This window comes from Cydia splendana, unplaced genomic scaffold (assembly GCF_910591565.1).
Source record: "Cydia splendana unplaced genomic scaffold, ilCydSple1.2 scaffold_48_ctg1, whole genome shotgun sequence".
Lineage (NCBI taxonomy): Eukaryota > Metazoa > Arthropoda > Insecta > Lepidoptera > Tortricidae > Cydia > Cydia splendana.
In genome coordinates, this window is record NW_026946891.1 from 31,804 (window position 1) to 103,892 (window position 72,089).

General features: G+C 39.6%; 1 protein-coding gene across 1 annotated transcript; it reads right to left on the minus strand.

Moving 5' to 3' along the window:
• Positions 1-14,204: 14,204 nt before the first annotated feature.
• Positions 14,205-43,097, minus strand: LOC134805682 (uncharacterized). The gene is made up of 7 exons (XM_063778939.1): positions 42,581-43,097; positions 30,911-31,217; positions 27,698-27,794; positions 27,005-27,112; positions 18,427-18,534; positions 14,794-14,853; positions 14,205-14,246 (listed from the first exon to the last, which is right to left on the minus strand). Exons 1-7 carry the CDS (start codon positions 43,089-43,091, stop codon positions 14,205-14,207), a joined length of 1,233 nt encoding a protein of 410 aa, XP_063635009.1. The 5' UTR covers positions 43,092-43,097.
• Between the last annotated feature and the right edge of the window lie 28,992 nt (positions 43,098-72,089).

A 72,089-nucleotide genomic window follows, 5' to 3' on the forward strand; every position in this document is an offset into this window, starting at 1 on the left:
TATTCCATATGGCAAGCGAAGATATTGGAATCTGCCAAATGGCGTGCCAAACGTGCATAAGTCCGCACTCTCTTCATCCAATTGTATTGCCCAAAACCCCGAACTAGCATCTAAAACTGAAAAGTACCGGGCCCCGTGAAGTTTAGCAGCTATTTCGTTAATAGTCGGCAATTGGAAGTGAGCGCGCTGCACGGCACAGTTGAGCGGACGGGGATCAAGGCAAATACGAAGTGACCCATTTTTCTTAGCCACGATAACTAACGCATTTACCCATCGCGTAGGATGATTCACCTTACGTATAACTCCTAACTGTACCATTCTATCCAGCTCTTGTCGCAATTTATCATGTAAACCTATCGGTACTTTCCGTGTCGCACTAATAACCGGTTGAACAGTCTCATCCACCACTATGTGGTACAGCCCTGGAAGACATCCAAGCCCTTCAAATAAATTACTATATTCAGACAAGTCTACAGAATGGACCCGTTTAACTAACCCTAACTCGGTACAACTGTCACGCCCCAGTACGCTTTCAGCCTGCTCGTCATCAGCTATTGCAAATTTTAACTTATACACTCGGTTTTTATGACACCAATTCATAATAGAAACACCTTTAATAGGAATAACATTGCGGGAATAAGAAAACAATCTCGTGCTCGGTTCATATACAATATTTTTTGGGTCACAACCTAGTTGCAAATACCTTTGATAAGATAATATATTTACGTCGGCACCACTGTCAAGTTTAAAATTTTCTTCGCCATACTCACTTCTTAGTGTCTCATACCAGTCCTTCGACGACGAACTCACCGACGAAACATTAGCAATCACCGGCACAAAAAACGACTCGCACTCATTACCCGAGTCATCGTCACAAACCGCAATGTCATACACCTTTTTATTTATAGATTTACTCACACACATTCGCGCAAAATGCCCATTGCCCTGACACATGAAACACTGCACTCCATTAGCCGGACACTTGCCGGGGTCACAGGCCTGGCCGCACCCCGGACACGGAGCGCGCGCCGGGTCGCCGCCGCGCTGGTGGGCCGGCGGCGCCGCGCCGCTGCCCCCGGGCCGGGCGCCCCAGGCGCCGCGACTCGGCCTCCAGCGCCCGCCGCCACGGGCCCCGCGGCCGGCCCTGCCGCCACGAAGCTGCACGGCGTTCACTTGCGAGGGACCCGCGCTTATTTTGAGCGCGTCTAGACTCCGGGAACCGTCACTCGATACCTCATCCGCTAGGCAAATTTTTATCGCCTTATCGAGTGTTAAATCATCCGTACGAAGCAGTCGGTCTCTCACAATAGTGCTCCTTATGCCGCAGATGATACGGTCGCGAATCAAATCTTGTTCTAATGAGGAAAATGCACAGTTTTTTGTTAATAACCTAAGTGCCGTTACGTATTGGCTTATGGTTTCTCCATCTTCTTGGCTGCGAGTAAAAAACTTGTATCTTGCTAAAGTTACGTTCGGTTTCAAACCAAAATATCCATCGAACTTTTCTAGAAGAATTTTCATGTCATCACGATCACTCTCTTTGTCAAACTTGAATGTTTGATATGCATTGAACCCCTCGGGTCCAATTAAGTTGATAAGTAAACTGGCCTGAGTCGCGGAGTCTTCTTTAACTACTCCGGATGCCTTAAGAAATAAATTGAATTGTATCTTCCAACATTGCCACGCGTCAGCCCGGCTGACGGGGCTCCCGTCGGTATTGAGCTCGGGAGGCGGTCTCGCGTGTTCCATTTTAATCACACTTTAGTCCAAACACAATAACTTCTAATATTTTCACTAATAACCACTAATAACTGTACAAAAACTATTTATTTCTTCACCGCTGCCACCATGTTGTAAATCAAACACCGAGCTCAGATGACAACTGCTTTATTCTAATAATAACGGGTAGATATATATTTTACGGAACTACCTACAACAGTGTCTATACCTTTAAACAAAATTCTAGGGTTTGCTGAGGATTATAACAAAATCATTATTAATTGTAAGCATGAACTTATTCTCTTAAGATCCAACACTAATTTGAATAGCGTTAAACTAAATGCGAATGAATACATAGACAATATTACTATATCTAAAATAGTATGGCGCATGCCTCATGTTAAAGTGTCTGATCGGGAAAGATTAAACTTACTCAAATGTTTGGAAAGAGATCGTGCCATTCAGGTAGCATTTAGGACTTGGGATTTGTATGAATATCCGCTCTTGCCAGAAACGTCAAAACATTCTTGGTCTATCAAAACGTCATCTCAAATTGAAAAGCCCCGTTACGTTATAATCGGATTGAAAACAGACCGAAAAATCATGCTGATAAAGACATAACACAATTTGATCACTGTAATTTGAGAGATGTTAAGGTTTTCTTGAATTCAATCTACTTTCCGTACGAAAGTTTTGATGTTAGTTTCTCGGCTGAAAAGTTTGCTATATTATACGAACAGTATGCGAAATTTCAGCAGTCTTATTATAACCGTCTACAAGCGCCGTTGCTAAGCCCTCAAGATTTTAAAGATATAGCTCCTTTATTTGTTATCAACTGTTCTCGTCAAAACGAAACCTTGAAAACCGGTTCGGTAGATGTAAGAGTTGAATTGGAGTGTGAATCAGATATACCAAAGAACACCGCAGCTTATTGCCTTATTTTAAATGACAGTATATTTGAATATAAGCCTTTAAGTAATATTACGAAAAAAGTATCATAAATATCATAATGCAACATATATTTGTAGACCTTCAAGGGTTTAAAACAAAAGAAAACGAATTTATTGTCAAAGAATTTTCATACAGCACGCTGGAATACACACAAGTTTTTTTAATAAAACCCCCCTTTCCATTTTCTAAATTAACGGAAAGTGAAAAAAGGCAGATAAGATGGGTAGAAAAACATTTAGGTATTTTGTGGCACGAGGGTTATATTGACTATAAAGAATTTAAAAGACTAATTGGTACCCATATAAAAGATAAAACGATCTATGTGAAAGGTATGGAAAAAGTTCAATGGGTTAAAAATTTATATCCAAATTGTACCGTTTTAGAGTTAGGTGAAAAAAATGTACCTAATTTACAAGAGCTGTATAAAAAATATTGTTTGCCTGAGTGTATTTATAATTGTGTATATCATAAGAAAAGTTGTGCGGTTAGAAATGTTATATGTATCAAAAAATGGTATTTAGACAATTTACGAATCTAATCTTAATTTGTATAAAAAATGTATTTCTTAAAATAAATGTTGGTTATTACTTTTATTAGAATTTTCTTTTTATCCCATTCTATATAAATATTACTTATTACCAACTAACAAGTTTTTCATAGTGGTTGATTGTTATTTTTTTAAATTTTTAACTTTGATTTGACTGAATAAGAAAAACTTATTAGTTAGTATGAATATGATATATAAATCAAACGCCAAAGTACTCACATAATATTTATTAATAATTTAATATTAAAATACAACTTTAATAACTAGTACTGTAACCGCAAATTTTTTTTGAAATTTTATTTATTAATGCCTCTGTGCCATCAATAATTTCATCATAACTATCACTCGCAACATACTGCGCGCTTAGTAATACATTTTCGCTTTGCTCGTCGTTTTGATCCGTTATGCCTTCTTTGATGTCGATTATTTGAATTTTCACCAGTTTATTGCCTTTGCTGGCCTCATTATTTATCACGAAAGATGGTGGATGTCCTAGACTCCTTTTCACTATTTTATTATTAACGCTGACTTTATTACGTTTCTTGGCTTTAGGGTTTTCAATGGTTTTCTTAATTTTTTTATATAAATCACTATCATCAAATTCATGGGGTAGCTCAAACTCTTGTGCGTATTGTGAAAATGCAATTTGAGTGTCTTCATTGTCTGCCATTTTTGAAAAATCTAAAATAGAAACCGTAAAAATTAGTAATATATAATAATTGAATGTGTTACGATTCTAGACAAACTACGATGCACAAATGTAAATTTTGATGTTTGTCTTATTTATGTTTGATCTTTTTATGACCATGTCTTGCAAGTGAAATTAAAAACAATTTCATAAAATCTTAATTGAAATGGCTTAAGTTTGTAAATAATATAACAAGATAAGTAAGAAAAAGTAACTTACAAGGTTGATGTTCAGGATTGTCAGGAGTAATATTTGTCGGCGTTTGATGCTATCCAAGTGTTAGAAGAATTCAATTTAACGCGCTTATAAAGGTTTACAAATCATAACTCAGCGAAATTCGAATGCGCAATAATGCTATATGATAACTTCACACGTGCATACCTCAAACAACATATTTTGATTCAGGTTCGAACCTGTCGTACTTTTATTAATTGTATCATGTAGGTATCTATGACATAAGTAGATTGAAGCTTAGGTGTGCGGGAAAATGACTGTCTCATCATGCATAACAGTCGTAACAGCCATAGGAAATACAAATCGAATTTATAGGATGGTAATAGAGGTGTGGTAAACAATTGTAGTAAGTATTAATGTTTGTTTAGCTCTTATGCATGCTGGATCAGAAAATGGTAATAAAAATGAAAACAACAACATGATAAGACAAAACATTTATTTATATAAAATCATATTTAAAAAAAATATATACAAAATTATTCATACACAATTGACAATTCGTAGGATTTCTCTAACGTAGAGTAGTAACTAATACAAAATTTAAAGATAGATTTAAACTAAGTTACATTTGTAGTTTCTAAAACTTATCTACTAAACAATATTGAGTTATGCCCCCAAGCTTTTGTTGATATTTGGTTGTCACAAATCAGACGTTTATCATCTTTAGCTGAAAGTGCAATTTTATTCACACTTTGTGTAAATATCTCATGCTTAATTGACTTGAATAATACATTTCTTCTTTTAGTTACATTTCTTACAAATAGTGTTATTTCGTAATCGGAAATCCCAAAATCGCGTACAACGGACTTTTTCACTCCTTTAGCTTTTTTAATAACATCATCGGTGGTTTTAATAGAATATACCTTTGATCGCAGCCCTACGAATTGTATAACCATTTCTCCTTTCATTTCATCCTTAAAAAGTCCTGGTACTTTTTTATTTTGAACCGGTAACGAAAATTTATTATCAACATCGTAACAACTAGTATCGAAATAAGACAAAAAATGCGTTTTTAAATCTTTAAAATAGTCTTTGGTCTGTATATAATACACAAAACTATCTGTATCCGTGTAGCACATTTGCACACGATCTTCATAAAAACGTTTAAATACTGAGTAATGAAAATCATACATATGACTTTTAGATAACTCTAAAACCGTGAAACCGATGTAAATGGGTTTATTCAAAATTATGAGATCTGGTTTCAATTGCACTGCAACTAAATTTTCATTAAAAACAGATACACTGTGAAAATTAGGCCTTGCAATCAACTTATCGGCTGTAATTTTCTTTTTTGTTTTGTTATTATTGTCGGCCCACTGATTAACTAAACGCACATTTACCCTTTTCTCGTTATTTTCTAAAGTCTTACCAAATATACTATTATTCATCAATTTACAAAAGTCCTGTTCAAAAACAGATGATGTCATTTGACGTAACTTTGTATTCATATCAATATATTGTTTTAAATAAGGGGCCTGTTTGAATGTTATTACTCTGTGTATCTTTTTTAATTTTAAACCATGTTTAAGACAAGTTTTCAAATGTGTATAATGAATCACATACGAGTATTTGTCATATAAATTAGGTACAAGTTTGGATTGCGTTCCACCTGGCGGAATACATTTTTCGGGACAAAATGGCAAATCGTTATGTTTATCATGTAAATCTTTAGGGTAAATAATATCCACCTCAAGAATATAACCATAATCCGAATCATCAGGGATTTGTGAGATATTTAAAGCACTTATTTCATGGTTTTCTAGAAATCTAAAGTGTGATAAAGGCAAGTACTGGCACATACTGTAACCATATAAATTATTACAGTCGATATAAATAAGGTATGAGTCCATCTGGGTTGGATCATAGTGAGGTAAGTATATATTATTAGCTTTAGCATATCGTCGAGAGACCATACAGACTCCACCTCTTATTCCAGATTGGATCATTCTCAGCATATTAAAGTCATCTATAAGCTCTAATTCTATTCCAGTTTTCAGAAGCATGGCATCAAATGATAAACTAGGTGTAGTTAAATAAAAAGCGGGGTCCAAGTCATAGTGCCGCTTGCATGTAGCGCGAAACTTTTCAAATATATCGGTCAATAGAAGAACATCTGTTTGCAAATAAAGGTCTGTGTACTCGCCTAAATTACGAATTTTAAACTGGTTCCACACTAATTGCGCATGGTCATAATCTTTTTCAGAAATTGTTTCATTAGTAAGCGAATTGGAAAAGGAATCAATACATGGAAGATATTGTTCTTCAAATTTTTGCCATTTATTCATATACTCATAGGGAAACACGCCTTTTCGTGTAAGTAATTGAAATTCATCATCATTACAAAAATACTTACGCAAATGAACAAAGTCAGTTTTTTGCATAGTTTTAGTTAGTTTGTCTAAACTTGTATTTAAAAATTTGAAAGAATCTACGAAACGAAGCTGAAAATATTCGTTCTCGATGGGAATAAATTTAGTAAAAGAAATATAGTTTTCCTTGGTTTTAGGCACAACTTTTACGTCTCCGGGTGCCTCACCCAATTTTTTAATAAATAAATGACAGTCATAACCAGATAGATTATGGAAAAATATGGGTACAAAACATGGACGCTTATATTGCAAGTTGCATAGGCTATGTGCTGCTCCGCGATATCTTCCTGTAATATGACAGTGATCTCGAACCCGATCAGAAAATAGAAAATGGTTACAAATATGACATTGTTTGGCGTTCAAAAAGTTTAACTCGTCATTCTCGTTGAATATTATTTGATTATTTTTGGTCATAACTCTATAAATTTTACTAACATCTTCATAGATTGCACCAATAAATCTGTCGACACAATCAGTACCGCGATAAGAGACATAGCGATTCTGACTTGGATCTGCATTACAAACAATATAATATCCAAATGCAGCCGGTATATGATGATGCAAAGTAAACGTGTTAGACATATTGGTAGTATCGGTTGAATCAGTATCATAATTACTACTACTACTTTCAGGTATCTCGGTTGGTTGTAGCAATGATTCGAAATCTGCATATATCACGAATGGAACATTCTGTTTACGATCAAAATTTTTGAATTTAATTACTGTTCCCTTCTCTGGTAAAACGGTAACTATCCCTGTACACAAGTGGTTTACTAGTTCTTCCTGTTTTATAAAAAATAACAGACAGGTTTCACAAAAGTATATCTTACTATTATGTTTCGTTATTTGTTTACGCACAAGACGACTCAAGTCTTTGATCAGAACATAATGCGGTGGGTGACTGCCATCATCCAATAAAAGCAAATTTATATGTTTTCTTTTTTTCTGACAACTGGATATATCAGACTTGTAAAGGGGACCAATAACAGTTTTATTATTTTTTAAACCAAAAATCGTCAATGAAATCGTTGGGTTATGCTTTTCAAATATTCTAATGTCATTAAATGTGATCGGAAAAGTAATCTGAGAAATATTCAAAACGTCACGAAAATTAGGATAAGATGATACTCTTTCAGGGTGTTTGATAGAGGGATACAAAGCCGCTGTTACACACCATAAAAAACAACATTGATCGTCGTTTTGTATATTTATACAAGCTTTTTTGTTTTTAATGAATTTTGGCAGGTCAACATAGCTTGAACCCTGTAATGGTTGATATTTGTTTATGTTAATTTCTAAATGTGAGCTACTAACAAAAGCCCAGCCACTATCACGATCCTGAAATTCCTCAATTTTTTTCTTTAAACAGTTCACAAGCTCGTAAAACAGTGCTTCAAAATCATAACTTAGATATAAAATTTTATTTTTAGTTCCAAACGACTTGATCGATTGACTATTATCTTTAAACATTAAAAACGTTCCAAAAAGCTCAAAATTAACTTTTACGCACGTATGTTTCATAAGTGAATAATCTAAAAGCTGCTTTATTTTGTTTCGACTAGAGTTCATAAATGCATCGATAGATCCGAGACTTGACTCGTTTTTTGCTGATATGCGATAAGTTACAATACGCCTCCGGAATGCTGACTCTACGACTTCAACGCCATCGTTAAGTACTTTAACAGAACCAGCAATTGTTTTGTGCTTATTGCTTCGAAGATGACCTACCCAATTCTTTTTTTCTACAGACGTACTACACGGTACACAAAAAGGCATAATGAAATGATAATAATAACACGAAATATGTAACTAAGCGTACGTCCTAACTAAACTAGAGTACTTCTAAATAGTTAATTGTTTAACACGATCTAATGTCCTTATTTTAAACCACCAATGATGTTATTAATAGCATACGTTGTTATTACCTACTCAGAACGGTTGACGAATGCAAATTATATCTCATGAATGTAGAACGCTATTCAAAACATGGATAAGCCCACATGGTTAACAAAAATGCTCCATAAAACTAAGAAAATACCACTTAAAAAAATACAAAAAAATTGCATGACATGTATGTAGTTAATTTTTAAGTCCAATTAAAGAAAATGCAAATTTCACTTTAGAATAATATATCTTTTGTCTGATTTAAGTGATCTGTATCTTGTTAAATATTAAATGAGAATATATAGAAAATCTATAATGTTTAAAATTACTATAAACATATAATTGTGTGTCTAGATAACAAACACGATCTATTTTTTAGTGCATTAATCAAAGTCGTATCCATATTATACTGTCACTAACTTGCATTGGCCATCTATCCTCTTATAAGTACCTAACGTAAAACATGCCATTGTATTACAATAATAAAACAGTTTTTTTGTAATCAACAGTTAATTACATTTGTTAAGTTGTTTAATTAAAAAGAAATGTCTGTGTAATATCGGTTTCTGTGTACTGACTAATAGTTTTTGTAATTAGTAAAATAAACAGGCTCACAATCTTCAAAAATATTGAATGCTTGACCCAAGAACTTTTGCATTTGATCCCACTCTGGAGAATTCAAATCACATTGCAATTTGACAGATGCCAATGCCTTTTTATAGCGTTCTTCAGGGTTAGTCTTTTGATAATCATCGATAGTATACACTTTAAGATCAATAAAATAATTACCGGCTGTTATTGTAGTACGTCGAGAGGAACCCGTAGAAACGCGACTTGTAAATGTTGATGTCGTCTTGATGGCTTTCAAATTAGGGTCACCGCTGATTTTCTCCTCTTCTCGTATGATTTTAAAGATGTCCGTTTCAGCTGGACTCTTCGAAGAACTGAAATAAAGATATATTATTTAAATGATATTTCTAGCAAACTCATTAAAATATTACAAGAAAGTCACATTCAATCTCTTTTAAATAGTATCATTTAAGTGAATACATACCTAGAATCAGATTTCTTGCTTTTACTGCTCGATGCTTGAACTTTGCTCGAAGTGCTTCTCTTTTTGGTGGCTGGCGATGGTGATGGGGTGCGCCGTTGTTGGTTAATCAAATCAAATTCGGACCTAATGAAATAAAAATAAAAATTAGCGTACTTAAATATTAAATGTAACTTTAAATACTACATTACATTCATAGAATTCATTAGTTACCTGGATGTCGGAGACACCTTTCTTTTCTTTAAATTCATTGTAGTTTTTTTCTTAAGGTCAGGCGAAGGCGTACGTACATGAGCGGAATATTCAGAGTCGGACCTTCAAAACAGAAATAAACCAAAATTATGCAACAATACTTTTAACATATTTCAGAAAAATAAATTATCAAAGTACTTACTTACATTTTAAACGAAGGTCACAGCGGCTTCACTTAACAAACAACGAACAGCTTCGATACGGTATGCAGAATATTTAAGAAATAAATGCATAAAAACAGTATATTTGTTCGTTTTATAATGAAATATTTGATGAGTACATATTTTACCTAAATATAAGATTATATGACTAAAGAACCATGTTCGTGTATTCAAATTTAAACCTAAATGTAAGCATTATTTACCAAGTATAAAATAATACAGATTGCGTACATAACTGCACATACTTAGTCTTCAAAATATGCTTATTTCTTGTTTTGCACAAAGCGCCGACAAAGTATCAAATTATCTAATGAAACCGTCGATTTCATTAACTCGTATTTCAACACGTTACAACGTGTTCATGTATATTAAACCCAAAGAACATTTTATTTAAATAAGTAATTATAATCATCATCATCGTCTTTCCCGTACATTCGTCAGAAATCAGAAATAATTTATTTGTATTGATACAGTATGTTACAATATATGGTGTTACAGATCTTGTTGCACACCTAGCTTGCATGCAAGCGTGCAAATTCATGATCATAATCATAAATTTAAATAAATATAAAATGTCAAATTGAAATAATTAACATAATAGGCATATCACAATACAATTAATAACGAAATATCACTAATTTGAATATTGCTGGTATTCGAGATACGACTATTAAACACATTACTATAACCTACAAGTGAAAATAATGAAGAAATATTAACAGTTTCTCACGGCATATCTATTAAAAACCTTGAATGTTAAACCTAAACTATCAGTTATTATTTACTCTTTGCTGAGCTCTATATACCTACATATTTATTCAAACTTATACATTATTGAAATTGTAATAGGGAAAATTTCAAGTTTCGTTAAACAATAAAATACTATCACAGAACATAACGCACCTATTTAGACAGTCGGGTAATAAATATTTCTTAACTTGTATCGTGGTACAGGGTCGCATTGGTAAACACGCTGACACAAAATAAATAAAACAATGCTCGAATACTTCGAATTGAAATGTGATCCGTTATAGCGTGAGTAACGATACAGAGGCGTCATGTGTAGGTACTAATTGTTACTGTTACGTTGAAAATATTTTTAAACTATTGTTCCTATATGGAAAATAATGAACTAAATCAGTACGAGTTTTATTCACAAATCATGTTTATCGAGGTAATTTTCCTAGTTAGGTAAATTAGTATTATATTTTGCTAAAGGTTTTCAGACATTAAAATTATAGCTTAATCAAATGTCAATGTAATTAGAGTTAATTGGAAATCATACTTTAAAAGTGTAGAAACATTTCTGAGGTTTACCCTACAAAGGTTGAAACAGTAACCAGTCTGTTTATTTTGTTCTTTGATCTGTTTAATTAAATATCAACACACGCTTGACTCTATCGTATCCCATGCTTTGTCTCTTGTTTATTGCTTGCCAAGCTTGAAGTAAAAGAAGGACGGAAGCTTCGACTATTTACGATTAACGAACACGGTTTCGAGTGTTAATTCACCCGTACTGTATTTCACCGTGTATTCACATATACCTATGAAACTTATGACTAAAATAAAATGTATCTTTATTTTTCAATAAGTAAGACTGATTTTGCATTAACCAAATTTTATGATTTGACTATTTAGCATCATGCAACGAAGTTTACGTAGTTTTATAAATGAATAATATATTTTAAACTTTAATATGATTAGACTAAGATTTAAACTGATATGTTCTCTAACAAAACTGAATTCAATCGTCACATTTACGTCATAGGACGTCATAGGTATTGACCAATAGGGTGCTTGGGTCTGCATCGCGCTTTTAAAGTTTTTTGAATCGTTTGTATAAATACAAATAACATTGATATAGCTCTCGGAGAATCCGTGGCTATTACAACCGCTAGTTCACGGTGACTCTTACCATCTCAATGTTACGAGGTCTGGCCAACCTTGCGATATTGGTTTGGTAACGCGGTGGCGTGTGCATATCATGCTTGGTTTTAATAACCCTACCTTGGGCAGGGCATGTATGCACGACACACTTCAACGCGGTGGCGGTTAAACACAAACACGCGGTAGCGTATACAGTATCCTGCTTGGTTTTAATAACCCTACCTTGGGCAGGGCAGGTACTGTACTATACAACGGTTTATCCATGCTATAGCGGTTGATAGTATGGGTAACCGATCCACGTTCACATCAAAGTTTCTGGCCAATTCTGCGATGTGATACTGTGACAAACACCGTAATAAACCTAGCCCGGCAAATCTCTACCCGTTGCAAATCTGGGCAATGATGGTGCGTTACGAGATCCTGTTCGAATCAGAACAAGATCTGGTGGGTACAATGCTAGCTAGTACCCGTTGTGTTAAGCCTTTTCAACTTTTAAAAAAAAATTTTTTTAATAATCAACTTAAGCGAAACCTAAACGATGACTTTAACGAGTTGTAATGCAATTTGGATTTTATTCCACTGCTGCGGGATAATTATTCAAAATCAACTTTGGATTCTACCCCACATCGGATCATCAACAACACAAAAACTGTAGACGATTATGGATACGCATTAGGAACCATCCTAAATATGCAATTGGATTCTACTCCACTGTTGTAGCTAGGATAATGGCATTCTACGACTACTTCACTTCGGATTCTGCCCCAGTGTTGTAGCTAGGATATTGGGACGATTTGGGCCTTTGGAACGAGTGTAGCGGAGCGAAGCGACGCTGAACGAAGTGTAGCGGAGCAAAGCGACGCGGAACGTGTTCCAAAATGGGTCTTCTGCGAGGACGTGATGGTGCAGAAGGAGGCAGCGGAGCGTAGCAGAGAGGAAGATCCGGCCTCTCAGCCAATGCGCCGCAAGCGCGTGGGGCGGCGGCGGTTGGCATACGACCGCCGGTTACCCCCATAAGGGCACTTGTGGGCGGCAGGCTCGGGGACGTCTGTCGCCCACACAAAGGTCCCTGCGTGGGCGGGCGCGATGTGTAATCAACGCGCCCACTGAGGTGAAGGGGTGATTTCCCCTAGAGTCGGGTCCGAGTCCGGACGGCCGCTGGCGAGGTTGCGGAAGAGTACTTCGGCGTTCCTGGGACCTCGCCATATAGCAGCGAGGCGGCAACAGAGGGGTTTTAGTGGGTAAACCTGGGGTCTCATTAGCCCACAACAGGGAGTGCCACATAACCATCCCGGCCCGTCCCCGCGCCGGGTGGTATGCGTAAAGCATTTCCCCTCTTTAAAAAAAAAAAAAAAAAAGGGTACCTGATGTATCTGGCGAGGTTGCGGAAGAGTACTTCGGCGTTCCTGGGACCTCGCCGTATAGCAGCGAGGCGGCAACAGAGGGGTTTTAGTGGGTAAACCTGGGGTCTCATTAGCCCACAACAGGGAGTCCCACATAACCATCCCGGCCCGTCCCCGCGCCCTGGAATTGGTTTCATGGTGGTATCAGATGGGTTAAATTAGGGGTCCCGGTGGCCACCTTTGAGAGCGTCTGCCAAGCACTTCCGGCAAAAAAAATACTAGCAGACTTCACTTTTATGTGTCTACATGTAAATTTCTAACTGCTGCCATAACTATTATTTCGGTATCAGATGGGTTAAATCAGCCCCCTTTTTTCGCACCGGAAGTGGCCTTCTTTTTCGTACTTTCGGCAAGTTCCGCCGTGGCAGACTATCGAATTCGGACTTAGCATCACTTTTATGGGAAACCATTGTGCATTTCATCGTGGTATCAAGTCGGTTAGACAATTTGTGGCCGGCTCTTCTACTATTAGATCAATTGAATGCACCTACCTAGTCGGTCGGTATTGTCGGTAAGCACAAAGGGTCGAAAACCGCGCGCGTGCGAGAGTCTGTGGAGCCTGTATCTATGGATGTGGTTAGCCATAATCTTTCTTGTCAAATACCTACCTATTATGTTTATTTCAAGTTTATTTTATTTCGTTTTTATCTTACCAATTATTTTTATAGGTATCGTAAATTAAAAAACAATGTTATAAATTTTGTCGTACATATTTTAAATTTTATTTCTTTCTAACAAACACAAATGTTAAAATGTAGGCTAAGGACAAACGATTATCAAGGGCTTGAAGATCTATACATAAATTTTTATTTCAATTACTTATACAAGCTAAAACACATAGTAATTAACTGCCTGCTTATTAACGTAAACTTTTAAAGTTTTGTGCCTTTTCAATACCTACTATTACTTCTTTTAAACTACTAAAATTAGGTATATGCGCAATGATTTAATTTGCAGGTTACAGAATAAAATGCACCTTCATATATTATGATAAAGTTTACTATTGCGTGTTATATAAAATAGTCGTTACGGTCAAAAGGTTAATCTTCCTTTTCTTAATACATAACTGAGAATACGGAGTACGATGCCTTCACGATCTGAAAATAATTTAAACATTTAAGACTATTTGCGCATGCGTTAGTTTTTGTATAGAAGAGACGTTCATTTAAACTTTCACGATTATTAAACATTATCAAACTACACAACGGGACTTAATCGCGTATTTAAGTTTTAAGATTTACCTCCGACGTTTCGAGGACGGAAAACTCGCACGGCTAGAAGATGTTGATGTCAACTTGAGCCAGTCTTCTCCGAGACCACGGGGACAACGCCGTCCTCGAAACGTCGGAGGTAAATTTTAAACTTTAATTTACGATTAAGTCCCGTTGTGTAGTTTGATAATGTAGAAGAGACGTTTTCAAAAGTCGCCCTTATTTATAACTAGGTACAGTCAGCAGCAGAAGTTGCTAAGCGGGCCACGTGGTCAAACTGATCTTGACGCGACTTTATTGTTAAGAAAATAAGAGCGTGTCAAGGTAATTTTGAACACGTCGCCCGCTTAGCAACTTTTGCTGCTGACTATAAGTACCTAACAAAGAGGCATTAATTACTTTTAAGTACCTACTACAAATTAATGCAACTTACCGATACATACGATTGATAAGAGAGTTCTATGAATCCGAAACTCTTGATGATGACAGGTTTCTAAAAAAAAATAGGTTAGGTAAATAAACAAATTTAACTTGCCAATTGGCAATAAAGCCTTATTTAACTTGCCAATTGGCAATCAATTGTAAATAGTTACAGATGTCAATCACAATGAAAAAATCAAAGATGACCACTGGACGACTCCATGGATTCGAGACCCACATCCTTGGATTGCCGGTCCATTGCGTTACCAATTCCGCCAATCAACGCAAATTTAGTCATTGCAACTGTGACAACGTCACTAGCGACATCTGCATTCTAAGGTTTACAACGTTAAGGTTTTTTCATTGTGATTGACAAATTTATTTACAATTTTGTATATTCTAATAATGTGGTACAGTCACCATCAGATATATCGGAGCGGCCGAGGCGCTCACAAATATCTGAACAGGCCTCTATTGTCAAGGCGTTAGAGTGCGTGTTCAGATATTTTTGAGCACCTCGGCTGCTCCGATATATCTGATGGCGACTGTACGTCCCACATTGGGCTCGAAAATCATTTATTGGTCAACAAAATTCCTAATCGTATAAAATAATTGCCAGATTATAAATTTAAGAAAATTGACAAACATAAATTAATAGAAAATCGTATTATCGTACACTGTAATCGTACACTGAAAATCAGTGTCGTAACACTACTCATGTGCTGCGACCTTAGATCATTTAATAACTGCAGTGGCCATTAAGAGGAGGGGTAACTGCCGAAAAACTTGCACAATTGTACAAACTTTTGTATGGACTGACATGGCTATTTGTACGTTATGTATTCAAAAGGTACTTAAATATACAGTACAGTACGTAGCGGCCCCCTTTTTTAAATACCTGTTGATAAATTTAAATAATCACGATTATTTAGCAGTGGCGCTAGTGTGCACGTTGATGGGCTCTTAAAAAGTGGTAGAGTATCGTACTATACATACAGTGTGAGTCTTTTTAATGTGCACATCGGAAAATCCGAGAAACTACGACAAATTTTATCGACGTAAAAAAGGTTAAAAAATTTTTTTTTGCTCTTAGAATTTTTTTATGATTTTTTAAAGTTTTTTTTTCGCAATTCCATACTACATGTAAATAAAACGTAACTGCTCTTAAACTACATGGCCTATCGACACGAAACAAAAACAATAATGATCAAGGATAACAGGCTAAGGACATAAAATAATAATTCAAAAAAAAAATTCACCCTCAATTTATTATTACATGATTTTTACGTAAATTTTGTTTATTTTTCCTACTTTTTTTTAGAAAATGTAAGTTATCTCAATAAAATGTCCCATTTATCTAACATTTTTATTAATTCACGTTATTCTACACCGTATTAGCTTTCAAACAGTAAAATTACCACGTTTATGACTTAGATAAAACATTTGTTATCCGCGGTCAAACAATGGCCTTACCAAGTGCGTAATGGGCGCGTGCAACAAAGGTGCAAGTAGTATTGGCGCTGTACCTAAAAACACCACAGGGTTTTGAGATAAGGCTAAGACTACATAAGGGTAGGCTAAGGCTAATCTACTGACAGTCGCTCTGAAGTTTTCACCGCTGCTACTACTCTTTTCCTACTCTTTGCCGTTTTCATTCATTCGTGTCGTAATTACGTACGGGTGTTTTCGAGTGCTCTTACGATGCCGCGTTTAAGTGAGATTCCTGCGAGACACATATCCGACATCCATTTTTATTATGGAATGGCTCATGGAATTGCTAGAAGAGCACGCGTGCGTGCACGCGTTACATTGGTGCATTTCCAAACCGGATACCGGTGCCGTCTGAACGCAACTTCCAAGAAATCCACAGAAAATTGGCCCGCATTGGTCTCAGAAACGGCAGAGATCGCTGCGAGCCGCAACAAATCATCGATGTCGCTGTCGAAGAAGCAGTACTAAATGCTTTATTCGCAAATCCGAGCATTAGTACTAGGCGTCTGGCCCTGCAATTCGGATTATCACATAAATCGGTGTGGCGGATTTTAAGAAAAGAAGGTTTGCATCCTTACCATTACCGAAGAGTGCAACATCTTCATGACGACGTAGACTGGCTGGCTGTGGCTGGATCCTGTCTAAAATAAGAGAAAATCCTGAATTCATGAGAACAATACTGTGGATGGATGAAGCTACATTTACGAGAGAGGGCATTACAAATTATCGTAATTTGCACCGATGGTGTCCCAAGGGCGAGAATCCAAAATTAAAACGACCCTCTGGTTTTCAAGTGAGGTTCTCAGTTAATGTTTGGGCGGCTCTCATTGACGACATTTTGGTTGGGCCAATTAATACTGCCGAGAATCTTGAACGGAGCAAGATTTTTGGAACTCTTAAGGGATGATTTGCCGGACCTGCTGGAAGACGTGCCACTCGCATTACGCCGAAGGATGTTTCTGCAGATGGATGGTTGCCCTGCCCATTACGCGCTAGATGTGAGGGCATTCTTGAACAATACCTATCCTCATCAATGGATTGGTCGGCAAGGGCCTGTAGGTTGGCCACCACGGTCGCCCGATATGACGCCCCTTGATTACTTTTTGTGGGGCACAATGAAACAGCGCGTCTACAGCACCCCTATTCAAAATGAGGTGGATTTACAAGAACGCATTATGAACTGTGCGAACGACATTAAAAATGATCCCGCAATGATACGGAGAGCTACACATCAGATTTCAAAACGGGCGTCTTTGTGTCTTCAACAACGTGGTGGCCATTTTGAAAACTTGATGTAATTTATTAAAATTTGCAATTAAAATTTGATTTATGTTACAATGTCTTGTGTTTTAATAAACCAAAAAAAACTTGACACTTTCAAACCCTCGGTAGCATTTACAGTAACTGTCAGATTACGGTCTCTACCTGCGCCTTTGTTGCACGCGCCCATTGCGCACTTGGTAAGGCCATTGTTTGACCGCTGATAACAAATGTTTTATCTAAGTCATAAACGTGGTAATTTTACTGTTTGAAAGCTAATACGGTGTAGAATAACGTGAATTAATAAAAATGTTAGATAAATGGGACATTTTATTGAGATAACTTACATTTTCTAAAAAAAAGTAGGAAAAATAAACAAAATTTCCGTAAAAATCTTGTAATAATAAATTGAGGGAGATTTTTTTTTTTAGAATTATTATCTTATGTCCTTAGCCTGTTATCCTTGATCATTATTGTTTTTGTTTCGTGTCGATAGGCCATGTAGTTTAAGAGCAGTTACGTTTTATTTACATGTAGTATGGAATTGCGAAAAAAAAACTTGAAAAAATCATAAAAAAATTGTAAGGGCAAAAAAAAATTTTTTAACCTTTTTTTCCTCGATAAAATTTGTCGTAGTTTCTCGGATTTTCCGATGTGCACATTAAAAAGACTCACACTGTATATGAAAATATTAATGAATGTTAAAGGCCTGAGCACACCGGCTTGCGTGTGCGTGACGAGCACGTACGCGTGCGCTAAAATGTTGGAGCCGCACACGCACACGTCACGCAAGCGGTGCGGTGTGCCGTCTCTCATAAGGATCTGTATACTACAACGCCCCACGCGCACGTCACGCACACGTAGCCGGTGTGCACAGGCCTTTATAAGTAGGTACCTGTGCTTGCGCGATGGAGATGGTGACCAGCTTGCGTACACGCACCGAGGTCTGTCTGGTGCAGTTGTGCCAGCCCGAGTGGAACATGGCTGCTGGCAGACGAGACGCCTGTTAATAATGTAAAATAAGATTTTTTCATATCTCATGCTCTCAAAGCGGTCGTTGTTCTAAAAAGTGCGCAGAAAGTGATACGTTTCTGCTCTAGCGCAGAAAAGTGGTGTGCTCTTCTGCGTCCCCGTCCCACGAGCAACTGGGTGGAAACAAAATGGAAAATAATATCTTTATTTCCCCGCTTGGAACAATTGGTACTTAATTGTTCAATTTTACTAATCCCGTATTGAAATTTTTCATCGGTAATGATGTACTTAAATAAATTATTAAAATTATTCTTGATTTTTTATGTTGAATTGTATTTACTCGATTACATAAACGGGAACCAAAAGGAATACACCAAAAATATTGTTTTTAAACCTTAAGGCCCCAGTACACAATGGGCCATCGCCGGCCACTCCAAGGGACGCAGCCATGCGGTAGAATGAGATAGCAATATCACTTGCTCCATCTAACGCATAATTGCGTCCCTTGGAGTAGCCGGCGATGGCCCATTGTGTACTGGGGCCTTTACACTTGCATAAATGTGCAAAGGTAGAATCTTTATACAGCCACAGTTAAACGTTTGTACGTTATTAAATGGGTTTTTAAAGTTATTTGGCACTATATTCATGAAAATAAAATGAAATACAAGATAAAAATTGCTTATTTCATTCATCAATTGTTATTTGAAAAATATTTAAATTATTAAAATATTTATAGCGCGGTAGTCTGTTACGGCTTTTATAACGAAAAAGTAAAAAAATTTAAAAAAGTAAGAGACAATAATCCCGCTGACTTTCATACTATTGATAATGAACAAATAATTTTAAAATACTGCAGTTTGTTAAAATATTATGTGTTTTTTGCGTGTAAATACTGCAATCTATATGTTTTTCGCTCTGGGTATCTTCACACATGTAAAGTCTCCGATTGCAAGTAAGTCCTAAGGAAAAAAAAACATGGCCGTAAGTCTATTACAATAGGTAGGTAAGTAGTTGAATTGTGGTTGTTTGTTTTTCAAAATTGTCTTGTCTTGTTTGGTTTCCTCGCATACGATATGAAAAGTAGAGTGTTTAACTCGGGTGAAAGGCACCATTTCCGTCTCGGACTATTGGCGCTCTCACTGCGTTCGAGCGCCAAACTACCTCGACAGAAATGGATGCCTTTCAACCCTTGGTTAACAATCTACTATTGTTAGTCACTGTGTGTTGAGCTATGACGGGGACGGCTTCTAGAATTAATGCGATAAGGACAACTGCAGCTTAGACGAAATTTTCTGCGTAAAACCTCAGAAATCGAGGTTTCGTTCTCGACATTTTCCTCGTCGTAACGAAATTGTGTTATTGTTTCTCGTATTTTCACGGAAACGTACGAACGTGTCTTGCTATTTCAGTCAGTCTAGGTACAAAAAGTACTGAGGTTGATTGGAGTAGCATGACCAAAACGAACGTTTCCGAGAAAATACGAAGGAAAACAATTACGCACTACATCTGTAGATGTCTTTTTTTATATATTAAATATAATTTATCAACATACAAGATATAGATACAGTCTGTCTATTTTAATACCCTCTAGGTATCTTGTCGAGCGCCCTGTAGCCCGGGCGTAAGAATATGGCTACGGTATCCCCTGCCTGTCGTAAAAGGCGACTAAAAGGTGTTCTCGGGGTCGGAGACGGTCTCAGCTAGGGACTGCGACTGAAAAAAGAGGGGACCCACAAAGGGGTATAGCGCTAGGACGGCACTGGCGCGTTCATTGGAGATCCCAGAGCCGTCCGAAGCGCCGAGGAGGACAACTGGGAGGTTTTTAGTCGGTGAAAGTCCGACATAACCTCCGCGCCGTCCCTGTGGTGCGGAGGTATCCAAAACGGATTTTCCTCCCAATATAAAAAAAAAAAAAGTTTTTGGCAAAAATTTCATTTTTGGTACAAGTTTTTATCGCTGACTGTACTTTTCTTACGACAGACAACTAATACTCATCGAGACAATTCTAAAAACCTCTAACACAATTAGGTTACGTTGTTTCATCACAGAGTTCCTCTGACCACCTCCTGTCTCCATCATCAGATCAGCTCGATGGTACCATAATATTGCATTGTCATCCGATTTATACATGCATGCAAAATTTCAGCTCAATCGAAAAAGTGGATCAAATTTAACTTGCAAGATTTGATTACAGACCGACAGACAGACAGACAGACAACGCACGGTGGTCTGGCCCTAGGCCATAATTCAAAATATGTTATGTGTTATTTTTAAGTGTCAAATGCATTAGTATTATTCACTAATAAATGTACTTTAAGGAGGTATAAATAGATCCTGGATAACTCATTATTTTCATTCTCTAATTAACGTCGAAAGTGAACTGAACTCCCGGTTGTACGCGCTCTCTTATCGGCAACTAATTAAGTGATCGGTCATTAGTGGTGAATTTCTGCTGAATTTGTGTATTTACTGATTATTATGAATATGGAGCTTCAAGAATCAGGTATGTAGTTTTGTTTATCACCCTAACTTTCACTCTTTTTAGAAAAACATAATAATAATAAAGGGTCTACGCCATGACAAATTGTAATGAGATTTGTTTTAAATGTTATTTCTTTACTTGGAGTTTTAGTTATTTTATTAATCCAACGTAATGACAAGATTTATACCAGTTTAAAGCTTATTTTTTCTAGATTTATAATCATGAAAGTCTTGCTGCGTAAACTTGCGTATTTAGTTTTTAAAAGCCTGCTACGCCTGCGTAGCCGGCTTCGTAGCAGTGCTACAAAAATAATACGTAACGAAATTCACTATTATTTTTTTATTTTCAGATGATAAGTACGTGGGATCCTTTACAAGAGGCTTCATATTTGAACTCTGGCTATCTTTCAGTGGTTCGGACAAAGATAAACGTCTTCAAATTATGCAACATGTGATAGAAATGATACCAGATGCTGAAAACGTGGACACCAACAATTTGGATAACATCATAAAGTATATTTGTGAACGAATTACAGTTATTTGGAAATCCGCTTCGCGAAATAAGTCTGCGGTTCTCAAGAAACATTCTGAGTGGCTTAATAAAAAGCAAAGTGTTAATATGCCAAAAATAAAATCGGGGGCCGATAAGTCCTCAACTGTTCAATTCGTTCAAGAATCATCATCGCCGGGAACCTCATCTGCAGTTGGACGACCTAAAAAAGAGTTTACTGCTTGTAGCAAGCGGTCAAAACGCAGAAGATTAGCAGCACTAGCTGATCTTGATGGATCAGCGGTCAGCGATTTAACGAAGGCATCAGACAACGAGACCAAAGAAATAAACCCTGACGACGTGCTTTCCCTTCTGACAGGCGCTAAGCTCACCAAGCATCAATATTTGTTACTGCGTGAGTTTATCAACTCGCGAAAAAATCCTGTTTTACCTTCATATGAAAAAGTTCTTAAAGCAAAGAAGAAATGTTATCCAGAAATCATCAGAGTTACGGAATCAGCAGGCGAAGTGGAATTGCAGAGTTTATTGAATCATACTGCATCTCGCGTAGAACTACAAAACGAAGTTTTAAGTACTATACCAGAGGAATCGATGGGTGATGTTACGTTAATAGGAAAGTGGGGTTTTGATGGAAGCACTGGCCATAGTGAATATAAGCAAAACTTCGCCAGTTCAGATGTGACCGGAGACGGAAGCCTATTCGTAACATCGTATGTACCTCTTCGATTGATTTCAACCACTTCATCATCGGATGACGCCGTGCTGCTTTGGAAAAACCCGCGCCCATCGTCGACTAGATACTGCCGGCCAATTCGATTTCAGTTTATTAAAGAAACTAAAGATTCGACTGTTAACGAACAAACATACTTTCAAGAAAAAATTGAGCAGCTTGTGCCTACGATAGTGAAGTGCGGAGACGGCAAAGAAATAAACATAAATCACTGTTTGCAACTCACCATGCTTGATGGGAAAATATGTGCCGCACTCAGTGGCACTTCCAATGCAACGTGCACCCTTTGTAAAGCTGGAAAGGGGGATGAAGTTGCTCACGTCCGCAGGAATTGCCACCAACACCCTGCACGTGTCCCCTGGGTGGCGCTAATCGAGCAACAACCTTTGGCTGCTGTACTTGTCTTTTCGATAACGACCTCACAGCCCTACCAATCGTTCGAGAAATACCTTGCAATATGCCCCGATGTGCGAAAAAAGGCTCTTTTACGAGCCAACAGACTAGAGATATAGGGCCTGTAACCCGAATCTGCCAATTAAATATAGAAAGCTTAAGTTCTGCTAAATGCGAAGTTTTGCATAGATTACTATTAGAGCATAAGGTGGATGTGCTCCTATTGCAGGAGACTCATACTAAGGATGAACAAGATCTTCTTAAAAGGGGAACCATCCCAGGATACAATGTGGTTCATGCAATAAATCATGCTCAGTACGGTGTGGCAACCTACGTGAACGCCAACATTACGGATGTCGAAGTGATCACAGAATACTGTAACAGCGGCCCTGATGTTTATGCCTCCACAGTTAAAATTAAAGACCTCACTGTTGTGAATGTATATAAACCACCAACGTGTACATGGTCAGCGAATATCCCCATCTCCTCACATCCCTGCGTGTATGCGGGTGACTTTAATAGCCATCATACCATGTGGCGTTATAACAGGACCGACCGAAATGGCATTCAACTGATGGAATGGGCAGAAAATAACAATCTCCACCTTGTCTTTGATGCGAAAGATAAGGGGTCCTTCAGGTCTGCACGCTGGAGAAAGGATTATAATCCTGACCTTACCTTTGTTACCGGTGACTGTAACGGAATGCCTCTCAATACGTCTCGCAGGGTCCTTACAGATTTCCCAAACAGCCAACATCGTCCGGTACTTGTGGAGATTGGAATCAGAATACCAATATCGAACTCGATGCCCCTACCTCGATGGAATTTCCAAAAAGCTAAATGGCCCGGGTTCACGGCAGGCATGGAGGCCGCAATACGATGGATACCTCCTGTGGCAGAAAACTACAAACGCTTCACCAATCTCCTGTATGCTACAGCAAAAAGGAACATTCCAAGAGGTTACCGCAAATCATATACACCCTGTTGGTCGCAAGAGAGTGAACAACTATACAGAGATTACATGAGAACCGGGGACCATGAAGTAGGTGCCGAACTTATCCAGTCGCTAAATGAGAACAGACGAGAAAAATGGATTAAAACAGTTGAGGCCATGGATTTTAAAACGTCTAGTAGAAAAGCCTGGAGAGTCCTAAACAAGCTAACTGGAAAATCAGGGTTCAAGTCCAACTCAGCATCACAACTACTTACTAACTCCATAGCAACCAGAATTGTCGATGTGTCTCGAGTGAAAGGCCCAAAACTAGAAACCAAAAGCATCAATCTCCAGGCTTCCCAACTTAAACCTACGTTGCAGAACAATGATGAACTATCATGTGACTTCACGCAAGATGAAGTGGACCAAGTTCTTAAACAACTGCCTCTTGGAAAGGCGTCAGGTATCGATGGCATCTGCAACGAGTTTTTGAACCATCTTGGGCCAAAATGTCGGAGGTGGCTTCGGGCATTCTATTCTAACATGTTACAGCGAAATACACTGCCGCCGGGCTTCAACCGCTCAAAAGTGATTGCTATACTTAAGCCAGAAAAGGACCCTCAAGACCCAAAAAGCTATCGCCCTATAGCACTTTTGAGCTGCGTGTATAAAGTCCTTGAAAGGCTGATTTATACTCGTATAAGACCGCTTATAGACAATGTCACTCCAGTAGAACAAGCAGGATTCCGCAGCGGACGAAACTGTGCAGACCAAGTACTTTCGCTAACAACCCACATAGAGGCGGGTTTCCAAAATAAACTAAAGACCGTCGCAGTTTTTATTGACCTGTCAGCCGCGTACGATACTGTGTGGAGAAAAGGCCTGATGTACAAACTTATGAGGACGGTGCCCTGTAAAAGATTGGTGGGGCTTATCAACAATATGCTGAGTAACCGTGAATTCACCGTTCGCCTTGGTGATAAGCAGAGTCGTGTACGAACACTCAACAACGGACTTCCGCAAGGCTCTGTCCTAGCCCCGCTCCTCTTTAACTTGTATACACATGACATCCCAGCAACCACCAGTCGAAAGTTTATATATGCAGATGACATTGCAATCACCAGCCAAAGTACCCACTTTGAACCATCGGAAGAGATATTAAACAGAGACTTGGGCACGCTTGAACGATACTTCAGAAAATGGCGCCTGGTACCTAACGCAAGTAAAACAGAAGTAACAACATTTCATCTCTGCAATAAAGCAGCCAAGTACCAACCTCATATAACATTCTCAGGGAAAACTATACAGTACAACCCAACGCCTAAGTACCTGGGCGTGACCCTCGACCGCAGCCTTACGTACGCGCCACATATAGAAAAGCTGGGTAAGAAACTCCAAACCCGAAATAATATCCTGCACAAGCTATCGGGTACTACTTGGGGAGCAAATGCTGATGTCCTTCGAACCACCTGCCTCAGCTTGGTGTACTCAACAGCAGAGTACTGCGCGCCGGTGTGGCTCAACAGTGCGCATGTGCATCGGGTGGATGTGCAACTGAGACAAGCTATGAGATGCATAACAGGAACCATCAAGAGCACCCCCGTAGAGTGGCTACCTGTGCTGAGCCACATAGCTCCTCCGCACTTAAGAAGGCAACATGCTTTGGTCCGAGAAGCTCAGAAGATTCTGGCCAACCCAAATCTACCCGCCTACGACGATCTCAAGAACCCTCCACCCAACCGGCTGATTTCACGTCAACCGCCACATAAGACTGCCTCGATACTCTTAAACACCTCCTTCGACGTTAATGAGAGATGGGCCCACGAATGGAACGAGAACTTGCCCGCCAACCTAATGACAAACATCGACCCTCTAGAAAAACCAGCAGGCTTCTCACTACCCAGACGAAATTGGTGCCAGTTAAATCGCCTACGAACGGGTTGGGGTAGAAGTCGTGAGTTCCTGCACAGATGTGGCTGGAGAGAGTCGCCAGCATGCGAATGCGGGGCTGCGGTGCAGAGCATGGACCACATTATCCGCGAATGCCCACTCACCAAATACCAGGGCAACCCCGGGGACTTGTTCACCCTAGACAACAATGTCACCCAATGGATCCAGCAATTGGGCGTACTGCTATAATATACTATACTCGTATATCATATTATGAACGATTGTATTTTTGCCATACGAATAAATAAATGTAAAGCTGTGCCAACTCAAATGAGAGACGTTCCTTCTAGCATAGAAAGGCCTATTGATTTTAGTAAATTGGAATTTGGACTCTCGCCGTTGCATGCGTGGATTCGGTTTTATGAATATTTTATTCATTTATCGTACAAACTTGAAACAAAAAGATGGTACGCTACATCAGAGGAGGATAAAAAGCACATAGCTTTGAGAAAGAAAAAAATCCAGGATGAGTTTCGGCAGAAGTTGGGTCTAATTGTAGACAAACCACGAAGTGGAGGGAGTGGCACATCCAACGATGGAAATACTGCGAGGAAATTTTTTAAGCACTCTGATGTGTCTGCTGAAATCACAGGTATCCAGCAAAGCCTTATTGAACAGTGTGGAACTATTTTGGAGTGCATATCGTCTGGTTATACAATCAATGTAAGAAAATTTGAAGAATATGCCACAAAAACGGCTGGCCAACTCATGGATGCATATGGCTGGTATCCTTTGCCTTCATCAGTACACAAAGTGCTTATACATGGTGCCATCATTATAGAAAACGCTCTAGTTCCTATTGGAGAGCTGTCCGAAGAGGCAGCTGAGTCAACAAATAAAAATATAAAGATGTTCAGGCGAGACCATACCAGAAAAATGTCACGAACCCACACCAACGAAGACCTTATTCACAGGCTTCTTTTAAACTCGGATCCATTAATAACCTCCAAGAGGAAATTGCCGCGTAAAAAAAAAACTACACTTTCTTGTAACGTATTAAGCTTATTAACTAGTACTGAATAGAATTTAATGCTTCACTTATTGTTTTCGTTTGCTTTACTGTTATCTTTTCTATAGAAGTATACTCGATCTTTATGATTGATTTTTCCATTTAGTATTTAATTTTTTTTGCCCGCGGACAGCGAATCGGGGCAATTTTTAGGTTAGGTATTTATTTGTATTAGTTTAGTTATTTTGTTTTAGTGTTTCTTATGCATTTTTAGTATGTATTAATAGTTAAAACTAACAAAGACTTCAGGTTTTTTATGATGTGATTTTTAATGGAGAAAAGTTTAATATACTTATCATGTTATATACTGAAACAAGTGTTTTATTTTATTAAAAACAATATTCGTTACATCATATACTCATTCCCGAAAAAAAACTACGATAATTAACATTTTTTTTAATTATGGCCGCCTTTACAAGGCGCGCCGACCACCGTGCAACGGACAGGTGAAACTAAATAAAACCTTGTAAAAAGATATCTTGTCGAATTTCACCTCGATGGTGATGTCTCCAGCATTCCACAAAAATAGTCCAGTGCCGATCAGGATTAACATCGCCATGAAGATGATCTGCATCATTGCGACCAGCGTCCGCTCTGTGGACTAGAAAACAGAAATAAATAGTACGACCTACTCGTACCGGGTGAAACATAAAACTATGTTCACGTCATTCCTGTAGATATACCTAAAAGTTGAAAGTGAATAAGATTACTGCGCCCTTGCAGGATTCATATTATGTAGGTACCTACACCTAGTATTATGTATAATATGTTTGCAATAAATGCCTTTGATTTTGACTTTTGACTGTTTTTTAAGTATTTTGTATGGTACATTTGTTGTTTGGCGCAAGTCCTTACAAGCTAGACAAGTGGCTAAGAAAGAATGATTGAACTGTCACTCAAAAATTGGATTCCTGAGCTGAGAGTTCGACCACAATACACTTTAGGGTGGTATTCCACCTGTCCATTGTGTATTTTGTCTCACATTTTGCTTAATGAGAGAGTGATGAGATGCAATGACATTGGACCAAGGTATTGGAGAGATGAAATACCACCCTTAAGAAGCCCACAGATTACCAGTTCGTCGGACGATATCAGCCTGTCAGTTGTTCGGAGCTGTCAAATTTTGCGTTTAACTGACAGGCTGATATCGTCCGGCGAACCGGTAATCTGTGGCCCCTGTACCAACCATCATCTGGATCATGAGCAGGCCGAGTGAGCAGACGTTGATAATGACCTGTCCGCTGAACGCCATGCCGGCCGTTAGCTGTATTTGCTGCGTGCACCTACAGGACATTTCATATATCTGGAGGGCGGTTCGGACTTAACACATAAGGTGACGATCTAGTAGGAGATCCGAGATATATGGTCGACCTTCACCAATACGTCTGACGGATGAAACTATGAGAATATGAAAGAAAATATGTTCCAGAACATAAATAAATAGGGTTGCCTAAAGAAATATGGTCAAGGCTATTTTGAATTAATTTTTGAATAAAATTTTTTTTCATTAAATTTCACCGATTTGTCTGACGAACGAAATAAGTTTCAATGAAAAGTATACAACTTGTACAACATGAATCAACTAGGTTGCCTATCTTTTTCCGGTCACTATTATGTAGTTGCCGTAAATAATAAAATTAAAACAAACTTGATCAGTTAAGCCGTTTATGAGTTATCGCTAAAAGTCTGTCCTTCTTATTTTATTTAAAAGCCTGGCAACCCTTATTTGTGACCGGATTTTCGCAGGCAACCCTATACCATTGTATTTGCAATAAAATTACCATCATTTTGATGTATAATTCAAGCGTCAGACAGATGAGTGAAATTATCGATATAAAATCACCTCTTTAAACACGGCAACCACATAATAGTGACCGGAAAAAGATAGGCAACCTAGTTGATCCATGTTGTATAAGTTGTGTACTTTCTATTGAAACTTATTTCGTTCGTCAGACAAATCGGTGAAATTTTACCAAAAAAAAAAATTTTTTTTTAATAATTATAAATAGCCTTGACCGTATTTCTTTAGCAACCCTATTTATTTATGTTCTGGAACATACTCGTATTTTCTTTCATATTTTCATAATCCGTCAGACGCATTGGTGAAGGTCGACCATATATCTCGGATCTCCTACTATAATGTACAAAAGGCGAACTTAATGCCATGAGCAGCACACACACATATCACAGCATTTCTGTGGTTTGACTGCTGGCAAAGTGGGCTGAATGCCAAGGGGCCCCTGGAATGAAGAGGCACCCCAGTTGTTACATTTACGCCACAGCAGCACTTAGCATATCACCGACCTCACACACCGACCGTCGCATAGATGACAATATAAAGCAAATATTGACAATAAGAACGACTGGCCTTACGGGCAATAAGGATTGCCAGTACAGCGGTGTGACACCACTACAACGCGATTGCGTTGCGTTAGGCTGCACGATTGGCTCGAATTCGTGAGTGACACCGCTGAACTAGTACCATTTTTAGTACCCATAAGGCCCGTCCTAGATATACGACAATGCCTTGGAGCGGTTGAATTAAATTAGTCAGGACTAGTTTTTATCGTCTTACAGCAAATCTTACGCAAAGCAGCAAAGCTTACGTCTTATACCATCCCGCGGTGCGTATACTCCATGCCAGAAATCTCATTCACGCAAAGGGATATTCGGCGGGAGTTGATATCCCTGGACGTCCATAAGTCGAGCGGGCCAGACGGCATACCAGCACTTGTGCTTAAGCAGTGCTCCTGAGTGGTGTCCCGTGTTAGCGCGTCTTTTCACACTCTCTAGCGACAAACGGCATGTTCCACCTTCGTGGAAGACGGCCCTTGTGCACCCTGTGCCTAAAAAGGGCGATAGATCGGACCCATCGAATTACAGGCCTATCGCTATTACCTCCCTTCTCTCTAAGGTCATGGAGCATATAATTAACGCAAAGCTCCTAAGATACCTAGAAGAACACGATCTGATCAGCGACCGCCAATATGGTTTTCGCCACGGTCGCTCGACTGGTGATCTTCTAGTGTATCTCACACACCGCTGGGCTTCGGCCATTGAGAGTCAAGGTGAGGCATTGGCAGTTAGCCTAGATATAGCGAAGGCGTTCGATCGGGTCTGGCATCGGGGTCTCCTATCGAAGTTACCATCTTATGGATTGCCGGAGGGACTATGCAAATGGATCGCTAGCTTGTTGTCCGGCAGACGCATACGAGCAGTAGTAGACGGAAGCTGCTCCGGTAGCATGGACATTAAAGCTGGCGTTCCGCAAGGTTCTGTGCTATCCCCAATGCTGTTTTTGCTGAACATCAATGACATGTTGTCTATCGATGACATTCATTGCTGTGCAGACGACAGTACTGGGGATGCCTATTACACAGGCCGTGCCAATATCCCTCGTTCTGTGGTGCTGGAGAGTCGTGAAAAGCTTGTGTCGGACATTGAGAGCACTCTATCCAGAGTTTCGGCGTGGGGTCGGGACAATTTAGTGCGATTCAACCCCACCAAGACACAAGTTTGCGCGTTCACCGCTAAGAAAACCCCATTTACTGTGGTCCCACAGTTCCAAGGCACAGCCCTTACCATGTCAGGGAGTATTGGGATCCTCGGTGTTGACATCTCCAGTGACGTCCAATTCCACAGCCACCTGCAAGGTAAGGCTGCGATGGCATCCAAAAAACTTGGTGTGCTCAATAAAGCGAGGCGATACTTTACTCCGGGGCAAAGACTGCTGCTTTATAAATCGCAAGTCAGACCCCATATGGAGTACTGCTGTCACCTTTGGGCAGGAGCACCTGGATGCCAGCTTGGACCCTTCGACTCAGTCCAAAGGCGCGCTGTACGAATCTTCGATGATCCCAAACTCACAAGCGGTATTGAACCTTTAAGTCTAAGGAGAGATTTTGCCTCCTTGTGTGTGTTCTGCCGCTTGTACAATGGGCTGTGCTCTGAGGAACTATTTGACATGATGCCAACGGCCGCTTTCTATCACCGCACCGCTCGCCGTCGGCAGGGTGTTCATCCTCACACCCTAGAACCTAAATGGTCGCGTACTGTGCGATTTAAGAGGAATTTCCTCTCGCGGACGCTCCGGCTGTGGAATGAGCTCCCTTCCGAGGTTTTCCCGAGGGTCTACAGTATGGGGTTCTTCAAAACAGAAGTGTACAGGTTTTTAAAAGGTCGGCAACGCGCATGTAACACCTTTGGAGTTGCAGGCGTCCATAGGCTGCGGTGACTGCTTACCATCAGGCGGGCCGTATGCTTGTTTGCCACCGATGTGGTATAAAAAAAATATACATAAGGCTGCTTTTCCACCGATGTGGAGGACAGGAGATTCGTCACTCTCCATACATACCTACATGAATGTGTGGATTTGTGGAAGTAGACATTCTTTACTCACCATAGCGTAATAGAATGCAATTTAATAGTTTTAATACCAACTTTAAAAGCATTTTCATATTTCCTCTCCTTTTCCTCCTGACTGCCACTGCCTTCAAAGATATCGTTCAAGTCTTCAAAATATTTGCACAGTTGCTTGAACTGGTGCGCGATACTAATGGTGGTGGTGAGAATTAACATGTAGATGGCGATGATCCGGGTCAATAAAAACAACCAGGCAATGTAGTGGACTACGCGACTGGCTCCGGCGATAATTCTTCGGTCTTCAACGTCTGGCCATACAGGGATCATGTTGGTGAAAGTCGCGTCTGAAAACGTTAATGGTCAAAGGATCCATTTGCGTAGAAGTACAACTCGAATAACAATTGTTTAGTGTTCCGTACAAACTTTGTTCACGGAACACTTATGAGATCATAGACTGGTCATATTTTTGTAAAAATCGATTTCGACTGGCAAATCATATTACTTTTTATAATAAATATATATTTAGAGCTAAGAATAAATACAGAAAGGACGAAATATTAAAATGTAATAAGAATATAAGAAAGATCTGGTCAATAAAAACTTTTACAAAAAAAAAGAAAACCGACTTCAAAAAGGATAAAATAAAATATAATCCGTTTTTAAGTATATGCGTTACTAACTGATATGTTTGAAGTCGGTGCCAAGCCAAATTTGAAGCATACCATGATTTTAGGGCGATCCGATAACAATGTTTGCCATAACAAGGATTGCCTTACACGACAGCAATTATCATACTTTCTGTAGATACCTAAGAACCCACTGTCAATCCACCTTGGCGCAGTCCGTACCATGTTTGTCGGTACTAGTATAAAACCAATGCGATTGCTGATATGTTTTTTAAAGAGCAATTTTTACTATTTTTCGAACTGTCCATAGTACTCAGGTGTGGGATTGGGACTGAGTTATTTCCCGCCTCTTATCCAGAGAACTTGATTTCAAAATATAAAACAATTCAAGAACCATCTACAGGGCTTTAACTTTTTACCTGCATGGCAAATTTCACCAGTTTACATGGCAGTTGTTTAGCTGAAAAGGTGACAAAGAGACAGACAGAATTACTTTCACTATTATAATACCTATTTGTACAGTTGTAATGTGATTTATAGACATAAAGCTGATTATTTTTGACCGGTATTGTTACTATTTGTCTTGGCACCGACTTCAAACATATCAGCTAGTAACGCATATACTTGAAAACGGATTATATTTTATTTTATCCTTTTTGAAGTCGGTTTTCTTTTTTTTTGTAATAGTTTTTATTTTTCCATTTTTAATTGTAAGGCATTGTTAACAGCTTATGAGTGACGCGTGACGCATGAATGAAAATAATAATGATGCGTATCACTAAATTCGTAATCATTCCTGTCACTACAGTGCACAAACACAAAATCCATCCTCCGCCCCGCCACTGACCCAATCCCTCAACCCCCAGATCACTCAACCTCACAGCACATCAACCCCTGATCACGGAACCCCTCGACCCTGAAGCCTGAACCACCAACCCTTCAACCGCCATTTCCCGACTCCTCAGTAGCCTTACCATAAGTCTAACACTGACATATTCGCTAGCGTGTGCGTAACTTACTTTCTATGCGTCTCGCTCGTACTGGCATCCTATTAGTGCGAGCAAGATGTATAGAAAGTAAGTTACGAAGACGATAGCGAAGATGTAGTGTCAAACTCGTGGTAAGGCTACAGTTGTACTTCATCAAATGGGTTATTAACGGGAGGAAATGTTTGAGTTACTATAAAAAACAACTATGTCGCCATACTCGTACCTTTAAAAATTGAGGAGTTCCCTCATTTCCTTATGAATTCCGTCACCAGATTATAACCAACAATATTATGGGAACACCTTGGAGGTAACTTCGTTCAAACAAAAAAATAATTACTCAAATCGGACCACGGGTTCCGGAGTAATCTACACTTATAAAATCATCATCATTTATCATCAACAATCATCATCATCAGGTCCACTCCATCAAATTAGTGGTTTTTAAGAGGAAATGCTTGATTTGCTTAAGACAATACCCAAAGCACCATACATGTGCCTTTAAAAATTGAGGAGTTCCCTCAATTCTTCACGGATCCCATCATCAGAACAGCACCAGATTAATGTGGGATATACACCGCGCGCACCGGTAATAACTACATACACTCATGTGTATGTAGCCACCACCGAGTGTACCCTGGCCCAGTGCGCAAGAAGCTGACTGTTCATCCTGTCCGCTATAACAGTCAGGAGACTGTTGCGACTGTCCCGCAGGCGCCGCAGTGCAGCCGCACAGCGCGCGCGCATGATGGCCGGGAACCCGTTCACGCGCGCATCCGCGAACATCCCGGACGCGCTGCACCAGCGAGGCAGCCGCAACAGTGCCCTGAAGGCATTGTTGTATTGGATGCATAGGTCGTTTAGCGACCTTTGCGTATAGCTGGTCCATAGTGCACATGCATAGAAAGTCGTGCAAAAGGCTCGAAACAAGGTTATCTTTACCGGCGCGGTGCAGCGCCTAAATCTATGTGCCAGCATATTCGCTCTAGTCGCCAACGCCCTACGCTCCCTTTTTATATCCTCGTCATCCCTCATGTTATCACACACTACATGTCCTAGGTACTTAAATACAGACACCCGTTTTAAAGGCACACCATTAAGCAATACTGGAGGAAAGTCATCTGAACATTTATTACTAGGCTTAAAAATCATAAATTCACTTTTGGTACAGTTATACTTAAGGCTATGACTAGCAGCATAATGCTCACATACACTCAGCAGTTTCCTAAGCCCTCCAACCGAAGGGCTCAGCAGCACCATATCGTCCGCATAGCTAATGTTATTGAAACTAGTGTCTTGTATGCGACAACCAACATGCATGCTGCTGAGCCTCTCGATAAGTGCATTTATATATATGTTAAACAATTTAGGGGAACTTAACCCTCCCTGTCTTACCCCACAGTCAAGGCCATATTCATCAGACATTGCATCACCCCACTTAACAACATTAATTTGACTAGAGTACCAATATCTAAAAACACGTATTATTTCTTTAGATACCTTTGCATCATAAAGCTTTTTCCATAAAATCTCATAATTTACTAAATCAAAGGCTTTGGATAAGTCAAGATAGCACGCAAATACAGGGGTTTTTCTACTAGTATAGTATCTAACAGTTTCCTTCATGCAAACGATTGCACTCTCCGTGGACAGACCAGGCCTGAACCCAAACTGAGCACTAGGGCTTGCAATATCGGAGGTTTCCAATTCCGGAACTGATTTTCGATATTGGATTCTAATTCCGGAATTCCGGAACTGGTTCCGGAATTAAGGTTTATCATATTTTTATTAGATTTTTTAGTAAAAAACTACAAAAAATGTGAAATCCTGGTACTTTACGTTAATTACAGTTAATATTGTTTAAGAGAAATTTAATTTGAAGTAGGTTTTTTTTTCACCTCATATTTTATCACCTTGTTAAAATGGTTACTTTCATTCACTTCTATGAGACGGGTTCTTTATTTGGGGAAACTATATTTGCTAGCAAACCATTAAATTCGATGCATAATTTTATAAAATAGTTAAATATAACAGCGTCCTACTCTTCCTAACCTAGTAGGTAGTGGTGTATCGAAGATAAACAGTAAAAATATTTTTAAATTTAAATTCGAAAAATTTGCTTATGTTTTGCTTTGGATTCAGACTATTCTGACTATTCTAATTTAAATCGCTTTGCTTTATTGTTTATTATTATTATGAGCCCATATTGTGCCCACTGCTTTAGCAAACGGAAAAGTAAAATATATCTATACTATAGTTCACTGAATGACTAAGAGGCTCGTAACAACGACAAAAAACACCAGTATAGTGTAGTTTCTTAACAATTTTCAATAATAAACATATTAAAACCTAAAAAAAGTACTTAAATCCAATTCCGGAATTTTCGATATTCAGTGGCATCAATTCCGGAATTGTAATATCGGAAAATTTGTCCGAGATTCCGGAATTTCGAAATTCCGGAATTCCGGAATGCAAGCCCTACTGAGCACTGTGTAATTGCAGGTAGTTATCAAGCTCTGCATTAAGCAAACTGTCAAACACTTTAGACAGAACAGTAGCTAGTGAAATTGGCCTATAATTATTTAAAGATGACACATCTCCAGTTTTATTTTTAATAATAGGTACAACAACCGTTCTTATCATTTCACTTGGAACAAACGAGTGAGTCAAACAAAAGGAAAACAGCATTGCAAGTAACCTTGGCAAATGAGGCCCTGCATGCTGGAGATGCTCAATGCTCAAACCATCATGGCCCGGGGACTTTCCTCTCTTCATATCCTTAATGACCCGAGTGCCATGAATGTGAAATGCCGCAGAGAATTTGGTAATGGTAACACAAGCCCCGGCCATGACAGTTCCAGCCCCTGGCACCCCCCCACTCAAGGTCAGTGGTGATTTTACAGAAAAATGCTCCTTAAACATGTTAGCAATGTCCTTTGGCTCAGTCTTGTTGTCAATACTCACAGGCAGTCCAGGTCTATTGTTAAGCTTATTAGTATGTTTCCAAAAAGTACGAAAGTCTTTATTATAGTGATAAGAAGCAATGTTGTCAAGCTTTATTTGTTCCTGATTTGATTTACACCACTTTAGCTGGGCCTTAAACCTACGTCGGCTACTACGCATTTCTTCATAAACCGGACCCGCACGTGGTTCATTCGTAAGCTGCCACATCTGAAACTTACTCCTGCACTCCCTATGGGCAAGCAGCAACATGCTTATTCCATCCCATTACTTGCCTACCCCTATGCCTGTTACATTGTTTGTCCTTTGATGCCACAGAAGCTATGCTAAGAGCACTAATAATTTCCAAGTATAATTTATTTATTACATATCTATGTTCTAAATTACATATGTACGCGGACGACACTTGTCTACTGTATGCGGATAAGGACTTGTCGGTAATAGAAAATAAAATACAAGAGGATTTTACCAACATCATTAAATGGGCACACGACAATGGAATTGTTATCAACATAAATAAAACCAAATGTATGCACGTGCGATCCCCGTACAGTAGACAAGTTAACCGACCGCCACGCATAGTTGGCCACACGTATGAGTGCCTGCACAGTGGGCCGCAGAATTGTGAGTGTGACAGCATCGAGGTTGTGTCAGAGTACAGGTATTTGGGCTTATTAATAGATTACAATTTTTCTTGGAAAAATCATATCAATAAATTATGTGACAAATTAAGAATTGTACTAGTAAAACTTCACCAGTTAAAATATGTATTGGATAGGGCCACGATGTTTATATTATATTATGCGCTGGCAGACTCTCTGTTTTCTTATGGACTGGCCTGCTATGGTAGGACATTTAAAACTTATTTAGACAGGATTAAATCATTATAGATACGCTTTATGAAACTATTAGTGGACAAAAAAACTAAAAATCGCTGTAAAAAAAGTGAATATGAGGAATTATTTGTGGAATGCCGTATGTTACCGGTTCATGAGGAAGTAGGGATGCCGCTGGCATTAGAGCAGTTCAATAAAGCTGAATTTAAAATCTATATTAATCACTCTAGATTCACGAGAAAAATCATTATTAAAAAAATTTTAAGAAGTAGGAAGTACTTGATCCCAAAATTGTATAACGAAATACCGTATGATGTAAGGGAATGTAAATCAGTTAGGATGTTTAAATTTAAAATGAAAATGTTTCGATTAAACAAAATTAAGATAAAGTTACCAGCATAAGCAATAAGATGTATTAACAATATATTAAGTTAACAATTAATTAGGCAATTATCTAAGTCTACCCATCTATGTTTTAAGGGAGTTCCCTCTGCCAATAAACTGCCCTGCAGTTTGGCAAAAGAAAAAAATCTGTATAATAGGGTTTATTTCATCTGAATAAATGATTTATTTAAGTTTTTTGGCGACCGGGTTTTTTAACCTAATTAGATCCCGCTGAATCCGATTTTGCCGGTTGCTTGATCAAATTCTTGATCGGAAGTGAGATATTTGATATTAAAGTTTCCTTTTTTTAGTTTTTCGTAAATAACTCTTAAACGGTGGCGCATAGTAAAAAATGTTCTACTACATAAGTAACCTGCATTAAAATTGCCTCCAAGAAAGATTCCGTACAATTTTTCGCTAGGAACAATATATAAAGAGATATTAACGCGGGAAAGTTAATTATAATCACTTCTAAGGTCCCTTTTTAGTTTTTCGTAAATAACTCGTAAACGGTGGCCAATATCACAAAATGTTGTTAAACGTTAATAATCTTATTATTAATAATCTTATTATTAAGAAGATGGATCAGCCGATTGGGACCAGTGGCATGGCCGCCGCGTTCCCCGGACCTAAACCCATTAGATTTTTTTCATTGGGGATGCTTAAAATGCTTAAAAGATAAAGTTTACTCCAAGCCAATAAGGTCCCAAGAGGAACTACGGCGGCGTATGTTCGAGGCAGCACGAAACATATCCGAAATTAATTCAAGGAAATTAACTTGAAGTTTTACAAGCCGTTTTAGCTGAGGAAAAACAATTCGAGCACCTATTGTAAAATAAAATTACTTTAATAAATTGATTAAACTTCAACCTGCAGTATTTTATTTACTTTGAACCTTTATCAACCCAATGATATCCTTGAATAGGGAGATAACCATTTTCCATCTCTTTCTTTTAGGCATTCGGCAAATACTGAATAGGCGTTTTTTTATTTCTGTATCCAGAATTAGATATCTTAACATAAATCGTTATTTTTACTAAGTAGCAACGGATTCCAGATTTCCTAGTTTTAACTTATTTTTTATGAGGCTTTCGAAAGATGAAAATAATTCCTATTTTATTACAGGAAGGTACACATGTGTTATACCATTTTTGAATTTGCATAACATGCTCAATGTTTTTACGTTATTTTCTCATTACTTTTCTAGTAATTTTTTTTCACGACAGATGGTCAAAGTCGAAATTAATGTTTCGCTGTAAATTTAATTCTAGATTAAACCAGTATTTTTTTGCATTTTACATTGTTTATCGATAAAATACCTATTCTGTTATCTTAATTAACTATTCATGATGCCGTACACATAAAAAAAACTAACTTCGAGACTATTCCGAGTGCACACTAACAACGTTAAAAACGGTCAAAATTCACGGAAAACCTTAATTTGGCAATAACTTGAAAACCGTGCCACTTTTACTGGGGTCATGTTAAGTTGGTTTGGGTCCTCTTGGCCTAGTCTACCTCCAGTGTTACTGTGACGTGTCACTTATGGGACACCCTGTATATAGGTACATCGCTAAGGAAAATTTGATTAACCTTATAATCTTTTAAGGGGCCTGATTATCAGTCCGCCGGACGATATCGGCCTGTCAGTTAAAAGCAAAATTTGACAGCTCCAAACAACTGACAGGCTGATATCGTCCGGCGAACTGGTAAGCTGTGGGCCCCTTGAGATGAATTGGCAGACGCAACCATGAAACAAATGCATAGCAATAGCTTGTATATGTCGCAGGCATTTTGTAAGAATCCGCCGTTTACAAACGGCGTCGTCAATTTACAAACGGCTTCACGTTTGTGAAATGACGAGGCCGCGCCGTTTGTAAAATGCCGAAGGCAAATTGTAAACGGTCCGGCATTATGTAAAATACCTTAAATATGACATTAGCTATGACAGCGCCGTTTGTAATTACCCACGGCATTTTGGTCGAAATAGTTCTTTAATTTACCACGCGTGGCGCTGCACATCAAAACTATGAAAAACGCTGGCCTGTCCATCAAATACGGAGTTCTGGGGATGGTCCCACCACACTGTTTCTTTTCAAAAAACATTTCCTTCACAACTGAACTAAACGGAGCACCGCTTTGCGGGGCTCCTATTTCTGGGCGGTGTGCCTTTCGGGTATCTAAAGCTACCTAACCTAACCTACCTACCTATTGATACGAGTATTGTGTGACGTCCGTGAAAACATTGCACTTTGGGGAAAAAAGCGTAGGTAGCTTCAGATGCTCGAAGGGCAAACCGCCCTTAAATAGTTAAGTTGCGAAGGAAATGTTATTCAAAAGAAACAGTGCGGTGGGAGTGGTGGGACCATGGTGAAAATAAATTACCCGTAGACCATTACAAACGGCGCTGTTAATGTCATAAGGTATTTTACATAATGCCGGACCGTTTTTACAATTTGCCGTCGGCATTTTACAAACGGCGTCGTCATTTTACAAACGTGAAGCCGTTTGTAAATTGACGACACCGTTCGTAAACGGCGGATTCTTACAAAAAGCCTACGAAGTATATATTTATTTATATATTTCGGGGATCTCGGAAACGGCTCTAACGATTTCTATGATATTTGGTATATTGGGGTTTACGAGGCCGAAAAATCGATCTAGGCACCTACTAGGTCTTATCTCTGGGAAAACGCGCATTTTTGAGTTTTCATAATATGTTTTCCGAGCAAAGCTCGGTCTCCCAGATATTATATATAAATTGTTTTTCCTTAGATCAACAAAAAGGCAGAAACTAGAGTTAGAGTATTTTACATGTAGGTAATTACTTCCAATGAATATTAAAAACGAAAAAATAGACAATAGGTAGGTATATTCAATAAAAATATTTAATCGATAATATGCAAGAGTTTTTTGAGAGTTAAATTATGTTAAATAAATTACAAGATCTCATATTTAGGTATACGATAATATTTCTTACAAAAAAATTATTGCCACAACTACAAAAAATTTAATGAGAAAAAAGAACACTTCATGCACAAAAAAATACACAAAACATGCAGAATAAAAAAACCGGCCAAGTGCGAGTCGGACTCGCGCACGAAGGGTTCCGTACCATTACGCAAAGTACGTCAAAAAAATCACGTTTGTTGTATGGAAGCCCCACTTAAATATTTATTAGGTGGTTTTAGAATTTTTGTTGTTATAGCGGCAACAGAAATACATCATCTGTGAAAATTTTTAACTGCCTATTAGGGCATTTCTCAGGAGGGCCATTTTTACGTGTCCGGGGCAATAAATGATTGAATTTACTGTTCAATAAATCTGAATTAATTTAGACATGATCTTCAGCCTATATTCTGTCTGGGACACTATCAAATTATTTATTTATTATTTATATAATACAAGAAAAAAAAATTCAAATGCCAAAAATGATGTTCGGTGGGAGTGTCCCGCACCCAGATTTTATGAAACAAAAAATTATTACTCAAGATGGGGCATTAGATCGGAGTTATTATGGGTATTCACGCATAAGGTATTAGTTAACTTATCATATTCTTTATATCACAATAATGTGTTTGCTCAACTCATTGAATAAAACCAAATTTACGATGTGTCCCGGGCTAGTGCCTGATTTCGGTGTAATTTGCAAAACATGTCGGTACTCCTTCAAAGTTGTAAGCCAGGAACTCAGTGTCTCAAACATAGTATGCTTTAGTTGTGCCTTAACCGTTGAATAGAGTAGAGGTACAGTCACAGTATAATAAAGTGATTTTTTAAAGGTTTCACCGTCCTTCGGTGGGTTTGGTTCTATGTTTTTTTGAGATCGGTGGTGCAATTTACTCCGAAAGTTTTAGTGCATTTATCATTATGCAAGTGATTAAGAAATCCTCAAAAGTACGTAAATCCATCATTATTACATCTCCTCTGTATCACTCATGCTATTTCTGTAATTACTAAAAAGCGATTAATTTTGACATCACTGGTGTTGATTTCCTTGGATTCGGTGGATTTTTTGACCACCGATATCAAAAAAGTGATCACTGAATTCAAATCCTGCTTTGTAAACTAGTTTGTTGTACTAATTTATCACACCTAAAAAGTGCAAGATACGTTGTATAAATGTAAAATTATGTTTGTAAGTAAATTATTTATTTTTGGGTAATAACAAATCTGTTTACAATATTAATAACAAACTTAGAATAAAAAGTAACCTAAAATTAAAACTACCTACAAAACTAAAACTTATACCTAAAAAATATATAGAACTACCTACAAAACTAAAACTAAACCTAAAAAAAAAACCTAAAAATCTATATCTAGAGAGGGCCCCTGGGGCATAGTGCCAAGAATGCTGTAAGTAAATTAAGTCATAATAGGTACAAATAATCACTAGTTTACTATGAGGAGTTTTTTAAACCAGACGTGTGTTGAAACTTGTAGACCCAATGTTTCTTTCTCTGTCTTGATATTCTCTTCAAACCAATGAAGTAAATTATGTTAATTGTCCTCTGTATCACCTGAGGCCCTACACCTCGATACCTTTAAACGTGTCAGCCATGTTAAATGAATGCAGTCAATTAGATCCCACTTCTTTTACAATATCTTGTGTATGTAAGTACTATATGCAAGGTGCACCCAAGGGACAGGATGTTCAGAACAAGGGATTAAAAATAAAGTGGCTTTCTAATGTCGAGATCGCTTCAAAGGCACTGAGCCTACCTTACTGATCGATATTTCTAAAGGATAGCCATAGACACAAATTGAACATAGTAAATGTTTTAACAATCCTCAATGTCTTATGTCTTTATGTCTAAATATAGGAGTTACAAATTAGCTCAAGTATTTGAGGGTCCTGGAGATCTCCAGCACCCTCAAATAATTAACAGGTAATTAGATCTTCAAGTATTAGTCGACCACTTCAAATAGTTTTAAATTGATGGAGTTCACGCTTTAAAACTCTGTTATTCAAAAATACTTGTTTTCCGTATTGCATCACATTGCTTTATAAGTGCATTAAATATTTTTTGAGCATTGAAAACCACTCAAAAGTTTCTTGTTTATCGGGTGTAGGTAACATAAGTGTCTTTTTGATGCGTGTGCGGTCGGATTGTGTGAAACAAACATCTTCTCCTTTATGGCACTTATGTGCGAATTTGTGGTCGACATGTCTGAAACTCGTTCCAGGACCATACATCGCCCATCGCCCTATTATATGAGGATAGTCAAATAGTGTGGGATATCTTCTAGAGATGTTGTTTTACAAGCCGTAATTAGGTTATTTTAAAATCTTGGGTCTATATCTATTAAATTTATGTAAGCTTTCGAGATCATTAGCCTTGTTACATCGCTTATAATCAAATAAGAATGAAAAATATGATTAAAATGTAATATGATGGAGATATAAAATTGAAATGTGATTTTTGTGTATGCATTATTGAATTCGGTGACGCCAATTGATTTCAGTGCCTGCACATGATTTCGGTGTTTTTTAAATCTCAAATATCTTAAAAACTATAAGGTTCTAATGGAGGCCTCCACTACCAATATTTTTTATATTAAGGCTAGATTTTAGGAAATAAAGTTGCATATCAAATAAGTTAAAAAATAAATTTGGCACCGAAGTCAGGCACCGAAGGTCATCTCTGAGAAACGCCTATCACTGTTCATGAGATACAGCCTGGTGACAGACAGACGGACAGCGGAGTCTTAGTAATAGGGTCCCGTTTTTACCCTTTGAGTACGGAACCCTAAAAACAAACTAATAGTAAAGTAGAATTTAATTTGATTTACTGGTGTGATGTTAGCTATTTCTTCGACTGTAATAATATTAATTTTTTAATGCCTCAAAGTCGTGTTTAGGTATAATTTCCTATTTCACGTTGAATCCTAAATCCTAAGCAGAAGTACTCACTTGTTGTAAGCGCCTGAATCCCACTCCCAAGCCCATATGAAATCATCGCAGAGCTGCATATAAAAACAAGCGCCGTTATATACTGGAACGTTCTTCTAAGCATCATTTTCTCGATGGTTCCATCGTTACAAACCTCGTAAAACCTCACAACAAGTGTCATCACCAACTCTCTGATCTCTCGCTTATAATATAAAATGTTGACATACACCAAATACGTAAGGCCATTAACACACGTCAATAACATTCGATCGTTGCTCTGCTTTTCATTTAAATTCGGCTGCGTCCAAAAAGCACCGCAATGGGACATAATAAACAAAGCTACTATGACTTCGAGGACTGGAGCTATTGCGTTATAGATTTTCATCAATTTTGCAGGAAAATCCATGTCCTCAAACCAAAAGTTGGTACCACAGCTCAAAAATGCGATCTTGCAGATGGTATGGAAAAGGCCATACGTGCGATTATTCTTTACGGTCGTCATGTTGCGTGATGCCTTTTTGATACGTGGCATCTTAGCGGCTATGAAATTCCTAGTGCCAATAAAATGATTTTGCAAATCATGGAGTATAAAATAAGGTAATTAAGTGCCGACCGTATTTAATAATTCAAATCAATGAAGCAACGACGTATTTAATAGGTGGAAAATCTTACACCTTGCCTCACCTTGGTAATTGAGTTGCATATTCATTTTATGACGTAGATTGTATTACAGGATGTTGGTATATATGTTGGTATTACAGGGTGGATAAATATTTTCCACTTATGGTAACAATCTTCACATCCAAGGAGCATTATTCAAATTTAACTATGAGGAGGCACACTGAAAGGTTAGGACAGATGTCGCTACTACAATCCGGACATTGTTTACGTTTTGTTGTCAAGTATCAAGTGCGAATTTTATAGTAATAAGTGTGATTATTAAAGTAAAATGTAATCATTTATGACTGTACGGGAACTGCAAGCCGAGCTTCGAAGGAGAAATGCTACAGTTGGTGGAAAAAAGGCTGATTTAATACAAAGGTAATCACTTAATATATTTGAGGTTATCTTGTGTATTTTACCGTTTATTGAAATTTTCAAAGGCTCATGTGCTGTTTTTCCTTTTATATTACAATTGTTCGATCGAAAACAAAGCTTTGGTGTATGTACCTGGATGTACAAGAAGGCGAGGCGTTTCATACACGCCGCCCTACGACACTATCGGATAGGTACCTACACAAAGTCGTGATGCGTATGGAGTACAGCATGTGTGACCAAGACGTGCCCTGAATGATGTAGGTACTACCTACTCCATTAAAACTTAGCTTACCTGTGTATTTACTCTTTCCAAAATATTTACCTCCCTAAAATGCAGCCTATAAAATTGGACTTTGTCATTTGTCTTAGTTTTTGATACCTAAAGGGTTTTCTCGCCGATTTATGCATATCGGGTCCTTGGGAAAAAGGGATATCCTATATTTCCACAATTTGTCGCACAATATTGGAGTATTTTGGACAAAAAGGAGAATGTTTACAATTTATTTGTAAAAATGTGAATGTGATTTGACAGTGACAGCAAACGATTATGGAGGCGCCACCTGGCGTAATAAAATGTCAATTTGCCTCCTAATTACAACAACATTACATTACAACAAATCTAACTACTTAGATATTGTTTGTGAATGTTTATGTAAATACGCCATACGAATAAATAAAACAAGTAAACATTTATTTATTTATTTAGGTATTATAAAAAAGGGAAGTTCTTTTCTAAATATGTACCTATGTACAACAATTGATTCTGTACTAATTTGACTGCTAGAGGATAAAATTTGTCCTAGAAATCCAATATGTATATAGCCAAGCCAGAGAATATCAGATTTTGTGGTGGTTTATCCTTTCATAATATACAGCATACACTATGTTAATCATGAGATTTAATACACTTGCATTGATTAATTCCTGCCTATTACACAAGTCACACTGTAGCCAATAAAGCTGTAATTATTATAATAGTAACTTCCCTAATCACTCTACTGAGGCAATTGTTGCGACTAATTGGAACAAAAAGGGATAGAAATAGATTTAAATAAGTGTTCCGTGAACAAAGTTTTGTACGGAACACTAAAAAAAGGAGACGTAATACAAACTCAAATATTTATTTAAAACAGTCCAATATAAATTAGTAAATACAAATGCTTACAGCTAGTAGATCCGTTCCGTGTCATGTTAGTACACTATATATAACTGGTGTTCCTGGGGAGTCTTAGTCGGGTCGGGATTTGAATTCAATAGTTATTTGTTCTACAAGGGGGCAAAGTTGTTGTTTAACCGCTCGTGCTAATATTGATACCCGAGCAAGCGAAAGATTCCAAAATTGAACCACGAGCGTAGCGAGTGGTACGAAAAATGGAATCTTGAGCGTTGCGAGGGTTTCAAAGCACGAGAGTTAAACAAAATTTGCCCCCGAGTAAAACACAAAATTTTTCACCACACCAACCCGAAGCAAATATTAAATGTAAAATATCAAACAAAATCAAACCAAATCAAATTCAAATGAATGTTATTAAATATTTATCATCCAAAATCATCATTTTCTCAGAGTCAACTCTACCAGCAAACATAAGAAAACAATTCAAAATTTGCTTTTGATTACTTTGCCTCACATGTGAATTACTGGTAGCAAAGTGTAACTTTGCTATCCGTTTTTGAAGTGCAAAGTAAGCCTTTCCGGGCTGGTGTGGTGAAAATCATGTTGTAGCTGGTTTGTTAGTGGACGACACCTTGCATTTTGTGAGTATGCGCTGAAACTTGGCACTGTTGATTCTTAGCTAGTCATGAGCAGATACAGACCGGGAGCCGTCGAGAGCCACCTCTCTTTAGTGGGGGGGGGGGGAGGGCGGAAAGTTCGACGCTGCGGCGCGTCACTTGGAGCAACATTTCTATTCTAAAACTATACCTATTAGGGCATGTAAGATATCATTTTCGGATAAATTGAGGATGAGGAATCAATTTTTAGAACAAAAAAATGCACTTTCTGACAAAAAAAGAATAAAGTAGAAATTTTCCTTTTTCAAATTGACTAAAAAACCTATTTACCTATAATCACCATTTTTTTTTAAAGTGTAGCAGGAATCTGAAAAAAAAAATACAGTCATAAACCTTGTAGCATTTACCTTTGGATACCTCCTTCCCATTTCTGTGTACTGTATTCCAATTCCAGCAATTAGCTTTCCACGTCCGTTCATTCTGACTTGCTTATTATGTCTGCGATCACATTACGATACTTCGTGAATTATATCTGAAATTTACAGACGTTAATAAGACTCTGAAAGTCCTTATCAACCCTCGGGATACATGGGAAGACTGGGACTTCTGCCTGGCTTACTTTGGGCTATTGTTTCTATGACTTTCCATATGCAATGCGGCCCTAAGCCACCTCAATACATACCTTTAGGTTTTTCCAATTATTTTATGTAATTTTAGGGGAATTTCATTGATTTTAATGCTGTATATTCCGGGATTCTTTCATTGATTACATTTTGCAAGATGATTGACGTAACCCGTCAATCACTCTTCAACTGTTCGGATTTCACCACTAAAAAGGCTAGTATGTATATTTTCAGCAAATGTCATTCTAAATTTCGTTACAAATAATAACTGGTACTCAACTAATTTTAAATTTCAAACTATGTAATTCTAGTTCTTAAGTTCACCTATAAAAGCGGTACAACCGTCATTCTGAGGCAGTTTATCGCCAGCTCTCTTCTGAGCGTATTCTAAATTAAGGGTCCGTACGGGGCCAAGTGAGGCCCCGCACCTTTATTTAAGAAACCCTCCTCTTCCTGGCGTAACTTCCTACCATAAATACTACTACTATAAATTACGAACATCGTGCGCCACCTTGAAGTCGATAAGCCTCCCAGATTTGGTGACCCTCGCTGCGCGCCTGTGTGCGCCCTCCTTGACGCTGCGCGCCCTCCTTGACGCCGCGCGCCTGTGCGCGCCCTCCTGACGCCACGCGCCTGTGCGCGCCCTCCTTGACGCCGCGCGCCTGTGCGCGCCCTCCTTGACGCCGCGCGCCTGTGCGCGCCCTCCTTGACGTCGCGCGCCTAATCGCGCCCCCCTTGAAGCCGCGGGTCTGAGCGCGCCCTTCTAGTCACCACCGCGCGCCTAAGCGCGCCCCCCTTGAAGCCGCGCGTCTGAGCGCGCCCTTCTAGTTACCACGCGCCTGAACGTGTGAACGCGTTTCTCCAAGCGCCGCACCCCGGAGCACCGTGCTACCTACTACGCTACCACTGCTACCCTGTGTTACTGGACTATTTTAAATCTCAGAAGTGCCATATTGACCCACCCACAGACTTGAATATACCCTAGATGACGCAAATGCATGTACTTCGCGTGTCCGAACTCTGACCAAGCGTCGAGGTTGGCCGTCGCTATTGACAGTCCACGCACGTCAGTTGTTGCAGCCGATAGTCCGTTAAAAATTAAAAAAAAGCCTCGTTGCGTGATAATTAACTGCAACAGCCCAAATATTGCAAGCACCCAAGGGCAAGGCGATATTTCCTATCACAGGTAAGTAATTTTAAAATGATATTATGCGTGAATTCATTTTAAACATTTTTTTTAAGTATTCCAGGTTGTGTTTCCAATAATGTACCTAAGTAACTACAGATTAACGTTACAAAACTATGTTTACATTACATTGCACGTTTGCTTTGAGCGTTTGATCTGACATTGTGTGTTAAAGAGTCGATGAATATCGGAACAGCGATACTGTCGCGCATAGCTACGACTTCGTGGTACAGCCCATTTATCATTCGTCTGTCAAATTTAGCGACTAGTGTTGTTCGGTCTACCGATCGTTTCTAATAATCGATTTTAATCGATATCGGACATATGAATGATATTAACTATTCAAAAAAACTATTAGTAGTTGTTATTGATAAAAAAAATCATAAACTGAAATAAATGTCATATACTAAGAAAAAGTGACCAAGGCCTCCAGTGCCCCAGGCTGGAATCGAACCAGCGTCCTCTGCTATCGCGGCAGGTGCCTGAACCACTCGGCCACCGGGCCACAGCGACATTAGTCAAATTTTCCAAGTATATGCACTTCCTACTGAAGGCTTGTGGCGCCCCCTAGCCATCTCTAAGGTAGAACAGTATGGTTCGAACCTTCTATCTGGATCATTCTCATGATGATACCGAGCTAGCGAGAGAGATGGCGCTGCCAATCAATACTATGAAGTATTTGAACAAATTAAATTATTTTTCAGAAAATATTTTAATTTGTTTTTATCAAGTAGAAACACTACTATATAAATTATAAACTGAAATAAATGTCATATACTAAGAAAAAGTGACCAAGGCCTCCAGTGCCCCAGGCTGGAATCGAACCAGCGTCCTCTGCTATCGCGGCAGGTGCCTGAACCACTCGGCCACCGGGCCACAGCGACATTAGTCAAATTTTCCAAGTATATGCACTTCCTACTGAAGGCTTGTGGCGCCCCCTAGCCATCTCTAAGGTAGAACAGTATGGTTCGAACCTTCTATCTGGATCATTCTCATGATGATACCGAGCTAGCGAGAGAAGGAAGTGCATATACTTGGAAAATTTGACTAATGTCGCTGTGGCCCGGTGGCCGAGTGGTTCAGGCACCTGCCGCGATAGCAGAGGACGCTGGTTCGATTCCAGCCTGGGGCACTGGAGGCCTTGGTCACTTTTTCTTAGTATATGACATTTATTTCAGTTTATAATTTATATAGTAGTGTTTCTACTTGATAAAAACAAATTAAAATATTTTCTGAAAAATAATTTAATTTGTTCAAATACTTCATAGTATTGATTGGCAGCGCCATCTCTCTCGCTAGCTCGGTATCATCATGAGAATGATCCAGATAGAAGGTTCGAACCATACTGTTCTACCTTAGAGATGGCTAGGGGGCGCCACAAGCCTTCAGTAGGAAGTGCATATACTTGGAAAATTTGACTAATGTCGCTGTGGCCCGGTGGCCGAGTGGTTCAGGCACCTGCCGCGATAGCAGAGGACGCTGGTTCGAGTCCAGCCTGGGGCACTGGAGGCCTTGGTCACTTTTTCTTAGTATATGACATTTATTTCAGTTTATAATTTATATAGTAGTGTTTCTACTTGATAAAAACAAATTAAAATATTTTCTGAAAAATAATTTAATTTGTTCAAATACTTCATAGTATTGATTGGCAGCGCCATCTCTCTCGCTAGCTCGGTATCATCATGAGAATGATCCAGATAGAAGGTTCGAACCATACTGTTCTACCTTAGAGATGGCTAGGGGGCGCCACAAGCCTTCAGTAGGAAGTGCATATACTTGGAAAATTTGACTAATGTCGCTGTGGCCCGGTGGCCGAGTGGTTCAGGCACCTGCCGCGATAGCAGAGGACGCTGGTTCGATTCCAGCCTGGGGCACTGGAGGCCTTGGTCACTTTTTCTTAGTATATGACATTTATTTCAGTTTATAATTTATATAGTAGTGTTTCTACTTGATAAAAACAAATTAAAATATTTTCTGAAAAATAATTTAATTTGTTCAAATACTTCATAGTATTGATTGGCAGCGCCATCTCTCTCGCTAGCTCGGTATCATCATGAGAATGATCCAGATAGAAGGTTCGAACCATACTGTTCTACCTTAGAGATGGCTAGGGGGCGCCACAAGCCTTCAGTAGGAAGTGCATATACTTGGAAAATTTGACTAATGTCGCTGTGGCCCGGTGGCCGAGTGGTTCAGGCACCTGCCGCGATAGCAGAGGACGCTGGTTCGATTCCAGCCTGGGGCACTGGAGGCCTTGGTCACTTTTTCTTAGTATATGACATTTATTTCAGTTTATAATTTATATAGTAGTGTTTCTACTTGATAAAAACAAATTAAAATATTTTCTGAAAAATAATTTAATTTGTTCAAATACTTCATAGTATTGATTGGCAGCGCCATCTCTCTCGCTAGCTCGGTATCATCATGAGAATGATCCAGATAGAAGGTTCGAACCATACTGTTCTACCTTAGAGATGGCTAGGGGGCGCCACAAGCCTTCAGTAGGAAGTGCATATACTTGGAAAATTTGACTAATGTCGCTGTGGCCCGGTGGCCGAGTGGTTCAGGCACCTGCCGCGATAGCAGAGGACGCTGGTTCGATTCCAGCCTGGGGCACTGGAGGCCTTGGTCACTTTTTCTTAGTATATGACATTTATTTCAGTTTATAATTTATATAGTAGTGTTTCTACTTGATAAAAACAAATTAAAATATTTTCTGAAAAATAATTTAATTTGTTCAAATACTTCATAGTAAAAAAAATCACGTGCTAATTTTACACGACACTTTTAAAAGGGAGGGTAATTTAACCACATACTATTATATATCTGCCTATACGTTTAGTAGGGTTATAAATTTCTATTGTGTTAAAAAAACTTTCAATACTTTTGTTTTCCACATGATCCAGTCATAGATTTTGAAAATACCAGTTTCATTTAAGGGAAAAGTTGGGAAGTAGGTCATTCGTCTGTTTTTATCATTGGTCTGTCTTTATCATTCATCTGTCAGAAAATCGATGTCATTCGTGACAATTAATAATCGATTTGTGATTTTTGGCGTCGTTCGCAGGGGAGCGGGGAGTGAGCAAGCGAGACCGCAGATATAAAATCTATGAGTATGAGCAAGACAGTTGAATCGTAGCGGGGCAGAGGGGCATTGATGTCTTTGAATCGGTTAGGATTTCCCATCACTAAATTGCGGCTGTGACGTCACAGTAGGTGGTAAAAAGTCGGCACGCTTGGTTTCAATACAAATCGTGATATTTGCTTCATCTAGGGTATATTTAAGTCTGTGGACCCACCCATATATACCTGGAAAATAAACGTTACCTACCCCTGAGTCCTTACTTTTAATTACTTCACACCTTCTCCACCCTTCATCCTTCCAGCTGCTCAGTTGCGTGCTCTACCAATTCATTGGCAGAGCACGTAACGCGACAACCTACACTTATTACGTTTAAAAAAATATATAGTTTATTACACAAATCTGTTCATAAAGGGAGATAAAAAATAATTATAAAGCGTGGGTCAGAGTGATGAGGGTGGGAAAGTTACTTAATAATTTGTTCTACAGTCGTTTTTTTTTTTTAGTTTTTCGTAAATAACTCGTAAACGGTAGCCCACAGCAAAAAAATATCTGTTACGTAAATAATCTGTTTCAGCTTTCTTATAAAATAAGTGCTCCTTTTTTTCGCTAGGATCAATATAAAAAAAAATATTGAAGTGAGAAAATAAATTCTAAGATCCCCTTTTTTAGTCGTTCGTAAATAACTCGTAAATGATGGCCAATAGCAAAAAATGTTTTATTACATGAATAATTTACATAAAATTTCCTACAAAAAAGGTTATTCTAACTTTTTCGCTAGGATCAATATTAAAAACGATATTACAGAGAGAAAATAAATTCTAAGGACCCCTTTTCAAATTATCAAAAAATTAATTAATTAATTTTTTTTTTGCTCAAAATTTCGTGTACGAGTTATTTAAGAAAAAGTAAAAAGAACGATATTAGGGTTGATTATAACTATTATCCCGCTTTGAAATCTTTTTTAAATATGGGTCCTAGCAGAAAGTGTACAAGATTTTTTTGTAGATTATGTATGTAAAGGAACATTTTTTGCTACCGGCCACCGTTTAAAGAGTTATTTACAAAATACAATAAAAAGGGACTTTTAAATCCCCCCTACCCGTTAGCTTCACCCCCACCCTCCGGTACTTTTAGTATGTTGTTTACTATACCTATGCCAAAATACGCTTACGAGTATACAGGAATTATTTCCGCCGATCGGCAATTTTTGGTTTTCGTTTGGATACTTAGGTACTATAAAGGTTACGAGCACGTTGCCGTTTTCAAGCGGAATGGCAACGTAGCGCGGGAAATAACTGGGAATGCCCGCCCTGAATGAGAAGATACAGTTTGTAATCACCGCCTGACATATCGCGAAATAAACTTGTTTGATTAAGGGAGGTGACGCGATTGCTCGTAAGTTTTTTGAAAACAAATAGCAACTTCCGGATTCTACTGCACAATATCTCAACGTGGTCCTTGAAAGAGAGTTTCGTTGATAATAATATTTATAATACCCAAATACGTAGTTTTTTTAGTACTACCTATTTTGGGACAGGTGCATCGGTTTGTTTCGGTGTTTGTGCAGTGGTGGGCATATAGCTTGTGATTATTTGTGTCGTGGTTAGTTTTGCGCATATTCAATTTTATATAATTAATTTTAGCTGAGTTAAGTATTAGTACGTGACGTTGCAGCCAATTAGTGACATTGCTAAGTCCGCGTTGTGCGTGCTCGTAACCTTCCTGTATTAATTTCGTAGAAAAAGTAGAGCCGTGTCATCGGCGTAGGAAATTATTTTCCCATTATTTATTTTTTGATTGCAATGGTCATTTATATACCAACAATAGGGTATATCTAGAGACACCTTCCTTGAGGAACCCCATAAAGTGTAGTTTTCATGTCTGAGCTGGTGACGTCATCTATTTTTACGCACTGTGTGTGTGTTTTTAACCGACTTCAATTTCATAGAAGGAGGAGGTTCTGTATTCGGTTGTGGCTATGTTTTTTTTTTTATGTATGTTCACCGATTACTCCGAGACCCGTGGGTCGATTTGAGTAATTATTTTTTTGTTCCAAAGAAGGTACTTCCAAGGTGGTCCCACATTAATCTGGTGCTGTTCTGATGATGGGATCCATGAGGAATTGAGGGAACTCCTCAATTTTTCAAAGCACATGTATGGTGATTTGGGTGTTTTCTTAAGCAACTCGAACATTTTCTCTCGAAAAGCACCAATTTGATGAAGTGGACCTGATGATGATGATTGTTTTGATGATAATCATGACGATTTCTTAAAATGTAGGACGTTCAGCGATTACTCCGAGACCCGTGGTCCGATTTGAGCAATTCTTTTTTTGTTCGAAAGAAGGTACTTCCAAGGTGGTCCCACATTAATCTGGTGCTGTTCTGATGATGGGATCCATGAAGAATTGAGGGAACTCCTCAATTGTTAAAGGCACATGTATGGTAATTTGGGTATTGTCTTAAGCAAATCAAGCATTCCCTCTTGAAAATCACTAATTTGATAGAGTGGACCTGATGATGATGATTGTTGATGATAATAATGATGATTTTATAAATGTAGATTACTCCGAAACCCGTGGTCCGATTTGAGTAATTCTTTTTTCGTTTGAACGAAGTTACCTCTAAGGTGTTCCCATAACATTGTTGGTTCTAATCTGATGACGGAATTCATAAGGAAATGAGGGAACTCCTCAATTTTTAAAGGCACGAGTATGGCGACATCGTTGTTTTCTATAGTAACTTAAGCATTTCCCCCCGAAAATCACCAATTTGATGAAGTACAACTGTAGCCCTACCAAGAGTTTGACACTACTACATATTCGCTAACGTCTTCGTAACTATCTCGTTCGCACTAATAGGATGCCAGCACGACGCATAGAAAGTAAGTTACGCACACGCTAGCGAATATGTCAGTGTAAGACTTATGGTAAGGCTACTGAGGAGTCGGGAAATGGCGGTTGAAAGGTTGGTGGTTCAGGGTCGAGGGGTTCCGTGATCAGGGGTTGAGTGATCGGGGGGTTGAGGGATTGGGTCAGTGGCGGGGCGGAGGATGGATTTTGTGTTTGTGTAGTGACAGGAATAATTTCGAATTTAGTGATACGCATTATTATGCTTTTCATTCATGCGTCACACGTCACTCATAAGCTTTTAACAATGCCTTAAAACTAAAAATTAAAAAATAAAAACTTTTACAAAAAAAAAAGAAAACCGACTTCAAAAAGGATGAAATAAAATATTATCCGTTTTAGTCTGGAGGAAACCGGCCTGTGTTTAAACAACAGATTGCATCAGCGCATCGTGCTGATCCACGCAGATCAATCTAGGGCATAAGCCAGCAGAAACATATTGTCTTAGTTGCACTTTACACGGATAGAATACAAATAAGATTTACATATGTGTGCTATAAGTAAAATTGTGTATATAAAGAAATACAAATTGTAAATAAACCAGATACCAATTGTCCGTTGGTGTTTCACTACCTCCATACCCAACAAACCTCTGCTTGCTCAGGGCGACACTCTGAGAGTAGAGGCTCCCATCCACCACCTTTTTACAGGAACCCTTGCTGTGGCATAAGACTCCTTCAGCCTTAATCGGTCGCTTGAGCCTGGGCGATCGGCAGCAAGTATCCATCCAAACCACCTTGATCCCCCCCCCGTAGGGAATCCGTCTGTTACCGATAGGTCTCCCGGTACAGACATCCTTGTCATAGAATAAGTTAGGGCTAGGGAAGTAGGGACTTAGGCCAATAGGATCCCTTGCTATAACCTCCCACCTTATTTTATGCAGTCTGTGCAGGCACATGCAACGCCAGAGTACCATTTGATTCCATATCGTTTCAGTCCATTTAGTAATACAGGTACTCGGCCTTAGCGTGTGGCTGTACATATGGTCCTTCGAGCCGGATCTCCCTTAAGGATAACATTACTATGAGTATATGGTAACTTAAGGCGATATGATTCGACTCATCAACGAATCTGAGGGGGTGAGGTGCGCGGCAAACCGTGAAGCCCCGCCCGCGCGTCCCGCGACCCGCTCGCCGAGATCGTGAGCGCGCGCCGCCAACGGTAAACATAGCAGACGGGTCACAGTATAATGATCTTATGATGGCAGTATTTTAACTAGACCGGGAAATGGTCACGTTTTAGTTTTTATTGTATATGTACGTATGTATTTTTTGCATTACGTATTTCTGATCATTTCATGTAGAATTATTATTTTTATATAGACATGTGTACTTATTATTGATCAGTAAAGAACGTTTTAATTTCATGGCAGCGTGTTCGAGTTAAAGTAACTAAAGGAAAGTAACAATTTTAAAGGAGACGGTCAATTAAGGGTTCTATTTATAAAGGTTATTAACCTTAATCAATAATTTTACTTTACAGATTCCTTTAACTCAATAACGCTGCCGTGAAATTAAAACGTTGTTACTGATCAGTAGTACTTATTTATAAGCTCTAAAAATAAAAAATAAACAGTTTCAAAGTAAATTTCTGATAACTTTTTGTCAGTGCAAGCCTTATGGTTTCGTCTTGGCAACATTTTACATGAAAATGTTTTTGGTGGGTCTCATTATCGCAATTTCCAATACTTTTGTTGCCTAACTTAATAAATTATTGTTTACAATACCTATCGACTTTACACCTACTTTAATGATCACACAATTTTAACGAAACAATGTTTTCAAGAAAATAATTCAATTAAGTGCGAGTCAAACTCGGGCACCGATGGTACCTACATTTTATTAAGTACATTATATAATTATTTTTTTTAATTAAGTTGTAACTGACTCATCATCATCATCTCAGCCATAAGACGTCCACTGCTGAACATAGGCCTTCCCCTTGGACCTCCATTCCGGTCGGAAGCGACCCGCATCCAGCGTCTTCCGACGGCCTTAACAAGGTCGTCTGTCCATCTTGTGGGTGGACGTCCTACGCTGCGGTTGCTAGTCCGTGGTCTCCACTCGAGCACTTTTCGACCCCATCGGCCATCTTCTCTGCGCGCAATGTGGCCTGCCCATATATATATATATAATGTATGGAGAACAGAGTGGCCAACTTTCTTAAAAATAGTTTATCTAATACTGATTCTTAAATGGTATCACACATGCTATTTACATTTCTACAAATAAAGATATGGCCTAGATGGTGTTTAAAGTGAAGTATGGTGCTAACTAGTAAAAAAGACATAAAAGTGCGATTATCTCGAAAACCACGAAACTTTTACTAGACCTATAAGTGCATTTTCTGGACCAGCCTAAGCTGCCCTGTCGATGGTTAGAAGGTTGTCCATTAATTACTGGACATCCTGTATAGAGATGTAACTAACCCAAATCGATAGTCACAGCAAGCGATTACGATTGGATGGCACGTAGACTGAGGTATCGAATTGTGACGTATAATGAATTTTTATTTGCGATTTAAATAAAGCTAGAATTATATGGTTTTCGCGCAAGGCATTTAATACACCGACCGAGTAGGTCGCACCCATCGTCAAAATCTAAACTAACTGGGGATCTATTTTAAAGTTTATTTATGTTATTTCTGTGTCAAATTTGTTGTCTGTTAGGTGACGATAAATATATCCATATTTACAGTTGATTATCCACCTTTTCCTTATTTTTATTAAAAGAAAAATGAAAAATTCATATCGATTTACTTAGACGACTACCGATTCATAAAGGTGGTGTCCGGCTAGCCCTAAAATTAAAAAAAAGACGTAGAACGTAAACGTTCGTAGTGCAATTGTTTTCCTTTGTGATTTCGATGTGCGAGACATTTTACGTCGTATTGCTGTTGTGAGTGACAGATGTCAAATAACGCAAATAAATATGCACACAGTATATGTCGGTGACTGTAGTTCGTCTACGGATCTCCTCATTTCTGATTTGATCACGCAGAGAAACTCCGAGCATAGCCCTCTCCATAGCTCGTTGAGCGACTTTGAATTCTCAGATGAGGCCGATAGTGAAAGACTACGTAACTGACTGAATAACACAAAATATTTAAAAAAATTGTCTTATACCCGCCTTATTTTGAACTCCCTGTAATCACACCCCGTATTCCGCACCCTTCACAAATAATCTGATTTAGTAAAGTTTACTAAATGTTTTTTTTTTTATGATCTTGATCGCGTAATAATGTGTAAAACCCAAAATAGCGTCTTAAAACGTATTAATTTTTTTTATAATGTGATCTTATTAAGCATTTATATGAGAAGAGCGACAAAATTTTACGATAGTTATTTATACATTTTTTTTCGTTTTCAATAAAGAAGGAAGTTTGAGAAAATTTTGTTAATTAACAATTGCCTAAATAACTTTAAGATAAATTTCTACAAGTACATGTTTTAAATACACCATATTTTTTTTTAAATTTTCAATGAATATTTAATACCTTTAAAATTATATTTAATGTTACGTAATCGCTTTTTCACGCCGGAAATGAGGCGTGGAGGACTGTGTTCGGCGTTGAATAAAAAGTATAAATAATGGAGATATAGTCCTGCAAGTATATAATGTTGTATTGGAAATATCCTCCTCTTTAATAATATTAACTAGATTTTGCCCTGTGTGCGGGGCCCGAGGGCCCCGCGGTACGCGTGTTGTTTGCTGTTGGTGCTGTTGTTGACGTGTTGTTGTTGCTGTTGTTTGTGCTGTTGTAATTGCGTAGTAGCTTGTTTTCCAATGGGAAAAAGAAACAAAGTTGTACTTTTGCTAGGACAAACAGATCCGCGTGCGAGCACTTCATTCCTGTAGCTCGGTAGCAGTCCGGTTATGTGAGGATCGCAGTTCTAACCTAACCTAACCCACTTTTCTGGTAGCAGTCCGTTTCTGTGAGGGTCGCGGTTCTAACCTATTTAACCTAACCCACTTTTCTGGTAGCAGTCCGTTTCTGTGGGGTTCGCAGTTCTAACCTAACCTAACCCACTTTTCTGGTAGCAGTCCGTTCCTGTGAGGGTCGCAGTTCTAACCTAACCTAACCCACTTTTCTGGTAGCAGTCCGTTTCTGTGAGGGTCGCATTTCTAACCTAACCTAACCCACTTTTCTGGTAGCAGTCTGTTCCTGTGAGGGTCGCAGTTCTAACCTAACCTAACCCACATTGTTGGTAGCAGTCCATTCCTGCTGTTGTTATTGTTGTGTAGTAGTTTGTTTTCCAAAGGGAGAAATAAATAAAGTTGTACTTTTGATAGAAAGAAAAGATCCGCATGCGAGAACTTCATTCCCGCAGCTCGGCCTTCGGCCTCGCGTGCTTGAGAAATCGTAACTTGTCCTATTGGGTCGTGTTTCAGCTCCAACTTCCTCCTCACGTGTGACGCTTCGGGCCTTCGGCCCAACGCGGAGCTCGGCCTTCGGCCTTCGCGAGCCCTGACGCTTCCTCCTTATCAAGAAAGTTGACTTTGTAGGACGTTTGGAGGAACTGCATTCATGCAGCTCGGCCTTCGGCCTCGCGTTTTGGTCGAGCACCCCCCACCCATCTCGCACCGTAATATGAATACTTTTTGAGATATTGGGGAAATTAAAGATCTCTACTTTTTCCCCCTTTTTTTGCTTATAACTTTTGATATTTTGTGTGTGCTTCGAATGCATTTTTCTAGGCATTATGACGAATCTAATGAGGTATCACACGTATTTTTAGGAGTATTATCTCTATTTTTCACCGTGTTCAGTTTCTCGAACAAGACTAATACAACCAAGCGCAAGATGAACTGCCTGTAGGCACCTTGAACTCTCAATTATATTTAATTCATGTCGACCGTGGTCAAATATTAAAATTAGTGATATGTATTTAGTTCTTAAATAATTGTATTGCGATATGCCTATTAGGGTAATTTTTTCAATTATTTCAATTTGACATTTTATATTTATTTAAATTTATGATTATGATGATGAATTTGCACGCTTGACGGGCGTGGCGCGTTGCATGCGATCCAAAATCCCTTCGGCACCCTCATACTAAAACGTAACACTATACATACATATGTATATTGTAACATCCCCATACTGTATCAATCCAAATAAATAATTTCTGATTTTCAAAGGAGTCAAAGAGCACGAAGGGATATAATCATTTTGCAGATCGGACGAAGGTATATCAGTAAAGGTGAAATACTGTAAATATATCATACTTACATACTCACAATTATGTATATTATCTAGGAATATAATATTATTTACCTACATTGAAATTGGTTGCTGACCTAGTGAAAATACTGAAATATTTTAACTGTTGATGTAGGAAAGCTAGGCGCTTTCAAGCACCTCATAAAGTATTAGATGCTTCTGTTATCAGAAAGTGTGTTTTTATAGCACTTAGTGACTTTTTCTTACGTTTCATATGCTTTGTTTCCCATTGTTTGTAAATGGTAAAATCACGTGACCGCGCGGAACACACTGACGCAGGTCCGTCCTCTACAAGCGCTGCCGCGCGACTGAAGAGGGCGTAAGTGCGTTCGCGAGTGACGGCGCTTGCGGATTTAGTAGGTATTGAAACATAGAAATTATTTTAATGATGTTACCGAGACAAAGTGATCCAAATCATCTAGATTATCTTATTACCTATACATTTATGTAAAAAACAAGTCAAAAAAGTTTGTATTGTAGCTCTGAGATTGATTTATTGTTAAAAAAAGGCGTAACTTTGGAATTTTTTTCTATCGAGCAAAGTTTATCTAATCATGTTTTTGAGATCCAAAACATATCTGCCAGATCCTTAAGTATAAGATATATTTTTTTCACAATTTTAAAACATTGTTTCTTATATTTCCGATGGATTCAAAAAACTGTTTCGCTTAGCTCGTACGGGAAAAGCACGCCTTAAGGGTTGTCTGTTGAGTCGGTGATATTGACAGCCAACCAGTCAGTAGTATCGACTATTAAATTCACCCTCCACCACTAGGTACGTTATACACCGCGACCTTGTTAACATTGTCCTCCCACGGTTAGGTATAAAATAATTTGGTAGGGTTTGACTGACAAACTTACAACATGGACGCTGTCAAACTCAACGAACTTCTGAAGAACCAAGAAGAATCAGGAGGAGGACTTAAGGCCTTGTTGACGAATATGAAAAAGGATTCGGCAAGCAGGAAGACACATAAGTACATCATGGACAAGAGGGCGATGCTTAACGGAATTAAAACACAAATCGAAGAAAACCACGCCCGACTTAAGCCGGAAGACCGGTTAGCCACCCACACCTACATGACCAGCTACTACGGTAGCCTCCAGAGCATCTATGAAGAAGCCACAGCCTACCTAGACAAGTGTGAAGAAGCGTTGATGGAAGTTAGCCAAGGCGGGTCTACGGGGTTCAAGTTTGTAGACAGCCAGGAAGTTTCGCCTAAGCTAGGGATGCAGAAGTGGCGCATATCCCAGTTCGTCAAGAAGTTAGCCGCAGCCAGGCAAGCCATTACTGAAAACAAGCCAATCTGGTTCCTGCAAACAACTCTCCAAGCCATCCAGAAACAGTGGGAAACTATAGAAGAGGAGCATCTGGGACTATGCGTAGAAGGAAGTTCATTTAGTGACGAATATTTCACGAAAGAGGGTTTTGAAGGATGCCAAAAAGATGTTGAAGACACGTCGTACCAACTACAAGCTAGAATTAACGAGTCAGCCGAGCCCGCCATCGCACGTAGTTCCACCGAAACCAGAAAACGGGCCAACTTGCCAAAGATCACCATCCCGATATTCACAGGGGAATACGAATCCTGGTACTCATTCCACGATTTATTTAAAAATCTTATCCACAACGACGCTACGTTATCAAACACAGAGAAAATGCAATATTTAAAAACACATTTAAAAGGAGAGCCTGCGAAAATGATTCAACAATTGAGCATTAGCGAAAACAATTACGACACCGCGTGGGAATTGTTGACGCAGCGTTATGAGAATGAACGACTAATCAGTTCGAAGTTTATTGACAAGTTGCTTGACTTACCTACAATAGAACGGCCTAGCGCCGTTAAAATAAAAAACATGTTTGATACAATAAAGGAGAGCTTAGCCGCATTAACGAACCAAGGAGTGAATACGTCACACTGGGATCCAATTTTAACTCGTATCATCAGTCGAAAATGGGACGCTGAGACCAATAGCATTTATGAACTAGCCTTGGAAATACCAAACAAAAATCAGAGTTTAACCGAAATGATGGGATTCATGGAAAAAAGATTTAAATGTTTGGAAACTGCAACCCAGATCACTTCCGCACAGACACCGAAAGGGAATGGAATTACTACTTCGCAGGTTGTACAGTCAGACAAAGCACACGGCCAAAAATGCTGGTACTGTCAGAATGAGGACCACAAGATTTACTCTTGCGCAAAATTTAAATTGCTAAGTGTTCCCGAGCGCCTTAAGGTGGTTCGAGACCGAAAAAAATGTTACAACTGCATAAATCATGACTCGGCAGAGAAATGTAACAGTACAATGTTGTGTCATTTTTGCAACAAACCCCATCACTCGATGATTCATATCAACCCACCAGGTAACTTTATCAAGCCCAGGTCCAATGATAGGGGAAACCAAAGTGGGTTTAGATTCCAACCCCAATATAGAGAAGGTCAGAATAAGGAAAGGCGCATTCAAAGGATGACGACTCACACAGCCATAACTGCAGAGGACTCAAAGAAGACGACGTTACTAGCTACGGCGTTAGTAGAGACCTCTACATACTACGGTGAACCACGGTTGCTAAGGGTTTTGTGTGACCAAGCGTCATTTTGTACAGAAGAAGTGGCGCAAATGTTGTCGTACCCAAGACAAAAAATATACACTCAGGTCAAAGGAATCGGGGACGAACAGCCAAAGAAGTCTAAACATTGTATTACGATTACAATGAAACCACGGTTTCCAAGCCAATATAAACTGCCGGTGACACTTATAGTATTGCCAAAATTAATCTCCGTACTACCAAAACAGGATGTTCCACAAGTGAACTCCAAGAAATTAGGGAACAAGGTCATAGCTGATCCCACATATTACAAGAAAGGCCCAATTGATGTAATTTTAGGAGCGCAAGAGTACAGTCAGTTCCTGCGAGAAGGATTTGAAAAGGTGGAAACGAACATGATTGCACAGGAAACGGAATTCGGGTGGATATTATCAGGTTGGCGGATAACTGATATCGTAAATCCCATGAAAGTGTTATGCATGACATCGTTTAATGATGAGATCAAACAGTTAACGGATTTTTGGGAGCTTGAAGAGGTCCCGAGGAATATTGAATTGAATGAAGAAGACCGAATTTGTGAGGAATATTTCAGTAAAAGCACTGTAAGAGGGAAAAATGGAGCATACACAGTCCGTATTCCGTTGAAGAATCCAAACCTTGAGTACGGGGAAACGCGTAATAAAGCTGCGGCACGACTATTCCAACTAGAAAAATCATTTAAGAAAAATGACATTCTTCGGAGTCAATACAACGAGTTCATGGCAGAATATCTGCGTATGGGACACATGAAAAAGCTAAACAAAGCGGAGTACGGCAAAGGAAAGTTCTACATACCACACCACGCAGTAATCAGAGACGACAGCTTGACCACAAAGTTAAGGGTCGTGTTTGATGCATCTAGTAAGGAAAAGGGATACATCAGTCTAAATGAAAACATGTATAAAGGTCCGCGCTTACAACAAGACATATCAGACATTTTGTTACGTTGGAGAAAACATGAAGTGGCATTTATGGCGGACCTGTAGAAGATGTATCGGTTCATAAAAGTTCACGAGTCGGACTTGAAATATCAGAGAATACTATGGAGATGGTCCACAAGTGACCCAATCGAGGAGTATGCTTTGACCACAGTAACATATGGAACAGCCTCGGCGCCATACTTAGCTGTCAGAACCCTGCAGCAATTAGCACGTGACGAACAAGAAAGCTATCCGTTAGCAAGCAAAACAACACTACACGATTTTTATGTGGATGACATTTTATCAGGAGCAGATAGTAAAGAAAAAGCCAAGATATTACAAGACCAGTTGGTAAACATGTTGAATGCCGGAGGATTTAACCTAAGGAAATGGTCATCGAATAAGATAGAGTTGTTAAATAACATCCCAGAAGGCAGTAACAAAAACCAATACGGAAATTCACTGTGCCCAATTGTATCGCCAGTTGTATGAAGGGCAAGAAAGACTAGAGGAAATCACTAATTTAATCTTGAATATAGGACAAATCAGAAAAAAAAGAGGATTATTCGGCCAAATGTTGACTTCGATATTCGGGGTAAATGACGAGGTCTACAAGGACATAGATACGTTACAAGGGAACCAAAACAAGCTGATAGAGGCCGCCAATCATCAAACCAAATTCATGATATCAACCATCGCAACAGTCAACCAAACAGAAGAAAGAATAGTAAAAAAGCTAGAAACATTCCAGACCAAGTTAAATCAAGCAATACAATATATGAACAATGTGAACAAATGGTACAAAAGAATAGACATCAATCACGTAAACATTAACATTCTTCACATGTATCAACTCGCAGCACATTACATAGATGAGATTATAGAACACTACTCCAGACTTCAAGAAGCATAATCTACATCAAGGAACGATCTATGATGTACTACAACTTAAAGAAGTTAACCAAATTTTGACAAACGCCAATAGGAAGCTACCAACGAAGCTAAGAATAGTGCAAAATCAACTAATAGATACGAAGGTCACAGAAAACTCAACATACATAAAAGTATATGGTTATTTCGCATTACAAGATATAACTAAATACACTTTGATTCACGTGACACCAGTACCAAAGCAAAATAAAAAAGGAAAAGTATACAGTTTAGAAGTATATCACAACATAATTACGATTGATTACAATAATGAAAATTACTTCGAACTAGAGACCGAAGAATTTAAAGCATGTCTCAGAAAGAATACCGAATACATTTGTTACCCGACATCAGTAAAAAATATGCAGGAAAATAAGAATTGCATCATTGATCTGTTATTCAAGGGAACTGAGATGGTCAACTGTAACACGAGAGAACTAAACCTAACAACAACCGTATGGAAACAATTATATATGCCAAACACTTGGCTAATCATGACAGCAAAATCAGTGAAAGCATCAATAATTTGCGATGGAGAAAGGGAAGAAATTATGATCCAGAATACAGCTGTCATCCACATTGCAGAAAACTGTATTATCAAAACAAGAAGAAACATTTTAGCAGCAAGAAGAGCTAACACAATATCGGTGTTAGCAACTGTAGATGGTAGGCACTGGCACGAGGAATAAAAATGCGAAGTTAAACTTAACAATGAACTTTAATAGATTTTTGAGATACAGAGTCGAGTGAAATGGATCGCGTCTAGCAGCGGACTGCCGCCGGCGCATGGCAACATAGTGCACATTACTTGCATAAAATATGTCATACAATTTTGTACCTTAAGTATTAGACATTAGCATCTAAATTAACATGACAAAGTTTCCTTAAAATAAAACTTAACTAGTTACATAGGTAAACATAGGTATAAGTATACTTGTATAGTGGGCGCATCGCTAACACTCCCCACCCCAGTGCTGACTCAGCACTCTAAACTTACGGGAATAGGAGCTATGCGAGCCGCGGATCGCCGGTAAGTCCCGGTAGCCGTCCTTACCTCCACTACACGGATGCGGCCGTCTCCGCCAGGAATTACCTGGGTGATCAACCCCTTCGGCCACATATTACGGGGAGAGTTGGGATCCACGACCAGAACGAGATCTCCTACCTTTAACGGCTTCCGCTGCTCCAGCCATTTTGTTCTAGGCACAAGAGTGGGTAAGATTTCTCTTAGCCACCTCTGCCAGAACATGTCAGCGAGCCTCTGCGCCTTCCGCCATAGTTTCCTCAGGTTGAGATCAGAATCATCGAACTCTCCTACTAGAGGGAGTCGCGATGATGATCCTAAAAGGAAATGATTAGGCGTAAGAGACTCACCGTCAGCAGGATCGACAGACACGTGCTCCAATGGACGACCGTTGACCATGTTCTCAACTTCTGCCATAAATGTAGTCAAAACTTCGTCCCTTGGTGCCCGTTCTTTCAAAACGACTTTTAGAGCCGTCTTTACTGAACGTATTAAACGTTCCCACGCCCCACCCCAATGGGGGCTGGCGGGGGGGATAAAAGTCCAGTCCATATTGTTATTAACCCCCTCAGCTTTTAGCACGTCCATATCTAGCGCCTCCATCGACCGGCGCAGCTCTGTGTCGGCGCCCCTCAGATTAGTTCCATTGTCCGAGTACAGATGGCGCGGCCAGCCGCGCCGCGCCGCCATTCGTCGCAACGCCATGATGAGCGAGTCAGTTGTAAGGGAGGCAACCAACTCGATATGAATCGCCCGCACTGTGAGGCATGTGAATAGAACACCATACCTTTTCTCTCTGCGGCGACCTACCGCGACCTCCATTGGCCCAAAAAGATCCAAGCCACAGTGAAAAAAGGGTCGCTGATGGTGTTCTATTCTGGCCCCCGGCAGATCTCCCATGCGAGGTACCTGAGGTCTGCTCTTCATTATCCTGCACAACATGCACCTTGACGTCACGATTTTAACAGTAGGTCTAAGTTTAATTACCCAATACCTTTGCTTTATTTCGTTAACCACCATCTCCTGACTTCCATGGGCCGCTTTCACATGGTAATGTCGGACGATTAATCGTGCTACCTGATGACGGCCGTCCAGGATTACGGGTCTCTTGACGTCCAGAGGCACATCTGATGCGGCGTCAATGCGCCCGCCCACGCGAAGTAGGTTATGTTCATCTAAAATGGGTGATAATTTTAATAGCTTACTTGCGCGATATAAAGCCCCGTGCGCCTTAATTCTGGCTAAGTCTTCCCCGAAAGACTCGTTTTGCGCGTGTTTCAATAAAATTATCTCGGCACGCTCCATCATAGCACAGTCGATCTCGGCCGCTTGACCTTTGCACCTGGAGATGAACTTTAGCACTGTGGCCGTGGCGCGGGTGAGACGAAGCCACGAAGAGAAGCGCTGTGGGTCCGGCACTGGAATGCATGCAGGTTCCTCGCGCACCTGGACGACTGCTACGCATTCCCTTGTCTCCTCGTTACCGGTAGGTATAATATTTTTAGGCCATTGACTTTCGTCAGCGTATAAAAAAGAAGGACCTTTGAACCACTCATTTTGTAGGGCTAGATCAAACGAGTCCCGCGTGGCTAAATCGGCAACATTTAGTTTCGTAGAAATGTACCGCCACTCGTCAACGCGGGTAAGGTCGTCAATCTCCCCCAAACGATTTGCTTCAAAGGCCTTATACGTACGATTTTTGTTGCGGATCCAATGTATCACAGTTGAGGAGTCACACCAGAAGTAACGCCTTATAGGCGTCAGTTTGTGCTCCTTTCCAATTGCATTGGCTAATCTCGCCGACAACAATGCAGCTTGCAGCTCAGCCTTCGGTATAGTCAGCTGTTTTACCGGCATAACTCTGCTTTTGCTTGCAATAAATGCAACATAAATAGTACCGTTATCCTCCCAGCGCCAATAGCCCACAGCTGACATCGCCTGAGTAGATGCATCGCTAAAAAAATGCATTTGTAAATTATTATAATATGAGTACTTACTACTCGGTGCGGTCGTAGCATATGTAGATGCCGCTACGCCGTCGTAGCCTTTCGTAGCACCGTGCGTAGGCGCGTGGGTCGCGGGGGGCGAGGTAGGTACCTCTGCGTCGATATCCACACAATCTTGCATTTCGCTCGCACACGCTGTCGCCGATTGGCTGTCCCTTACCGCATTGCGCGCGGCTGTGCAGTACCACCTAGGTATACGGATATCTTTAATTACCTTTAGAAGGTCAACCCACTTTCGCCACTTTTGATAAATCTGGTCTGGAATGTAATCCTCCCAATCCACCTGTAAGCGCCAAGCCTCTTGAAGCATGATTCGGCCTTGAATCGTGAGGGTGCTAAGAAACCTAGTACATCAAATATAGACATATAGTACAGTGAAATTAGCTAAAATTACGGCATAATTAATAGAAGACTTTGTTTAATTGGGATATGTACGTTGTCGACCGAAGTTATTTTTCATCAACTTTCCCCTCCCCTCCCCCCTCTGCGTCACCCCCCCACACCCCCGCAAAGCGTCCAAAACCTAGTTTTTCTCAATTTTTAAGAAAACCGTTCAAGATACAGTAAAAGGGTGTAGGAACGAAGTGATCCTTATTAAATTTTATATTTATCTCTTATACACACTATATTGCTATCACTTATAGTTTTTGCGCAATACGTCACGAAAGATGCTATTTTTAGCATTTTCAGTGTTTTTTTTCTTCTAATGACTTTTCTCAAATAACACTTACGATATCATCCACATTTTTAAGGTTCCGTACCTCAAAAGGACCTCGTGCGTCTGTCTGTCTGTCCGACCATTCCTCCCCCTCCCCCTTTATCTCTGAAACTACTGGGCCTAAAATTTTGAAAAAAATACACAAAATAGTACTTTACCTATAGATAATAGGAAAACCTATTAGAAATGTGCAGTCAAGCGTGAGTCGGACTTATGTACGGAACCCTTGGAACGCGAGTTCGACTCGCACTTGACCGGTTTTTTATTTATTTAAGTAAATAGTTAATATGTTATTTAAAATGGGTATTACTTATTGAAAGAGTTAGTGTATCTGGGAACCTTGTTCACTAGGGGCGGTAAGCATGATAAAGACATTGAAAGGAGAGTGAATGCTGGAAATCGTGTGAATGGGGCACTTAACGCTTTTATGAGCAGCCAGAAGGTGTCGCAAAAAGCACGGTTGGCTGTTCATAGAGGGGTGTTGGTGCCTACACTTATGTAAGGTAGCGAAAGTTGGGTATGGCAGAAGAGGCATCAGAGCCAAGTGAATGCAGTGGAGCGCTGAGAAGTGTGTGTGGTGTGAGATTGCAAGATAGAATTAGGAACAGTGTGATAAGGGAAAAGTGTGGACTGAATGTAGATGTAGTGACTAAAATTGAGAAAGGTATGTTGAGATGGTTTGGACATGTGGAAAGAATGAGTGAAAGAAGGCTAACAAAGAGAGTGTATAAGGGAGAAGTGGAAGTGGGAGTTGGAAGGGGTAGACCTCGGCGGATTTTCTCTGATCAGATCGGGGAAATCCTGAAGAAAGGCCAGCTCAAGAGCATCCTAAACCAGCGAGCGTGTATGAGGAATGTACCTAATGAAAGTGAAGGAAGCGAAAGAGGTATGTCAGGGTCGTAGCAAGTGGAAATCCGTGGTCTCTGCCTGACTCCGGGAAATAGGCGCGATTATATGTATGTATGTGTTATTTATTATTAAACTACTTCATTTAATTGACGATGCTATGCCATTTTTAAAATACATCGTCTTCAAATATTTTCAATGTCAGCTAATATCGTTATTAACCACTTGTCTGTATATGAAACGGATCCTGACCGAAATTTATAGGTACAGCACAACCGAGGGTGGACCCACGATTTTTGATCACCACACACATCTTCTTCCTCGCGCTAGTTGTCGCTTGGACTGGTTAGTTGTGGGTTGAAAGGGGGCTGTCCATAAATTACGTCATCGATTTTTGACGATTTTGATCCCCTTCCCCTAAAATCATCCAAAAATCATGCTTCGAATGACCCCGTTTCCTCCTACCGCATGCTACCATCATCCGATGTCCAGAGCCCCTCCCCCCCCTAATTTGAAATAACGTAATTTATGAATAGCCCCAAGGTCAGATGGCAGTCGCTTTCGTTAAAACTAGTATCTACGTCAAAGCATGGGATTAGTTGCCAGCGGACCCCAGGCTCCCATGAGCCGTGGCAAAATGCCGCGAACAACGCGAAGAAGATGATGAACTTTTCATGTGTGTGGTGGTCATAAATCGTGGGTTCACCCTCGTTTGTGTTGTATAAAATTCGGTCAGCGGGCGCAGCACGGTTCCATTTTTATCGCCTATCACTATGCGCGGCCCTTTCGCACTTACATACTTGTTAGAGCGTGACAGGCATGGTGAGGCAACATAGAGGTACAATAATAGAGAGGAAACGGGGGAGGGGCCAAATGACCGAACGAGATACACTTATAGAACTTTCAGTAGGAGTAGCAAGAAAGCGGTACTATTGCTTGTCCTTATCACAGTCTCACTATTTGTTTCTTCCTCACCATAAATTTAGTATGGGTTATGGTGGGCAACAAATAACCCGACCGAATTACGTAGAATGTTAAAACGTGTTTTTAATATTGTCGCATTGCGTATATTTTGTCCCTCACGGAGGCACGCGCACACCACTTCTATTGGCTACCTTCTATGTGAGGCAAGCTATAAAAACGCGACCGTGCGATCTGTTTCACAGTCAAGTGGTTAAATAGTAACGAATAACGATGTTCGGTGAGCTTAAAAATGTTAGAAGACGATGTATTTCAAAAATGGCATAGCATCGCCATATGAAAGAGTTTAATAATAAATGATACACCATTTTAAAGAACATATTATCTATTTATTTAAATTAAACAAAATTTAGCGATATCGTAAGTATATTTTGAGAAAAGTTATCTTACAAAAGAAAATAACGTAAATTCTAAAAAAAATGCAGATACGGTGACAGATTTCACAAAAACTATAAGTGATAGCACTATAGTGTGTATAAGAGATAAATAGCAAATTTACTAATGATCAATTCGTTCCTACACACTTTTTCTATATCTTGAACGGTTTTCTTAAAAATTTAGAAAAACCGCGTTTCGGGCCATTTGCGGGGGTGTGGGGGGGAGACGCAGAGGGGGGAGGGTTGGGGAGGGTTGATGAAAAATAACTTCAGTCCATGACGTACATATCCCAATTGAAAAAAGTCTTCTATTAATTATGCCAAGTTTTCCATATATTTTTTTCCAGAAGCAATGTACTAATAATTACTCTTAGCATTACACGCTTTGTAGGCCTATTCTCACCTTCAAGTACGTCGCTCGGTATACGTTTTAATGACAAATCGAAGCCCAATATGTCGTCAGCCGGGTACCAAATGAGACCCAAGGTACGCTCGCTTTCATGTTGCTGGCCGACTTTGAACCTTACAGCAGCAGTACCTAAGGTCTCCTTTGGCACGCTGTTTAAAACTGCGACGCTGTTGCTTGTCCAGTTTCTTATTTCAAAGCCGCCCGCCCTGTGGATATCACTGACATTCCTTACCATTTCGATCGCTATCGCCTCGTCGGGCAGGCTGTCGATGTAGTCGTCCATGTAGTGCGAGTTGACGATGGCATCGACGGCGGCGGGAAACGACGATTCAAATCGCTGGGCGTTTATATTTTTAACAAATTGCGCGACGAATGGAGCACAATTTGCGCCAAAAATGAGTGACGTCATCGCGTACGTCCTTATGTTTTCTGTGGGGTTGTTTCTCCACAGAAACCTCAGTGCGTCCTGGTCGTCTTGCTGGATCTCGACCCTCAAGAACATGTCCCTAATGTCACCTGTTACTGCAATTGGATGTTCCCGAAAGCGCAGCATTATACCTAAAAGTGATGACAATAGGTCAGGTCCTGTGAGCAAATAATCGTTCAGTGAGCTACCACTTACCTGACTTGCAGCATCAAAGACCAGACGAAGTTTTTTCTTATTGGGGTTGTCCACGCCGAAATGAGGTAAGTAATAAGTCTTCGGCGTGACCTCAGTGTTAGTCATTTCCCTAGCGTAATCATTTTCTAACAAATGACTGACCCTTTCACGGTACCTGTCGGCGAATCCTGGATCCTTGCCCATTTTGCGCTCAATACCCTTCATCCTGGTAAGCGCGTTTGGGCGGGAGTCGGGCATGGGGCGGTTTTCGTCCTTCCACGGAAGGCCGACGTACCAGCGCCCATCGATGAGCTCGGCGGAGCGCTCCAGCTGCGCGACGGCGCGGGCGTCGTCGGTTTTTTGGCGCGCGTGCGCCGTCACGCCCATGGAATCTAGCAGAAACGAGCGCCTAACATCTTCGTGGATTTCCCTTAAGAGGCACTCATCTGATGTGGTATCGTGATCTGCTCCGCTATCTGCAATAAAAAGGTTAGTATGGACAGCGACAGATGGCGAGCCCCTGGACGGACGGACAGTCCGCGGCACGCACACTTTCCCATGGACGCTCCAGCCGAGGCGGGTGAGTGTAGCTGATGGCTCATTATCTTTGCCCTCCCTAACTTGAATAGGTATCACAACATGTAAGTTATCCTGACCTATCAATAATTCAGGTTCTGAATCAGTGGTACAAAATTTGTGTTTTATATCTGCTGAGAATAATTAACTAATTTTAAAACTGACAATGTTTGTATTGGCACACTTAATTCTTCAACACAACGCAATTTAACATTATAAACCTTATCGTCCATACCTTTAATGTCGACATTCACTTTGGTCGATTTGTACTCAAGCCCGTCATCTTTAAACGCACCGTGAACGCGCAATGTCTGTGAGTTACCACGTAAACCGACGCGTCGCGCGAGATTGGCACTTATTAACGAGACGGTAGATCCATCGTCCAATAGCGCGGTGCTATTTACCATACCGTTAGGTCCCTGAACACGCACTCGTACTACTTTTAACAACACTCTGGTGTCGGTCGCATTTATATGAGTTAAAGTTTCCGTCACTGGCTTGAACGCGGGTTCGCGCGGCTCGGGTCCGTTTATCGCGGTACTATTATTCGGTACACTTGCACTCGGCAGCGGCGCGGGCGCCGCCGTGACGTCACGCGCACTGTTGTTTACCGGATAATGTAGTAGGCGATGATGTGGAGCTCCGCAGCCGTCCTTGTCGCACGCGGGGGACTTGCAGGTATCGCGTTCATGCTTGGAGATAATGCATTTATAGCATAAACCGTTTTTCTTCACGTGTTGCCATCGTACTTTGCGTAACGCTTTCTTAAATGGTTTGCATTCCGTTAACTTATGCACAGCTGTTCGGCAAAATAAACATTTTAAATCGCCTTCTTCAGTTTGTAGTAAAACAGTGTGTGTACGGGAAGATGAATGATCGCTTGACTTGTTTTTAAAGGTATCGCTGCGCGTAGTTGATAAAAAACTTGCAGTTGTAGAAATCTTCAATGCTTCGTCATTAAGAAAATCCGATAGAATGACTAACCTCGATTTCTGCGCATCTTGGAGAAGTTTAAAACTGTAGTCTGACCATTTGGAGATGAGCACAGTGGGCAGCTTGGACAGGATGATGGAGACGATATTCATGCCATGTAGGTACTCCTCGCGTCCTACTGCTCGCACAGCTTCTACGAAATTTTGAACCTTCACTGCGAACGTAACTATATCTTTATGATATTCTAGTTGCAAAGGCTGTAGCTTCTTGATGTCTAGTAGAATACGAGAAATGATGCTGTCAGGGTTTCCAAAACGTAGCTCCAATGTCGACATTACCCGGTCGGGCGACGTGGCGCTTATAAACAATGCAGCGACAGCATCTCGTGCGGCTCCTTTAAGACATTTACGAAGTCGCCATAAATTTTCTTTATCTGTAAATTTACAGACCTCGGTAGACTCTTGGTAGGCCTGTTTGAACTGAAGCCATTCTAACTGGTCACCTGAAAATTCAGGTAGGTCCTTAGGCGTGCTAATGCGGCTGAGCAGGCTAGCGTTAGGCACTTGATTGCTAGCGGTCGATAGGTCTTTAAGTGCGCCGGCTAATAATTGCACTGTTTGGTTGAGCGCGCTGACGGTACCTTCGGGCGCAGGCGGCGCTGCCGGCATGAAGCCATCGGCGGCGGCGCGCGGTGCTAAGCTAGACGCTGGCCTCGGCTGCGCTTGCTCGATGAATGCAGGGGGTATGACAGGTGCAGGCATCCGTGCTGGAACTGGAATGTGCAGCGTGCCCGTGGTGACTCCATTGTCGGGGGCTGGC

What these genes read in the sequence shown, in the direction of transcription:
- LOC134805682 (XM_063778939.1), bottom strand. Translation starts at nt 43,091, where the DNA reads ATGCCACGTATCAAAAAGGCATCACGCAACATGACGACCGTAAAGAAT. An exon ending in CTGGAGACATCACCATCGAG is followed by an intron (nt 18,535 to 27,004) that starts GTGAAATTCGAC and finishes CATTATTAACAG; the next exon opens with GCGTCTCGTCTGCCAGCAGC. An exon ending in CTTATCAATCGTATGTATCG is followed by an intron (nt 14,247 to 14,793) that starts GTAAGTTGCATT and finishes AATTATTTTCAG; the next exon opens with ATCGTGAAGGCATCGTACTC.